The sequence below is a fragment of the Strongylocentrotus purpuratus genome, unplaced genomic scaffold, assembly GCF_000002235.5.
Source record: "Strongylocentrotus purpuratus isolate Spur 01 unplaced genomic scaffold, Spur_5.0 spur5_scaffold_20, whole genome shotgun sequence".
In the NCBI taxonomy this organism is placed as follows: Eukaryota; Metazoa; Echinodermata; class Echinoidea; order Camarodonta; family Strongylocentrotidae; genus Strongylocentrotus; species Strongylocentrotus purpuratus.
Window position 1 is genome coordinate 27,716,177 of NW_022145606.1, and position 72,089 is coordinate 27,788,265.

Consider the following 72,089-nt stretch of genomic DNA (forward strand, 5'->3'; position numbering starts at 1 on the left):
AGCATATCTTGATCAATTTATTCCCCATTGATTCATGTTCAAATGTTTACATACAACTGATTGGAAAGTAACTAACACACACAAAAAATCCAATGTAATGTAATTTTGCTGAATATTTTTATATAAAAAGAACACCTTTTTGTCATCCTTCAAAAAATTCTAATGAAATACAAATAATTTGATATTTAAGCGAAATGTGCCTGCCTGTAACTGAACTTAAAAAACACACATCTTGTGCAGTCAAGAGCAGATATTCATCAATTACTCATTGCGTTTCTGGGTTTTTTTCCAATCCGTACAAATATTATCTTCATTCTTTCCATGATCTCTTAGTATAGAGAAACCGTGAATAAAACTGCTATAGAAGTATAGTAAAGATAAAAATGATGCGATGATAACTAATTAGTAATAATAATAGTGATAACAAAAACGGCAACGAAACTTTAAGAATGATGATAATGATAACAGTAATGATCGTTTAATTATATTACTACTGCTAATAAATACTAATACTTATTATTGTATGAGTAATTCACCCGACATCTAAATCATAATAAGATATGTTAATACTATTACCATAAGCATCGTGATTTTTTACCATCATTACCATTATTATAGTTAATTGAATATAACTGTTATTTATCCTTCTACTTCTTATTTTGCATACTTATTATTTGTAGCATTATTATCAGAATTAATGATATGTCTAGTATTACATTGCTTTTCATTTAACATTTTCATTAGGATCTAACATAATCACAGAATCCTAAACAACATCAATAAAAACATCAAGGATAATATGTTTGTTGATGAAAAAAGAAATTTGAGAATACTGCACAATATAAGACAGGCTTTTAATATTCCATTTCATAATTTCTTGAAATTTTCTTATCTATTCCTCTTACAGACTGCCTATTCATCCATCAGTTTCAGAGGTAAAATCTGCCTTTCGGTCCCACACGGTGACTTTCCCGTCGTACAACACACCGATCCTAACGCGACCACTCTCTCCTAAAACCACCTGTTCTTGCACAACACATACAATACGCCTTTCTGTGTGTGCGACTCATCGCAATTGATTGGTGCATTTTTGTGACTCTGACTCAACGTTCATTAATAATCGATTACTTGTCGTTCCCCACCGTACCGGGAAGTCGCGAGCGATCCTGCCTTATTTGCAGAACGAACAGCTGAGACGAGGAGGTTATTGATTTCATTTCGTGTTAAAATTTGAAAGTCACTTTTATTGGATCAAAACAATCATACTGTTAAGCGAGTTATTAAGGCATCACAACCAGTGATTGCCTCGCCAGACATTCATCGTATGCAGTTCCGCTAGCTCCCATCTTTTCAACAAGTGGTCCTTTATACGTAGACTGGATTATTATTTCCTCGCAACTGTTGAAATAGTTGATATCTAACGCAATGTAGGAAACTATATACTATAATATCGACATATCTGTAGCAGATTGATTCTGTATGTAAAATATATTTTGCAAACTTTAACCGACGTGCCTTATTTACGAGTGAGATCTCGTAACAACCATGTGTCAAATACAAACACCGTTGTCGGGGAGGTGGCAGTTCCTTGTTGCATTTCTTGCACTGGTCCTGGCTTTACCTGCATTAGGGGTAGATGTTGGAGGGGGAGTTGTGGAAGTATCGCTGCCTGATGTCACTGAGGAGTTGCCAGAGCCAGAGGGCGTCCTAGGTGGGGACTGCATAAACATCTCATTGAGAAACAACGACTGGAGCTGGGACGGAGACGAGGGTCAACAGCATCAAGGGGAGACGGCGCTCCTGGTCAGAAAACTTCTGCAGAGACTGAACAACGAGACCCAGCGGATCCAGAATGACAACCCCAATCTCAACCTGACGCATTTCATGAGACTTGTTGCAAGTCGGTCATCTTTGATGATACTGAAGATCAAATCCTTTGCAAGAGTCTTTGGCCATGTGAACGCCCTCTACGGATACACCTGCCGGAACGGGAAGCAGCTCCTACGCCATGCCTTGCAGCGCAATATCACAGACGATGAACTGGAAGAGTTTGATGACGAAATATCTGCGGAGATAGATGCTATGGTAGATGATGCTATGGAAGAAGGAGCAGGTGGTGGTGAAGAAGAAAGAAAGGGCGGAGAACCTGGGACTGTAACCGGTGGGAAGCCAAATGAGGCATTGTCCGTTCAACAGAAAAACAGAGCTGCAGTCAGATTGTTCATCAGGAAGGCTGTCATCGGTTTGTTCCTGTCGCCCCGCAAGCTTCGAGGTAAAGAAATACCACATCTTTCTGGATACATTAACAAACTTCGACATGCTGATGCGCTTAGTGACCTAGACCCAAGCCAGTCGAAAAACGCAACGAACCGGGGTGAGGGTTCAGGACTAAACAGAGAGGCAGGACATACAGAAGATGCCATGGGTGAAGAAGGTGACATGACAGGCATGACGATGGAAGAAGACGAGTATGACGTTTTGTTGGAAATCTTCGAATCTGCAGATTGGTTTGATGACGATGACCCTCAACTTCGCGATGATGAGGAGGTCCTGAAGAAATTCAATCTTGAAGGTTACTTATTCACGCTAATGTCTCAGCATGTCAACAAAAGTGCGTCGTGCGCCCGTGATGTCACGAAATTCATCAACAAGCGAGCCAAGCATCTACCCAATGTGACTGATGGTGAGGAAGACTTCAAGGAACTCTGGAACGAGTTCAGAAGTTTGAACCGCCAACTGAATGCTTCTCGACACCGAAACTCCACCGGTGGTCCATTCGGTGGACTTCGCGAAAGTTCTGGTCAAATAGAAACTCAAACAGGAAACCCTCTGCAAGGGGCTGGAGACGTCATGACCCGAATCCGTAACATCACTGGACGTCTTGCTAAGGGCAGGTGGAGAGGAGACGGTGGTATCGAGGGTAGCTTCTACGTGGTCCTCATGAAGATGGCTCACACGATAGACAGCTGGGGAAGGGCGGGATTCTTGTCCAATGGAACATACTTCGACGCGAAGTGCGCACCGGGCCAGTCAGCTAGAGAGGGCGCCACCACAGCCTGCCACATATGTCCTACGGATGCTGCCACCAGGAATCTTCGGATGCTTCTCTCGGAACTTGACGAAACCATCGGAGAAGTGTACGATGGCATCAAAGACGGAATTGACAAGATGGCTGAAGGCCCAGCCAAGGATCAATTGACAGGTAAGGCCTAACAATTTTCAAAACCCACTTACCACGCCCAACCAGCTCTAAAAGAATTGATAACAGAAATATTAAGGCAGCAACATTGTTTGATCAGTCTCTTATTGGTTAGGTGGTTGTCTCGTCGGTGTGACTGGAGTGAAAATACATTTTCTTTGTGTTTGTAAACAATGGCATGTTTATTTTCCTAACAGCCAAAGAAAGAAATAGCAAAGCAGATATATCATGAATATACACTGGTTTAATGAGTCAAAGTAATTTATGGTTCTCATCTTTGAAAACGTACTTCTAAACCCTGTTAAAATCACCAAACAAGACAATGAATAATTAACCAACCAAATTACTGACCAACTAAGATTCGAAATATTATTAATAGATAAGTAAAATTAAACTATCAGAGATTTCATGCGTCAAAATTAATTTAAACACCAATATTTTCTTTTTGACATTTGTATTCAAAGTCATAAATTGCAATTTTAACGCACACAAATGTTTTCAGCTAGCACTAAAAAAACCTTTTTCATTTTTTGACTTCACATTATTAATTGCTCAGTCTGTTCCAAAATATTTTACATTTTGTCTAATTTTATGATCGGTTGATTTTTCTCTTCATTTATTATTTTATGTTTGCAAATAGTAGTTGTTAACACGTGCACACGTTACACTGAAGGGAAAAAGGGGGAAATAGAGAGAGAGAGAGAGAGAGAGAGAGAGAAAGGATGATAAGAGGGAGAAAGAAAGAGAGATTGGAGGAACCGTGGTATAGTGGCTCATTTACTTGATTTCCAATTCCTTCGAGATTACGGTTCGAATTTCAGCCCGGCATTAACGTCCTGTTGGCAAGTCATTAATTCACTCTTGCCACTCCCCATCCATGTGTTAATGGGTACGTGGAAATAGCTTGTGCAAGCAGAACAGCATTGGGATTTCCCTGGGTAAACCCAAAATGTAATCGTTCCCATGCATATGGAATCTCATTTCATTCTAGTTCAATCGTCTGTTGTCTGGTGCTCTTTAATGTTTACATATATTTAGTTTTATTTTATCACTCATCGTTCATCATATTGATTTCGTAATTTCTTCCCTTTTTATGTCGAAGACAACATGATTATAAGAAAGAGAACACGAGAGTGGGATCGAAATGGCGACCCAAGTATTACAACTACCATTATTCCCTAATTGCACAAGGAACAATGTCATTTTCTCACCAGAGTTGGTTAATTGTAATGCATTATGCATTGTTAACATTTCATGATAAATCTTCTTCTCTTATTTTGAAAGGGATCGTTTAACAATGCTAAATCTGAGATACACGGCCTTACATGTTATCAGTGTCTGTGGTATGGTGTAATATTGAAGCCCTACAAAAATTGCGCTTCAAAATGATCAAGAAGTGCCTCAAAAAAGTAAAAAATCTTTGAGTGACCAGTTTTACCATACTCGTTTTCCCCAATAGACTGTAGTGTTATGAAAGAAGTGCCTCAAAAAAGTAAAAATTCTTTGAGGGACCGGTTTTACCATACTCGATTTCCCCAATAGACTGTAGTGTTTTGAAAACCGTCAGGCGAACGGTTTTCAAAATTTGTAATTCCAATCATAAATATCTTGATAATCAGACAGGCGATCGGCTTGTAAAAGTCATGGGGTTCCTGACTGACCTAAAGGTTTATAATTATCATTGCATCATGAGCTAAATCCAGAATTTTGTTTCAGAATCTGAGACAAAGTTACCGGATCCCTTTAACGGGGTGGGGACGTTTACTGATGATTACCTTGTTTCTTTTACGATATTATATTAATGTTACCATCTTGTTTTTTCTTGTCATATTCCTCATTTGTTCTCATTAACACGTTCACTAACGAATCGGGCATCTTTTCAAGTTTTCTTGATTCATGTTTTGTCATTAATTTGAATTTAATATCCGTCTCATTTCGTATTCCCATCGTTACACCCGCTGGTCACTTTTAAACATTGAAGAACAACATGACGATAAGAAAGTAAGCGGGTAAAAGAAGAAAGGTGGAAGGAAATAATGTGTAGCTCTTTTTTTTTTTTTTTTTTTTTTTTTTTACTTCAGAACATACTGCTGCAGTGCAAACCGGTGGTACATTTTTCCAAGCCATTAAATTGTTAATTTTGTTAAGGCTTCTTGACTATTCACTCCATCTACATAAATATTTCACTATGTTATAGCAGTTTCTTACCTAAACCCCTTAACCTGCAATCATAAAAAATAACAATCTGGTGTTAACATCAGATGTAAACTTCGTATGGTGAAAGACCAGGCTATTAAATCTTACTAATATTGATATCAATATCAATTACAATCAATAATGGTAACCACGGATTTTTCGGATAGTGCATAAACGAACAACTGAAAAACCATTCTTCTAAAGTGACCACTGTAGTCAAGCACCATTTGCAGTCAGGTTCGACTACACATATATCTTTCTCAGTTCGTTCGTTCGTGTCTCCTGAGATCAAGATAGTTATGTAAAGTTCCTTAATTAAAGACATCTTTCTCAGTTGAAAGATACAAATACAGATTTAGTCACTATGAAGAGATGAAAGGGTTGACTATAGATCCTATCAAAAGGCCAATCTAACCAAAACGGGCTAAAAACAAAAATGAAAAAAGGACATGTACAATTATTTTTGACGGAGATTCCGAATATGACAACGATTTTTCTCAGAAATCCAGTTTCGGAGCTGTATTGTGCAACAGCATATGACGTCACTGCATGATACTTCTATGTGAAAAAAAGGTGATTTAGGCATTAAAATGTCTTTAAAAAGGCAAACTATGATATTAATTGAAAACAAAGCCATGTATCCGAAAGCAAATATGTACTTGATAATCCCAGTACGTTTCATTCATGAATTGAAATAAGAGTGTACGATCCTTAGTTGTAGGACAAATCGGACATGTCCGCAATGACCGTCAAATGCGTCATTAAGCCACGTGACCGTATTATGTTTTTTGTAGCCCAGCAAGCATGAGATCTGTGAAAAATGGATGGTCATTATCATGTTTTGGTCAATTTAGAGATTTTTTGAAAAATTAGAGGCTAGAAAATTAATATGTAGAGGTGCATTCATCTTCTGAAAGGCTATGTTAGTTGATTTAGAGTGGCCCTTTAGGTCCTTACTTAGATCAAGGAGTTTTAAGAGCTGGAGACCTAACTGGCAACTAACTATTCCAAGCAACTGCCGTTTTCTAATGTTATACAATATAATCTACATGTGTGCTGTTACCTTTGAAGTCCGAGGTTGGAAGTCGCGAATATCATTGGAAAGCTTGAGTATTTGGATCTTAAACCAAGCGTCATCGTCATTTTGATGATCACTTCGCTGCATGCAGTTAAACCTATTATGTAGACCACTCAAGGATGACATGAAAACTGGTCTTTATAGGCAATTAACCTTTAGGTATAGGTTCCGTTTCTACGGGAACTGGTTGTCAAGGGAAACGGAAAATGTGGTCTTTATATACAGGTGGTCACTAAAGCGTGTTTCACTGTAATGTAAATTCATAGTCGGAAGGCACTCCTGAAGAAACACTGTTCGCACTATCAGAAACGTTGTTAACACCTGGAAACTCCATTCATTTCACTTTAATCGATAGATGCATGTATGGTACGTATCCTAATTTTCTTCACAGGCCTCGTTTTGAGATCTAATTTTGCGCACATGAACTCCACACCCATCCTCCACTTTGCCCAAATAACACCGTTTGTGTGTTTGTTTTGCCTGACTGCTCATGAAGCATGTGTATGCTTGTATGGAAGCAACCAGGGGAAGACGGATTTAAGTCCTCTCCGAGGAACTTAATCTGAGCACATTAAAACTACGCGATTTCATCAACCAAAGAGTAGCACTCTATACAACTTTGTTCTCACAAGTACGTACATGCATGCGGCAGTGTAAGCATCTCTTTTGTTCCGGGATATTTCTTGTTAAATGAGATTCACCAGGACATTAATTTTATGCACATGCATATGAACTCTTGCATTGTATCTACAGCTGTAATCTGAAAGTTTACCAACAGAGTGCGAATTTTGATGATGTTGAGTATTATTTTGCACATTTTGTTTTTAAGCATAATTTATATTCATATCTTGATCTCTACGTTTATTGGCACAGGTAATAACTAGATCATGACTAAGCTCTCTCATTGCCTTCAAATTTCACTGACTTTTGTCGTAAACTGTCTGATGATTAAGATTGTTGTAAGCAATCACTGAATTGTTCAATTATCAGAATTCTTTTCTTTTCTTTTTCGGTCATGTTTTATACGTACTCATTTATTTTCTCGATGTTCACTTCTTGACGTGTCTTCACCTTTTTTTGCTTATAAAGAGTTCACCTTCAATTTACTTCAAATGGAAAAATCCGTGATTTTACCCGCCATCCTTGACAGATGAACACTTTTTATAGAATTCCTATTTGCACATTAAGAGTCACTGGCACCTAACTTACCTTTGACACACATGTATATGCTCCACAGTTAAGAATCTACATTTTTGTAATGAAACATGTTGATGAAGTCGTTGAGAGGTCAAATGTATTGGAACATTAACCCTTTTTACAGGGAGCCTTCACAAACCATCAAGACTGCTCCATGCGTACGGGAAAGATTGCTTTACCCTCACCTTCAGGAATAGGGACTGGCAACTCTCCCGGGATGGGAACATAGATCAGGAGGAGGAGGAAGGGGATGACGAGGATAGAGGCGAGGGCGACGAAGATGACCAAGAAGAGAAGTGGGGTCAAAAGAAGCCTTTGAAAGTTGACTTTCGTGCTCGCGAAATACTAAACAACCAGACTAGCAAAATCCGTACGTTCTCTAACAGCAGTACGATTGCCGGGATTGTTCGGATGGTTGTCAGGCGTTCGGCAGTTCGGATGCTGAAGATCCTCACGTTCGAAAGAGTCTTCGGAATGCTTGATAACTCCCATCGATTCATATGTGTAAATGCTCTGCCTCTGATGAAGGCATCCTTGGGACGTAACCCATCATCGGTGGAATTTGAAAAAGTGAGAGCAGTTATAAAGGTGCTTAGTGGGCTGGTACAGGAAGTCATAAACGACGGGGTAGTAGAAGACGGACAGCAGAACCAATGGAATGTTACCAGGGATTGGCCTGGCGGCGCAGGGGATAACGCTAGGGATGGTTCGATGGAAGAACCGGGTGCTGACCAAGGAACACAACAAGGGTATGGAGAAGGTACTGGTCCGGGGTACGGATACGAAACTCATTCACGAGATCACGAAGGAAGCCGAGAAGGGTACGGAGACAGCTATAGTACAGGACGTAGCTCCAGTATAGGAAGTAGCTCTAGTCCAGGAAGTGGCTCCAGTCTAGGAAGTAGCTCCAGTCCAGGAAGTAGCTCCAGTCTAGGAAGTAGCTCCAGTCTAGGAAGTAGCTCCAGTCCAGGAAGTAGCTCCAGTCCTGGAAGTAGCTCTAGTCCAGGAAGTAGCTCCAGCCTAGGAAGTAGTTCTAGTCCAGGAAGTAGCTCCAGTCCTGAAGGTAGCTCTAGTCCAGGAAGTAGCTCCAGTCTAGGAAGTAGTTCTAGTCCAGGAAGTAGCTCCAGTCCTGGAAGTAGCTCTAGTCCAGGAAGTAGCTTCAGTCTAGAAAGTACCTCTAGCCCAGGAAGTAGCTCCACTCCAAGAGATGGCGAATGGAGTCGACAAGGATATGGAGACGGCCCTAGAGAAGGGTATGGTGAATATGGAGATGAATATGGAGAAGGGTATGGTGAATATAGCTCTACCATACCAAGTAGCTGGGTAGATGGTGAATGGAGTCGACAAGGATATGGTGAGGGTACTCGTCCAGTAGACAGAGACGGTCCTCGACAAGGGTCTGGAGAAGGTCTTCAACCAGGAGATGATTCATTGGTGCTTAGAAAACCTGGTAGGCTTCTTAGACGATTCCGCAAAGATGCCATTGTTGGACTATTCTCTGCACCTCGGAGGATCGCCAACAAGAAGATATCGTTGTCCGAGTATGTAGCGATGCTGACGGCACTGTGTCGTGATGACGGGCCTGGGCCAAAAAAGGAACATCGCTCAGGAAACGATACGGAACTCGACAAATGGTTTGAGTTATTCAGACAGAACTCACGAGCTCGTAACCACTCACTTGAAAGAAGTGAGTCGCAAATCAACAGATCGGCGGCTTACTACATGCAAGGCGGACGTCCTCAAAACCGCACGTCAGAAAGAGAATATTATGATAATGAACTGATTGATAGCATTTCTACGTCCTCCTCTGTAAAGTCAAATAAATGGTTCTGTTGGGCTGCCGATGTCCCTTATCGCAAAGGACTGGACAAGAGGCAACTATCTAGAGGCTATTGCGGGGACAAAGAGCGACGCTACGGAAAGATCTTTGGAAAGTTCGTTGGAATGTCTGACATGGTAAACAAGTCAAGTGTAAAGGACATGAAAAGGAATAATTTGACGAAGACTAGAGGCAATGGAACGGAGATGGGTCCTTTTAACCTTGACGAGTTCTTGATAGAGCTGATGATATCGATTTCCAGGAAAACCTCCTACTGTGCCAATAGCATCAACAACGCTCTGCGCATACACGGCAGGCCCTCATTCGGTGTTGTTGATCGGAAAAATCGCACTGGCAAGAATCTATTTAATGGTTCTCAAGGTGGGAAAGGAAAAAATGGCTCGACGACCCCTGTAGGTGGTCCAGCACGATCTAGAAATCAGACAAGCCGAGGTGGGGAAACTGGGACGGACAAAGGTGATGGCCCTTCCCACTATGTAGGTTGGCCAGCTCAGAATGAGACAAGGCCCGCTGAGAAACATGGAGAGGACAGGCCTCAGGGACCTTCAAGTCCTGGTGACGGACAGCCTCGAAATCAGACCAAGCCAGGCTGGGGACAGGGAAATGACACACGTGATGATCTTCAATATCGGCTGAACCGCACATCATTAAGCTGGAGAGGGAGCAAGGATTCTAGGAAAACCATTGGACAAGCTGACGCACTGTACACTAACTACCTAAAGAGCAGAACAACCTGTCGAGGGTCGGACTTAATTGAACGAAGTTTGAAAGAACACAATTCGCCAAAGACCTATAACTTAAACCTCTACTATTTCAAGGTGCTAATGAAAATTTCAGAAATGATAGACGTGTGGGAACTTTCCAGGAGTCAGTCACAGGACAAACTGTACGATGTATCGTGCCAGCCACGGAAACACAACGATGACGTCTTAACAGCATGCAAGATATGCCCAACCGAGTCCCCAGCCGATGGTTTTGCGGATCTTGTGGATACCATCGATGGCATCATCAAAACAGCCAGACAGAACCTAACAAACGGCGTCAAGGGCTGGAAACAGATGGAGATGGGCCGCGGAAGGAGGAATGGGACTGTGGCATGGAACATGAACGACACCACCTTAATAAATGATGACGGGAATGGCAATGGTCCAGAAAGCGATGAAGAAGAAAGCGACGGAGCAGGATGGCCAGGAGAGGGGGAGTCTAGAAGGGGTGAAGCAGGAGGGCCAGGGGAGACTGAGTCTGGGAGGGGTGAAGCAGGAGAGGAACCAGGCGGAAAAACAGATGGAAAACCCAGAGATGGTTCAGGTATGTTCGTTTTTAGTGACCCTTATTGTTACACGTACTTGCACGAGTTGGTTTGTAAACAATAATAATTCTGGACTTATAGATAAAGGTGAGTTTAGGTCGTGTGAATGCATTTAACAAAAAAAAGTTTGCATCAACGATTGGAGAAAGCTCTTCATGTAACTTATCCATATTGATATACACCTAGAGCTTTTGGAATCATCAATTGATGACGAAGTTACCCAGTCGAGGCACGAGTCACACGCACTGTACACAACAATCTGTATGTTGGACTACACAAACATGTTGCTTGAAAGCATGATTTATAAACTCTTAGTTGTTACAAGTCATAATTCGAGTATGAACGAGGGCCACTCCTTTCTAGGATACATTTATATTGAAATAGCTTACAAATATTATTCAATGTTCCCAGAACGACCTCCTCTTAAAGTACTCATTAATGACGGAGATATTGTGGGTGAAAAGAAAGGGGTGGGCTGGAAGGGGAAAGCCCGACGTGAAATTTAGCATGCCGCATGGATAGGATTCATGAATCTGACGTAATATTAAGGAGAGAGGGAGAGAGGGGGAGAAAGAGAGAGAGAGAGAGAGAGATACATGCATACATTATATAAATGGAGATACGGACATACCTATATAAACAGAGAGAGAGAGAGAAAGAGGGAAGGAGACAAAAAGAGAGATCGGGATGGGATGGATAGAAAGGGATTAATCTTAGACATCGGGAGGAGGCGGCCCTATTAATATTGATGACAATCATCTTGTTGGGGTTTCTTTATATTTTTCTAACTGAAAGTGAACACGAGTAGATTTGAACAGTGGCGGATCCAGGGGGGCCCGGGGGGGGGGGGGCTTGACCCCCCCCCCCCCCTGGGGGAAAAAAATGTGTATTTTGACGTTTTTTAATGTTAGTTTTACCTTTTTTTGGAGATCCCCCCCCCCCCCTGGCGCTCAAGGGGGGTGCAATATTTCAAATTTTCGAGGGGGCCCCCAAAAAAACAAAATTAGTGCTCACTTAATACAATTTGGAGTGAACTTTAAAATATTATTATTTTTATTACATTGTCTTGATGCATTGTAAATAACATGTTCAAGAACCTCGGAAGGGGGAGAGGGATGGGGGGTTTTGGTGGTGTGAGATTTAGTTTGATTAATGTATTAAAGCATTATTTCATGTTTTGCTAGATTTATGGTAATAAAACTATTTGAATTGAATTGAATTGATTGGTAGGTGATAAATCATAATTATGATGTACTGAAGAAGAAGACTAAAGAAACAGAGGGGTGGACAGGATGGAAAAGAAAAAAAATTGTGAAAGGATATCGGCCAATTGTTGGCGGGTAATGTGTTGTACAACGTCATATCTCTCTATTTATACCCCCAAGTTGAGACATCATGTTCTTGAGAGAAATTATTACAATTGGAAAAAATGAAAAAGTATCGAGGCTAAAGGTAAACGAACGAATGCGATAGGTATGTTTGGTTCGGGTTTGTTTGTGTGTGGAAAGTTAAACAAAAGGGGAGACAATGACAACTATGGAAACCAAAGTTATTGTTTTTTATGCATGTAGAGGGAGAGGTTAATATTGATGCGAGTGAAACGAATATTTTGACCTTCATTTTACGTCATCGACCTATTATATCTTCAAACAATAGACACTCCGTTAGACTTTCCCTCAACATAACTAATAAACTTTGATTTTCGATATCGCTGATGTTCTTCAATTCTTCATATCAATACTTAATGAATCAGTAATTATTAAAGCTACCCAGCTTCATTTTACCGTAAGATATGACCTATTCATGAGAACAAAATAACAAATGGATTCACCTCTTTTGATTAACAATAATGAATTGAAGGTTGGTGCGTGCTGCAAGCTCTTTGCTAATCAAAAGGCTGAACATCGGAACCATTTTGATATTTGTATGACCTCTTTTTACTTCCCCGTTGTCTTCTGCATTTCATTTGAAATAGTTAGCATCGTTTAATTGCTTTTTTGGTAAGAATAGATTTAGATTTTGGTTTTGCGGACGTGATGTTGCATCATTTGTTAGTTGGAGCGCTTGTGACACGAACGACGAGTCTCAGTTGCTACACTTGCGCACTAGTCACATCTGAGTGAAAGTATAGTGCTGTATATTTTATAGAGCCTTTGAAGTTTTTGTCTCGTTTGGGTCCGCAACATAGTAGGGATCAACTGAAAGATATCGTTGGTCTGGTCTATAACACTTGCAGCAGAAATTCCTGACATCTGAACACGACCTTATGCGGACTGGCTCCAAGACCTAGTTGTCAATTGTCATTTTCCCCTCTGCCGGAAGCAGCACTGTGTATTTCTACATTTGAAGATACATTTTTACATCAGCTCGTGCATGGCATTGGCGAAATAAGGAAAAGCACGCCTAGACATTTCAGGTGAGAAGGGATCCCTCCCTGAGGCCAAGGATCACTCGTCGTAAGGACTGTGCTGTTCATTCTCGGTTGGAACCTCTCTCGAAGAAGTATCGTTTCATATTGTTCTACATTTTAAAGATATTATCTCACCGAACTGTATGTTATATCAACGAATTTGGGAGAACCACACCAAAGACATTTCAACTTGAATTGAATCCGTTTCTAAAGAACGCTTAAGAGTTTGCTGTCCGTCGTCGGTCGAAAACCCTCTGCTGGGAACAACATTGATATATCAAACTTGGATATAATATATCACATGCTGATATTAAAGATTTTATGTATAGAAAACCAAGAAGACCTGCCATTTAAGAACAGACTTACACATAGTCTTTGGAACGTTTGACACACGGCGGTTCATGCTGTCCATGATTAGTTGGAAGTCTTCTACGGAAAGAAGATTTGTTATTGTTCTGGATTTTAAGATATTTTAGCACCCGCTCGTACATGGTATTGATAACTTAAAGAGGGATACACTAAGACATTTCAATCGAACATCTGTCTTAGAAGCTGAAGGATGGCGCGAATATTGGAGAGAAAAATCCTTCTTCTACTGTTTTTTCTGGCCATCTTTGTAAATGAACTTCACGCCATAGGAGGACTGGCACCTACAGTGCATCCCGGTGATACCACACAGCAGTCCAATCCCGGACAAAACTCATCGAATGGAACGTCGATCAGCGACCCAGAGGCAGGGAATGGTGAAGCTGATGGGCAAGAGAGTGGTCTTCGAAATGACCAAGTAGATGGCCAAACAACTGATAAACCAACTAATCAAACCGCTGATCAGGCGCATGAACAAGTTAATAATCGAACCGATGACCAACCAAAGGACCAAACAACTGATCAACCAACTAACCAAACCGCTGATCAGGCGCACGAACAAGATAATAATCGCACCGATGACCAACCAAATGACCAATCAAGTGATAAACCAACTACTCAAACCGCTGATCAGGCGCACGAACAAGTTAATAATCGCACCGATGACCAACCAAAGGACCGAACAACTGATCAACCAACTAACCAAACCGCTCATCAGGCACATGAACAAGTTAGTAATCGAACCGATGACCAACCAAAGGACCAATCAAGTGATAAACCAACTACTCAAACCGCTGATCAGGCGCACGAACAAGTTAATAATCGCACCGATGACCAAACAAATGACCAATCAAATCCTCCTGAAGACGCCGACTCCAACAGAACCAGCAGTAACCCTGATGAATCCCTCCAGGCTAGTAATGGACAGAAAATGACTACGAGAGCATCAAGTGATGCAAATGATCCATCCGACCACGAGAGTACTTCCGAGGGAGCAGGGGAAACAGCGTCCATCACTGATCCAACAAGTCATGCACAGGATCCATCCGACCAAGAGAGTACTTCCGAGGGAGCAGGGGGAACAGAGTCCACCACTGATGCACCAAGCGATGCAAAGGATCTTTCCGACCAGGAGAGTACTTCCGAGGGAACAAGGGAAACTGGGTCCACCACTGATGCACCAAGGGATGAAAAGGATCCATCTGACCGAGAGAGTACTTCTGAGGCAGCACGGAGAACAGGGTCCGCCACTGATGCACCAAGGGATGCAAAGGATCTTTCCGACCAGGAGAGTACTTCCGAGGGAGCAGGGGCACCAGGGTTCGCCACTGATGCACCAAGTGATGCAAAGGATTCATCCGACCGAGAGAGTACTTCCGAGGGAACAAGGGAAACTGGGTCCACCACTGATGCACCAAGGGATGAAAAGGATCCATCTGACCGAGAGAGTACTTCTGAGGCAGCACGGAGAACAGGGTCCGCCACTGATGCACCAAGGGATGCAAAGGATCCACCCAACCAAGAGAGTACTTCCGAGGGAGCAGGGGGAGCAGGGGGAGCAGGGGGAGCATTGCCCGCCACTGATGCACCAAGGGATGCAAATGATTCATCCGACCAAGAGAGTACTTCCGAGGGAGCAGGAGGAAGAGGGTCCGCCACTGATGCACCAAGTGATCCTAAGGATCTATCCGACCGAGAGAGTACTTCCGAGGGAGCAGGGGGACCTGGGTCCGCCACTGATGGACCAAGAGAGGAGGAGGATAAGGAGCGGGTTAACACTACGCCAAGGAGCGGCATGGATGGGAAACCTGAATCGGACCCATCCCCAGGCGAAGAGACGCCGGTTGGCGTTAGAACAACAGCTCAAGCAAACGTAAATGAAAAAAGCCCTACCAGCAAGCCTCAGGTAGAGGAAGCTCATACAGATGGTACCGAATCTAAAGAAGACACCGGAAAAACCCAAGAGGATGGTGTAAAACCAACTCAACGAGTTGGTGAGGAAGATTCTGCATCTCGTAAGTGATATCCTATTGCTTTAACTTGATAACTAATTTTATTTTATTTTATTAGTTTAAATTGACCTGTTATAAACTTCTTTTAAATAAGTTATTTCCAAAATGTATTTATTTGCTTTATTTTGGGGGATAAGTGGTTCCTAATATTTGGTATTTAAAGCATTATTTATCTAATTTGTGTTATCATGGGCTGAAGGTTTTTCTTTATATTACCAATTTAATTATTTTGGTTCTATATATATATATATAAAGTCTTCTCTTTTACCTATCATTGGCCATATGTAATAGGTTGTTTATGCATTCAAGTGCCTCGTGAGAGGCAGAAATAGTCAATACTGACTGAAATGCTTTTATGTCCAATAACTAAAAATAAACAAAAGTAGCTTTTTTCATCAACTTTTAAATTTGTTGATGTTATTTCCAATGCAGTCCTATCTTTATCCTTATGAAGCTCCGTCCCCGATGCATAATTAATCTCGTTTGCCAATAATAATTTGAAAATACAGTTAACGGCCGTGAAGATCGAGTCTGCATTCTAGTCTGGTAATTATATGCAAAGATGAATTGCCATATTGTCATTGAATTCCAGATCAATCACCAAACGGGTGCGCTGTAGTCACGAGAGTCGCATTTTCATTTAAACTAGTGGACAGATAGCTCTTGCCCTCCTCACTTCTAATAACAAATACTAAATCAACTACAATTTATACTACTACGATTACTACTACTACTACTGTACTACTACTAAGATAACTTCCACTGCTACTACTGTTAGATTACTACTACTATCGTAGTGATAACTACTACTCCTACAGCTACTGCTACAACTACTGCTACTACTACTACTACTACTACTACTACTACTACGACTATTTATGCTACTAATTTTAATACTTGTGCTGCTGCTGCTGCTACTACTACTTCTACTAGTACTACTAATTATTATTATGGAAATAATAACAATGGCAATAACGGTTATTTTTAAAGCGCACATATCCACCACACAAGGTGTCCAGGCGCTCGAATAATATCCCGGGTCTGCTGGGCTACCGATTGTGGTGCTCACAGCATTCAAGGAATTCCATCCAAGCGGTATCCAATCGACACCTGGGTGGAGAGTAGCAAATGTAGATTAATTTATTGCCAAATTACGCTATTAGTGCGGCAGGGGAAGTCGAACCGCGAACCATGGGATCCACAGTCCGACGGCTTTCCACTAGACCACGACACCGTCATACCGGTCTATACGTGTGAATTCTTTCATGAATGAAGCTTTTTCCTAAATAATAATTTTGTTTATTTCATAGTATTTCTGGTAGTTTGATTTTTAATAAGGAAATTTATCTAGCTATTGTTATCCATTCCAGATTTATAGGATGCTTCGTGCCATATCCTTGCCCAGTGAAAATAACAATAACTCTTCATCTAAATGAAAAATAGATTCGAGTCAATAATTGACTCAAATCTATTTTTCATTTAGATGAAGAGTTATATTATGATACAAAACAAGTATTTTATTTCATGATTAGGACTTAAAAAAAAAAATATTGTATGAATTAGGAGAATTGCAGTAATGTGTACAACACACGAAGCTTTAACATTGAGCGCCCCATAAATCAATGGACTTAGTTAGAGCAACCTAGATTTATTCTACTTACCTGTATGCATGCAGGCTTTTATTTAGGAAAACACATCTAAAAATGAAACTATTCGATCCCGATTATTCCACCGTCTTCTCTTTGGAGAATTACAATATCGTGCCTTATCAAGCCTGTTAAAGTAAATAAATTGAGAGCCAAAAAATGTACCCATTTCCCATCATGTGTTGCTGTTCAGTACATTCTGACAAAGAGTCAGGATGATCACGCAATAAGCCACTGCAATTTCCTATCGCGTTTGCACTATATTACATGAATGAACTAGGAATATTGCAGTATAGCTGCGGAAAGAATCGCATGAAAAACAGAGTGTATGTGGAAAAGAGCCTATCTGACTTTTCGCGCGATAACTTTTCTCATCGCGGCCATGTCAACACTGCGGAAACCAATAATGCCATGGAAACGTGTAAACAATAGACGGGCAAATCGATGCTTGTTTGTAGCAAGACTCGACTGATCGGGAATGGAAAATTAACCCCCTTTTATTAATATCAGAATTGTCCTCGTGTATGCACAATTAGACTGAAATGCAGCCATGAAAAACCGCAATAAGAGGCAAGACAAAAGATCGGCAATGGTCTGAAAGAGTTGATAATATAACTGATTTCGTTTCTTTTCTTTCCCTTCTTTTTCTTTTAATGAAAGATTGATCTGGCATTGATGTGAGTGAAAGATAACATAATGAAGGGATTGATTGGGATACATGGGGGAAAAGAGAAATAAATTAACATGTAGAAATTCAGCGTGAGAGAAAGAGAGATATATGATGGGAGAGGGCATGGATAGATAGAGGCAGACAGAGAAAAGGGGGTGGGTATATTTTAACTAACCTGATTTCATTTGTAGCGTTACTGCCTAATCAAATAATTCTACATTGTTTCAATACTCAAACGACTTTTTATTTCAATTTCTCTTTTAATTCATTATCAATTGCTTTTATGCGATCATGCGATCGAAATTCCTAGAATTCAAAATACAAATTTGTATACAGTTACTTGTATTGCTGAAATGATATTAGTATTCGATTCGTCTACCACATAGCAATCTCCAAAATAAAAATGGAATACTATTGCCCATAGATATGAAACGAATGTTTATTTTTCTTCCTCTCTTAATTCATTATCAATTGCTTTTATGCGATCATGCCACAAAGATTCTTCGTATTCAAAATACCTCTTTTTGAATAGCCGCTTGTATTGCTGACACGATATTAGTATTCGATTCTTCTACCACGTAGCAATCAACAAATATTTTGTGAATAATAATACAAACAATGCACGATTGAGTCAGTAGCATATGGAATTGACGAAGTGAACTGTGTGTCCTTAAATATTTCAGCTGTATTATCCTAAAGGTCCATTGAAAACGAGATGAACTAGCGTCCAATTAATTATCTAGTCAATATCGAGTTCCACCAACACCACTTGAAAAGAAAAAACGAGAGGAAAAGAGAAGACTCGAGGAAACGAGGGGGAAGGTTATTGAATATTGATGGGCACTATTGCTCATTTATTTGTAATGATATAGTCCCTGGCTGTGAACCATTGTTAGAGAGTTTCGGGTTCGTGCAACAAGCCTCAATAGTATTATATAAAGATGGTTGATGGATATCTCTTTTTATCTCTCTCTCTCTCTCTCTCTCTCTCTCTGTCCGTCTCTCTCTTTTTATTTCTCACTCTCTCTCTCTTTCTTTCTTGTTTGTCTCTTGTTTGGCTCTTTTTTTCCTTCTCTCTCTCTGTTGTTATTATTTCCTTCACTTTCTTCCCATTCTTCTGAATATACTTCTTTGTTTTCCCTTTTTTAAATATGTATCTACTTTTTTTTCTCTTCCTCGCTTTTTAAGGTTATTGCAAATTGATTTTATTACAACAAAGGTTGATGGGTATTTTTTTTTTCTCTGTCTCGCTTTCTTTATTTTTTTCATCTTTCTCTCTCTCTCTTTCCCCCCTCTCTCTCTTTCTTTCCGTTTGTCTCTCTCTCTCTCTCTCTCTCTGCTGTTGTTGTTTTTTTTCCCTTTATTCTTTCCATTTTTCTAATTCTTGATCTTTTTTTTTCTTTTTCTGAATAAAGTAATGTGCAGATTATGCATTCCGATTAGCTGAATACAGCTACTATTTTTTAATTTATTTATTTATTTTTTATTATATTTTATTTTATTATTTTTTTATTTTTTATTTATTTATTTATTATTATTATTATTATTATTATTTTTTTAATTTTTTTTTTTTGGGGGGAATACATTGTTCCAACTTTAAAGACAGAAATTATTTTCATTGATTATTGATTTTATATGTATATCAATTATTATCCGACCTTTTCTACGTAGTATACCGCCTCCCACGTCTTGCATTGGCTGAAACACAAATCACACTCTCGGACAAGGACAAATGCACTCCGTTCACACTCACGTACAACATTCCTCAGCCGGGAGAGGGCGACACACCAGCTCAACCCTCGACTGACGGAGCAGACCAAGATGAACGTGGAACCGAAGGTGATGGTGAAACCGGGGAGGTGATCAGCTATGAGGATTTCAGTACTCTTCGGGAGGAGCAGTTTTCACTACCCGCTGTCCCATTTCTGCTGGGGAATCAAGGTATTCTTAACTGCTTCATCAATAATGTTATAATCGTAATAAAATAGACTTCTTAGACATTAAAAGACCGGAGAGCTAACCATCTAAGAAACTGAAACTAAAGACACGATTGCAGCTTTCATGCATCACCTATTGCAATCAGGTATTACGTAATCGGAACATAATTTATGTAGGGAATGTACTATGGTATTTAAATTGACCTGAAATTATCGATTTTTTTTTTAAAATCTCGAAAGTACTTTTGTTCAAATGAAATTGTACAAAATGGATGAAATAAAACTGAACATCATTTGTCGTTGTTGCTATCGTTGTATTACACCAGACGCTCAGCAGTCATTAGACCAATCCAGGAGGATTACCATTGATGAAGCGAGCTTCGTGTCAGATAGCCAGCTCACGGTTGAAGGGAGATTCTGTGAGATGGATTCGCGCGTCCTGCAGCTATGCCTCACGCTCGACGGACGCACGCGCATACGCACGGACGACGCACCAGAGGGCAAGTGTCACAATCTCACCGTGTACGCTGCGGCACCCGCGGTTTCAGGTGCTCGGTTGAGCGATAGAGGTAAGCTACATATACCCTTTTAAGGTATAGACCAGTTTTGGAAACGCCCCCTCTCAAAAACGTAATGGAAGTTCTTATTAACAATCATGTGAAAGAATATATTTTGACTAATACGTCATGATACAAATTTTGCAGGGAAACCTCCTACTAATAATATATTTGGTAAATTATTATAACGATCCGGCCTGGATAGATATCGCGAATGCACTTCAACATTGAACATTGAAGTATTGCCATCTAAGCCTCTGCGGGCAATATTTAAACAATAGTGAATTGATATTTGCACCCAAAACACTTGAACCGCAATTTTACCACTATCGGTCTTTACCTTTAACTTTTCCCTTTTCAAAGTCATTCGTTTGCCAGATGTATCGATGTGCACACAGCAATACCAATTGACAGTAGGATTGCTTTTGAAAACGCAAGACGCAAGTTTAGTCTTGAGTAGCTATTCTGGCGATCCTTTACATGGATAGATTACTAATACTACGCTCGGCACCTTTATAAAATAATAAAGCCATACCATGTAAAAGGAATTGTAATAATTCAATATTTCGATTAAATTTCGTTGCTAAGGAATTATATGAAATCACAACATTTTCTAATACCAACAGGACAGGTATTCCTCCGTCATTAGTTTCTTTCTTTCCACCTTTCTTCCATGCAAGCTCAAAACAAACTAAACATTTCATATATTTTCAGCTACTTTAATTTATAAAGTATAAGCATTACCGATGATGTCAGAACCATCTCCTTTGTATTGTTATTTATTTTATCCCTCTCCTCGTTTTGAAGCCGATGCCATTATCGTCTTCTTTGACAAGGACGTGAACGTCGCGAACCTTAAGAAATGTTCGGCAATCTTCGACGAGACTTCAGTGGCGAAGTTCGGCGACGAAGCAGAATGCCAGTGGCGCAAGGGCAGGGAATTGGTTGTGCGCTTGGGCAAGGGAGCCACAATTAATCCACAGTCAGGTAGAGAACATAGTATTTTAATTCTCATTAGCCTCTCTACACCCATGTGTTAAATGGATACCTGGCATGTTTTATTCGTTCTTCTTCTTCTACTCCTTCTTCTACTTCATCTTCTACTTCATCTTCTTCTTCTTCCTTTTCCTTTTTCTGCTTCTTCTTCTTCTTCTTTTTCTTCTTCTTATTTTTTTTCTTTTTCTTCTTCTTCTTCTTCTTTCTTCATCTTCTCCTTCTTCTTTTCCTTCTTCTTCTTCTTCTTCTTCTTCTCCTTCTTCTTCTTCTTCTTCTTCTTCTTTTTCTTCTTCTTTTTCTCCTTCTTCTTCTTTTTTTCTTTTTCTTTTTGTTTCTTCTTCTTCTTCTTCTTCTTTTTCTTCTTCTTTTTCTCCTTCTTCTTTTTTTCTTTTTCTTTTTCTTCTTCTTCTTCTTCTTCTTTTTCTTCTTTTTCTTCTTCTTTTTCTCCTTCTTCTTTTTTTCTTTTTCTTTTTCTTCTTCTTCTTCTTCTTCTTCTTCTTCTTCTTCTTCTTCTTCTTCTCCTTCTTCTTTTTCTCTTTCTTAGAGGTATCGTGGTATAGTTGATTCGTCGCTGGACTGTGAATCACATGGTACACGGTTCGAGTCCAACTGCGGCATTACTACCCTATGGCTATCAAAGAATGTGCCATCGGTGCAAGAATGTACATTGATTACATGACTTTAACAAAATAATATTAATGAAGTTAATCCATCACTTTGGCAGTGATTATTCTTAGATGCTCAGACTTGGACCTTTGCATGTGTGTACGACCTGTGGCTATTAGGGACTTTTAGATTTTGACGACGAGAGCGTGGACTGCCGCGTGTGACTTTGTGTTTAATAGGGGCTTTTAGATTGAGTGGACGAGAACACGACGAACGCCGACTGATCATGCGTGTCAACGTACTCAACTGCCCATGTTAACTACCATTAGAAATCTTTTAAATTGCACTCGACAAAACATACAGTTCCTCATTCTACCCTCAACAATTGATGTGGTAGACAAAAGAACATCCCTTCACTGCTATTATGTAAAAATGTGTAGAACAGGTGAATATGCATGCGACATCTGTTTTACACATTTTAACATAATAGCAGGGAAGGGATGTTCCTTTGTCTACCTGAGGAACTGTATATTTTATGCGCACGCGGCATATTAGAACCTTGAGCATGTTTTATGTAAAGCGCTATATAAATAACAATATGTATGTATGTACTAGATTTAGAAAAATCAAGGTTGACGCATTCTCAATCGCCGACTGAGACGACGTGACGCATGCGCAGTGCCTTAAAATGACGTCACACGTTGCAGTCAAAGCTGTCGACGTGCAAATCTAAAAGTCCCTAATAAGGCACTGGGCCGTGTTCGGCAGTGCCATAAAGGACGTCACACTACCTTAAAAGGACGCCCGGCCCCCCCCCCCCCCCCACTCAGGTTTCGAAATGACCGCATGCGTGTTGCCAAAATGTCCTTTTCGTAACAAAGGAAAAAGGTCGACCCGTATTGACTTTACACACCGGACTTTTGCTGAAAGGGGGGGGGGGGTGCTGAAAAAGGCTCGTATACAAAAGAAAAAGGTCGAACCGTATTGACTTTACACACCGGACTTTTGCTGAAAGGGGGGGGGGTCGGTTGGAACACGCATATGCGTACCCTAAATAACACTGAGTGGGGGGGGGGGGGGGGGGCGGGAAAGGACGTCACACGTGGCGGTCCACGTTCTCGTCGTGTAAATTTAAAAGTCCCTATTATTGGTCATGTATGCCGTCCGCTAACCATGAAATGGGTTCTTCATGGTGATAGGCTTAAACCGCTTAGAGGCAATTTGCAATTTGCGGTATACAAATATCTTATTATATTACACCCCCTGCCAGTCAATAACTGTATAATTATCATTATTAATATCATACAATGACCTTCATTTCTCGTGCGCAGATAGCATCTACGAACTGGCTTTAATTTGCTTATTCGCTTGGGTCACACACGACTTTTATTTCAATTTCTTCTTCTTCTTCTTCTGTTTTTTGTAATACAGAGAGCAGAATCGCACTCCGACCAGATCACATCCGGGCCTTCCGGCAGCTCTTTTCTCATACCGCGTCCGGCATGGTCGAAGTGCTCCTTCCGAACAATCCCGTAACCCCAACGGCTCTTATTGACGGCGAGCCGAAAGTTCCCGAATGCGGAGACATCAGGCTCTCGGCTCTGAGGTCAAAGGGCGGCGGATCACGTGGTCTAACATACACGTGGTCCATTCAGAGACCGACAGAGGATGTGGATGAGAGGATCACGAATATACTGGCGAGAACAAACGGTAAACAGTATGAACACGATAAGACAAATATCGAATCATTAGTATTAGTATTGTCATTATTGTTATCATACTCATAATTTGTACTGTATTGTACTGTTGATATATATATCTCTCTCTCTATATATATATATTAAATATAATAGTGCAGATATAACTATACGTGAAGGATCTTCACATGACTAATCTTTCGTGGACTTTGAAGATGAATGAACCCTAATCATAAGATCTGTAAAGTCGACTTCAAAATATATTTCATGCATGTTATGAACACTGCAAGGCAATACAAGTTGAGGGCGTTTAACACTGAACATGATTTTTTCGAAGTTGTGTCTAACTTGAAATAAAAGATAAATATTGTTGTCATCGTTTCTGTGTGTGGTTACCATGCAGGTGACAATAAAGCAGAGTTAGTCGTCGGCGCCAGTCTCCTGCCTGATGATACTCCGTACGTGATGCGATTAACCGTTAGGAACCTACTGGGACTGGAGAATTCGACGACTTTCACCGTGCGGAAAGCGAATGAACAGGAGCCTAAGTTTAAGATTGGAACCATAGGAATCCCCGCAGACAGAGTGGTCAACGTAAACAAGCCGTGAGTATCTATCTGTGATTCGCTAAGAACAAAAAAATAAAAATAATTGAATAAATAAATAGGGAGGAAGATCACAACAATGAGGATGAAGATGGTGATGATGATAATAAAGATAATAACAGTAATGATAATAATAATACAGCTAATAAATCAACTACTACGACAACTGATACAAAATAATGATAATGACATGATAACAAATACTTGTCCAAGTATAAATTTGTGTTGAATGTGATTTTTAATATTATTGTATTATTATCATCATTATTATCAGTATTATAATTATTATTGTTTTTATTATCATTTTTTATCAATATCATTAATATCATTATCAATTCATCACTGTGACCATTATTGCATTTGTTGTTATTTATATTATTATTAATCATTATTATCATCATAATCATTTTATATCCATGACAGCGTTTCACTTGTCGGTGATTTATCATTTAACGGCCGTGGACCCGGTTGTGGAAGGCTAAATGCCTCTGAAGTGAACTTTCAGTGGTCCGTATCTGGTGCTCAGTTTGAAGAGGGCGTCCTAAATACGAATAAACGAGGACTCCGGTTTCCACCAAGATCTCTACCCGGTATGTAATCAACTTAAGCTGATCCAAATCTCATTTATTGTTTGTTGGATGAACAAGAAAAGAATCGTGTTTAACGTAGACTCACTCCATCTCTGAATTATTATTATGATTTGTGTTTGTGTGTGTGTCTGTTGGTCATCAGGTACACACTTTGATCACTGGGACCTTGACCGTAAAATATGGAGCGGATGACCCTAAGACCTCGTCGAAGACGGCAGCATTTATAACGGCCTACACATTTTTTGTCTTCACATTGTAGCGCCCTCTAATTTACAAGAATATATTCATGTTCTACTAGACAACTAGGACACAAATAGATAACTACCACCTTGACCGTGACCTATGGAGATGATAACCCCACGACCTTGCCCAAGAAGGCAATATTATATACGACATACATTTTTTTCTTCAGAATTAAATTACACCAGATTGATTTTATGTTTTACTTGACACACAGGAGACACGGAGATCACTGCGACCTTGACGTTGACCTATATGGCTGATACTCAAGTGACCTTGACCCGTACAGTGACCTTCACCACGGCCTTTGAACCCCTCGTGGCACGTATCAAAGGTGGTGAACGCATAACCACTGGTGAGGCTTCCAGTCCCTTCGACCTAGACTGCTCGCTGTCCAGAGATCCAAACTTTAATGGCGATGAACCCGATGAGGGACTTAGGTTTCGGTGGGGCTGTTGGCAGGTAGGTGATGTGATTGTTTTTAGCCAATAGCACGCTTTTGCTAATAGTTCGATGACTAGCATGAGTATGGTGTCGCCTCTGAGAGACGCTGCTGATCATACTGTTTTATTTTATTATAGATTCAATATGAACTCTATGCCATATTGCAATGGCTTAAAAAGCGAAAACCTTCCGGAGAAATGAACAAATCACCGTCTTAAATACCACCGTAAGCATCACATAATGCTAAACGCGAGCAGCCAATTATAGCATCGACTTTAATTTATTTATGATGAAAGTAGCAGTAGGTTTTATCTGGTATATAAGGTAATATTATTTCAATGACATAACTTATTGTTACTTTCTTGATTCTTTAAGGAGACTGATAAAACCGGATGCAACCCTACGTACCCATCAACGGAAGCTGTTTTGACTGTTGACCCTTCCGCGTTGACAGCTGGGAAGGCCTATTCTTTCTCTTGCTACGTCTCAAAGGCCGGCTTTGACGGTGAAGTACATAGTAGTGTGACGGTCGATGTTACGGAAAACAATCCACCTCTGGTAAAGTTTTAAATGTATAATGATATACCATATAGTCATATATATTAACTATTTGCTGAATAGCATAGTAATTGAGACGAATACATTTTTTACCTATAATATTACGAAATAATTTTAAACATACATTTTCGATTATAAATATGAAGCTCAGAATCAAATAGTTATGCAGGTCGCTCAGACGAATTAATTTAGAAGAAAATCTAATGGGGATACAAATACATCCCATGTAGATTACTTTACGTATCTCTTTCCAAATTAGAATAACATTTTTTTTTTTTTTTTTTTTTTTGGGGGGGGGGGATATCCTTTAAATATGGATATATTCTGTATCTTGCATTGTTTACTGCAATATGTCCAACTACAATATTTGTACATCTCTAACAATTTATTTCTAACTAGATGTATCCATCATAATGTTTTCGTTTGAATGATGTTATACCTTGATTTAACTGTTATCCGATACTTTTCAGGGGGGATAGGGAGTCCTTCTTTGACGACTCAATTTTTAAAGAACAGTTATGTTCAAAGAATGACCTCTCCTTTGTCATCGCGTCTTCAGAGATATTCGAAGGTGAAAGGGACATGCATTATAAACCTTTCGGCTGTTTGTGTTGCCTCTCTGCACGAGAGTTCGTTTACCACATGTGCAGTTTCGCCCAAAACAAAAATAGTGAGAATAGTATTGATGCTGATAAGGATTATCTTGGTATTAATTATATCATCATTATTATTGCCATCGTCATCACCATCATTATCATAGTAGTAGTAGTAGTAGAAGCATTAAGATAGTTGAACCATAAGTCTTAAAATCACCATAATAATACTTTCCACTCATTTTATTTGTTACTATCTTCCTCTCCCCCTTCATGTTTTTCCTACTTTACAAAATTGCTTCACTTGCACTGGCAGATTTCGCTGGCCCTGCTCCAATCGAAGGACGGATCTTACAGACCGAGGAGAGACATAGAGATACGGGCCAACGTCAGGGGTGATGACATCAGCGAAATGAGTTGGGAGGACGTAGGTGGCGGTCTTGATGGATTGGGGGAAGACGAATTCACGGAGTTCAAAGACGTAACACAGACGGATGCAGAGACAACATTAACTACTTCCGAGGTCACACGTTCATCTAAGCCATATACTGTCAGGTTCGGACAGTACTACTCTCTTCTGAAAATTAACAACGGTATGTAAAATGAAGCCTAATGCTGAATGCTTAACCTTTCGGTTGCTTTCTCTGCCATTTGACACGGTCGCTCCATGGACACACGTGCATTGTCGCACAAAATGGCGGGCACCGAATGAGGAAAAGGTTGCTTCCTTGAAACACAAAGGGTTAGCAAATTATTAATTTCCTGTCTTGGTTAGCTCAAAAACAACCGCTTAAAACAAGTATAACAAATCGGAGCACAAACACAACATAAAACATATTGTATGTTTTTCATTCTCTCTCTTTCTCTCTGGGTTTCTGTATCTTCTCTTTCTCTATGTTCATGGTGTTATTCACCCTATCTAATTAGGATGGTTATAATGACATTATTTTCCTTCTTCATTTACTTACTCTTGTTTTCTTCTTTTTCTTCCTTTTCTGTTCCCTTCTACAGCAACCCTCGAAGCCGGTTCTCAGTATAGTGTACAGTTTAGCGCCCTCAACGGGGAAGACACGGGTTCTTCAACAATTGACTTCCAGGTTCTTGGCAAGGTAACTGGTTGCCAGTTTGAGTTTGGTGGAGACGAGACGTACGTGGACACTGCTTCCAATGTAAGTCGAAATGATGTTCATTAAACTATTTGTCCATAAAGATAAAGGTGTGTTCTGGTAATGCGATTGCATTGTGAAAGAAAAGGTGTAGAATGGATCAGGAAAGGTAACGTTGATCATTTAGCATGTAAGTATTGGTGTGCACTGCAAGGTTAGGGAGTCATCACAATCTTAATAAATTTGGCCCAGTCTTAAAAGTAACAAACACTGTACACAGAAAGATATATGGGACTACACAAATGGTGTCGGGGCTACCTACCTTGATTTTCCTTATCTATCATTGCTCATTACTCAGTTAATATACATTTTCTTCATGAATTGTTTGGCACATGACATTTATTTGTAATCTTGAACATTCAGTGTAAGTTTCGTTTGATTCTGTGAGAATTCATCTTCTTTTTTTTACCAGAACTCAAGTTTATCTTTAATATTTGACACTTACGTCGGATATGATTTTAGATTGTCATAATTGCTCTCTTTAATATTGACTTCGACACAGTCTTTTACACTGACCTGGCCAATGGTTCAACACTGCCTCAGACCCTAAACTCATTTATAGACATAAAACTAATTTCACTTATTTTAGAAATTATTTCATACCGTCTTTAACTCTCTCTTTGACACTGTCTTTCATACCTTTATTAGCACTCTCTTTAATACTGTCTTTGATATTTATGTATTTCTTTTTTCAGGTTTTAATTAAAATAGAGTGAATCAGAAACAACTGCTTTCCAATTGCGCCCTCTATTGTATTTGACAGTGTCTTTGACACTATCTGTTGCACAATCTTTGGCACTGCTGTTTATACCATCATTGGTTTCCTCTTTAACACTGTCTTTCAAACTATCTTTTACACTATATTTGACACCGTATTTGGCACTTACTTTGAACCTGTCTTTCATACCATCAGGCCTAACAAAAAAGATGTTGTATTGCCCTTTCGGTGCCAAGACATGTGTCGGTCGGTCGGAAATCCTTTCTTTCTTCCTTTTTTTTTCTCTCCCTCTTTTAGCTGATATTTCTCAGTGTTTACAAAAAAGAAATAATTAAAAAGCCAACCGTAGATTTAAAAACTTGTGGGTCTGTCAAAAAGGGCAATACAACATCTTTGTTAAACGCCTCATGGAATTTATCGTCACTAATGTCTTTGATACTGTCTTTGCACTGTATTTGATAACGTCTTTGCCTCTCTTTCTTTTGCAATGTATTTAACACCATCTTTGACAAACTCTTTAACACTATATGACACTGTCCTTGGCACTGTCTTTTACACAATCTGTCACACTGAATCTAACAAATTCTGTGACACAATATGTGACACTTTCTTTGATAATTGCTCTGTCTCAGATACTTGCTCTGTCTCAGATACCGTCTATTTGAAACTTCTTCTGCTATCTTTAAACCTTTGTTTCGAATCCAGATGAAATAAACTGTTCTTGACACTGTATTGACAACGTCTTTGTCCTTCACTTTTTTGCCGTTAAAACTATACTTGACAGTGTCTTTGGAACTGTCCTTCTTACGATCATTGACACTGACTTTAACACGTTTTTGACAACATCTGGGCCTCGTTGCATAACACTTTCCATTGATGGTAACTTTTACATCAATGTCAACTACCATGATAACATGTCTCAACAGCCAATCAAAATCAAGGTTTCCATGGTAGTTACCATTGATGGCAAAGTTACCATCAATGGTAAGTTTTTTGCAACGTGGCCCTGTCTTGCTTTGATACTGGCTCTGTCCCTGATATTCTATTTGAAACTACCCCTCCTATATTATCTGTTGAAACTGTTTTTATCAAATCCAGGTGATGTACACTGTCCAGTCATGCTCTGCAGATGAGGACAAGGTCCTTACTTACCAGGCCTTTGCTCAGGTATCCCTAGAGGACGGGCAGAACTCTCTGCGTCTCCTCGGTCAGACCTCGGAGATGCCAGAGCTCCAGGTTGACCACGACGTCTATGATAAGGTCAAGAGCAAGATAGAAGCCGGTGACACAGTGCCTTTCAAAGTCGGTGTTAGGGTAAGCACTAGTATTCACGACTCTTCCCCTATTAAGTTAAATAAAGAAATCCATCGACAATATTCAAGTTTTCTGAGTTATTGGACAAATAATGGCAGAATGAAAGCATTATTTGGCGGATAAACGATGTATTAAAGCCCCACTGTCCTGCTTGTAGCTACTTGCGCCCGCTATATAGAAAACAATGCATAATCGGTGACCATTGGTCCTCTTTTTCTTGTGTTAATTGAGAGCTTATTTTGATGAGATAACCACCTGTCAGTGACCTTGCAGGGAGGTATAATCCCTTCTGGCTAAAATAGTGCGGTATGGCTTTAATTTAAAATATTGAACCAATCGACAATATTCGAGTTATTGGGAAAATAATGGCAGAATTAAAGCAATAATATGTGGCGGATAAACGAATAAATAGAATAAGCCACTTAGTAGGTCCAAAGCTCTATTCCTAGTGCTACTTTACATTGTTTCTGGAAACTTTGCATTCATTGGATGAGTTTACTCGTACCCGGCTACTTAGAGGCACGTTCAGGTATGACGAGTCAAGACCGTTTAAATTTTGTTCCTCTTCTCTAATGACAACGCAAAAGGTAATACGGTTCACATGTATGTATCTTAAACATAACGCAAAATACGCGTAGGACTTTTGTTGCGCGTAGTTGTGGTATACGTTTTTTTTCCTTTTTTTTTCCTTGCCTGTTTACCAAGTCAAATAATGGTCACCTAATGGTTATAATATTTCCAATGGAACCTATTTATCTGTGATTTTGTTTAAACTTCTCCTCGACCTGCATAGGTATGCTACCAGCTCACCAAAGTATGTGCGGATTTCACGAAAGATGTGACGTATGACCACCAACCCCTAACGGCGGAAGACATCGATGACAAGAAGGAGGAAATTAATGATTTGAAGAACGAAGGTACTTATTACTTGTGAATCGCCGTTTAGTCTACACCTAGTTCGCCTACTACCCAATTAGTTGATTTCAATGTGATCTTTTGCGCTCTTATTCTATTTTCAAGTCGATCCAATTTGATGATTTCAAATGATTTCAAATGATCTTAAATCTCATGCAAAACATAATACAATGAATAATTATATTACAAAAATATGCAATGAAACGACACATATAATGGAAAAAGCACGAGCAAAGAGGAACTAACTGGAAGCAGAGCTTGTTGAAGTGTTAGTTCCAGTTCATCTAATGCCCATTTCGTCTACTATCCATTTGATCGAAACATCATTTATAATCATAAATACTAATAATCATCACATGATATAGAGTACCGAAGCTGTGACGTCATAAACATCTATTTTTAGAATTTCTCAATTTCTCAATTTTTTCTTCATATAAAAAATAATGTCCAAATGTCGAAAACCAATTGAATATGTTAAGTATTGGTTGAGATATGACCATCTGAATAAATATACTCCCCATAGGAGCTCAGTGTTATATGCTCTGGCTCTTAATGTTTAGGAGCCAGAGCATATAGCACTGAGTTCCCATAGGACATATATTCATTCAGATGGTCATATCTCAGCCAATACTTAACATATTCAATTGGTTTTCGACATTTGGACATTATTTTTTATGTTCTTTCGGAATATGAAGAAAAAATTGAGAAATTCTAAAAATAGATTGTTGATGACGTCACACTTCACCACTCTATTAGACCTTATGGATGTAAGTCAAAAAAGGCATCAAACCAACTTAGAATTAGACTAACTGGTTAATAATCCAAATAAAAACAAATACCCAATGATTTTTAGACCATGCGGATAGTATTAGTATAGTATTAGTCTTAATGTTATTTATTCGGCACTTTCAAGAAATATAACAATTAAGCAATATAATCATGGTAAATACAAAATTGGAATGACAAAATCTGTGCAAATACAATTTTTTGTAGCAATATTCTGAGTGCAAAAGATGGCGGCCAGGGAAGAAAAGAGCAAACTTAATTACTGTAACCGTAAAGGTCCCTCCGCCCAACCAACTGATGCACCCAGAAGACTGGTAAAAATATAGCATAAGGACAAATAAGAGAGTAACAAATCAAGGATAAACAATAAGAATATTATATATATAAGGATAGTACACAGGCTGGATGTAAACCGAATGGGAAAAGACCAATTGAGTAGAAGGCGAACTGGTTGTAGACGAAACAGCAATAAACTTGTCTGAATACCCTTGACCCTTTCAATACATGCATTCCACGTGTTGTAGTTTTGTTCAATAACTGTTGATTTAGAGCCCGGGAAATATAGTAGATAGATAAGTAGAAAATGCAATAATCTCTGTCCACATGTATTATTTGTGGAGAAATCGAATTGATTCTGAACTATAACGTACTATCATCCACATTTTTATTTTTCGTAGGACGACCGGTGGAAGGACTCAAAACAGCGAACAGCGCGCAGAAGGCTAGCGCCGACTTGTCTACCGAAGGCGCACGAAAGAGACGAGCAGCAATAGTAATATTTTGTTTTAATTCTTTATTAATTTTTACTCAGTCAATAATGAATTAAAGAAAAGAGCGGTCAGGGGAAAGACTTATCTTATAATATTATTACTGATAAAGATGATGTTGCTGATGATAACTATGATGACGATGATGATAATATGATTATAATGACAATAATAGTTGTAGTAATAATGATAATAATAATGATAATAACAGACATTTAGTGATCATTGTAGTAAAAAATTTGATAATAATACATACTAATCTTTACAACACCGTCAAGGATATGTACGGTTTTTTAAAAGTGTTCTTCAGAAATATGTTAATCGTGGTCATCATGTTCAGGCTCTATTATTGTTTTCAATGTTGTTTCTCCTTCATCATTATATTATGTTTTATTTATTAATGTGTTTATATATCAATATATTTACTTTCTTATTTAGTTATTTATTCATTTATTTACTTTTTGTTGATTTTTGTATCTATTCAATCATCTATAAACATATAAATACATTTCGTCAGCTCCCAGCAAGAACGGATAACTCGTACGGCTTCCTTTATCTATTAAGAAAAAAACTTTCTTAGCATTAAAATTGTAATCATTCTCATTATCACTGCTATTATTATTTTCATTATTATTATTATTTCAGAGCTTTGACCAGACCTTACTGGAATTGCAAAAGGAACTACTGATCCTTGCTGCTGGGGACCAGAGCAATTATGACGGCTACCCTGGCGATGTTCTATCAATGGTGGATGCGGCCATGGACGTACCTATCCCCGCATACCAACGGGAAGAGATAAGTACGTGTTTAACAATCCGACAGAAAATAAGAAAGGTTGTGATTTTATATTTGGCATGATGGGGTAGGAGTGTTTTGCTTTAAATATTTAATGGCTGCCACAACAATTTTATCGTGGCGCCTAGAAATATAGATTTAGACGTGTTGAAATTTTACTTCTTCGTCCTATTGTTCTACTTCTTCTTTTTCTTCTTCTGCTTCTACTTTTTGTGTTTTCTTCTCATTTTCATTATTTTCATTAAAAATATTATCATTATCATTGTGATTATTAGTGGTACTACTACTATTTTATTCATTGGTAATCTTTTGTCTGGGTAGCCCATTGAACAATAAGTAGTGGTCCTCCATGTGGTCCTGAATAATTATGAACATATTTGCATCATAAAGCATAACGTTTATACAGAACAGTTAAAATAAAATTCCATAGTACGTGTAGAAAGATATAACGCAGCAAACACCGAATACTCGTTTGCAAAGTAATCATATTAAACCTGGTTCAACTGTAATGCCAATAGGAAAATATTGATTAAGTCGCTATTGTGTGCATAAATCATAAATCAGAATACGTACGTAAATGATTAAATGAATAACGACCAACTGAACAAATTAAATTGATTTAATCTCCATCTTAATTTTCTCTTTAGGGGGTATACTGGACGCACAAAGGAATGTGCTTCAATCCGCGAAGGATCTTGATGACCGCCTACCACAGGAAACCATCGATGGGGTTCGCCAGCAGCTGGAGGATGCCAAAATAGCATTCCCGGACAGCGTGTTCTTCACGGAGAACAGGTAAACATGGCAGTCGGGTTTCATGAAAATGGTGTCCATACTCAAGTTAATTGGTTTATTTGTAATACGTCAATACTGGTGATCACACTAACGGTTATGGTGACCATGATTTGATTAGGATGGTTATTGTGGTGACGATGGTGATGAAATATAATGATGATGATATCAATGGAGATAATAGGAGGGGGATGATGAACATAGTTATGATGTTATTGGTGAAAATGCAACTACTACTACTAGATGTACTACTACTACTACTACTACTACTACCACTATTAGCCTACTACTACTACTTACTACTACTACTACTACTACTACCACCACCACTATTAGACTGCTACTACTACTACTACTACTACTACTACTACTACTACTACTACTACTACTACTATTACTACTACTAGTACTACTACAACTATTAGCATGCTACTATTTATACTACTACTACTACTATTACTACTACTACTACTACTACTACTACTACTACTACTACTACTACTACCACTAATATAATGCTGCTACTGAGGTTATGAAAGTTAACGTTTTGTTCACTTTTCTATCGTATGTGGATTCTTTATTTTTAAATTGTTTTATCAGAGAAATTCTTGGACTGCTTTCAAAGTGCATGGGCAAGAACCTGGCAACCGGTGAACGGATTTCATCTTACGGTGACGACATTTTGATTACTATCGAGGCCACACTCAATATCGATCCCATAATGATACCTAAGGGCGATGGCTCTATCACCTTCAAAGGTGGGGATGACGTCAGAAATAGGTGAGTTTATCTTGTTAAAAAAAAATCTAGTTATGTTAGTTCGTTCGCGTGTTTGTTATCTGGCTTCATTTTCAGTTCGTCGTATATTATGTAGTGCATATCTCTCGTTTTGTTATCAAATTAATTTTTATATCATTTCTTTAGTGAATAGTTCCTTGCTTATGATTACACAATATCACTTAATATTCTTCTTCTTCTTCTTCCCCTCCTTCTTTTTCTTCTTCTTCATCATCATTTTCTTCTTCTTCTCCCACTCTCTGAATATATCGTATGTGTTTATGTCTGTTAAGCGGGGAAAAGCAGGAGCACTTTTTCACCCAAAGTTCCGTACATGTCACACTAAGTATCATGCAATTGTTCTATGACCCTTCTGTTGCCATAGATACGACACCTCGTGGGAGGGATGCGGATGCGAGGAGTGCGTAGGAGTTCTGGTTGAATTCTTCATCTACCGCGGCCAAGACTACGTGGCCGGTGAGTCACATGACAGTGACGTCATCGGGATGCAGTTCGTCAATCCTTGCACAGGTGAGAAAATACTAATGGAAATAATAATAATCGTAATAAATGCTTTAACCCTCCTCCCTCACTTAAAGGTACAATGTCACATTTGCAGGCTAAACAAATGAAAACGTTAAACTTAAATGGCATTTAAAATATAATACTAATTTAGAACTTCCTTTTAAACGAAAAAAATGTTGGAAAATAACGACCGTTAGTTGTCGAATCAACTTTAAGGATTGCAGTCGTTTAATGTAATATAATTTTGGACCGAAAGGTCGTATGTTTTGTGTTGCGCAAAGATCGACTTTAATTTTGGTCATTACAAGAAGTCGGCTATTGATGTAGGCAAATGCTCATGTACCATTTACTGCTAACTGTATTTATGTTTTTATAAAAGAAAACAAAAAGTCGCTCCTTAGTTCCTGACAAAGAATTGCATAATTTTGAATACTAGGACCCTGCTTACGTTTAAATTTCACAAATAGGACGTACGTGAAATATTCATAATTCCTGCAAAGTTCTGAAGAATTTGATGCTGGCTGCAAAAGGAATACAGCACCTTTAAGCAAGGATAATCTCGTACAAGTGGACTTCCCAATGTTAAATAAAAAATCTTCCTACATTGGGGGTCAATTGCGCCATGGGTTCTTTACAACTTGGTCTTTTCATTCCCTTGCACAGGCGACCCGATGGAAGTGCGCGATCTCTACGACCCCGCAACCATATCAATCCCCTTCTCATCCCCTTGGCCGTCCATGACCCGCCCCGTTTGCTCGTACTACAATGACACCAACATGGAATGGAGCCAAGACGGTGTGCAGACAGTCGTCGACGGGATGGATGTCCGTTGCGAAACCAATCATACCACAGAATACGTGATCGATTTTGTCATCGAGGATGGCGCTGTAGCGGAACCCACACCAACCACCTCCACTAGAGGTGAATTTGATAGTTTGAATTGTTTATTTTGAGAGTAGTAAACAAAATGGCGATCATCATTTATGATTATGTTGATAATGATGAACGTGATTATGACGATGATGTTAATAATAGCAGTAATTATACTAAAAGTAATAATGATATTAACAATAACATTAATACTACTACCAATAAAAACAATACTTACCATAACCATGTTCATCATGATCGTCATCATCCTTGTATTGGCAATATAATTATATAATATAGTAATGGTCAGAATATAACAAATAATAAGGTTAATACGAAGAATGAAGAAGAATAAGAAGAAGATAATAATAATAAGAATAAAAGAAGAATGAAAATAAAATGATAAAGAAAAAGAAGACGAAGAATGGTAGAAAAACAAACTCTAAATATAAGAAAAACAGAAAGATGGCAATTATGATGTGTTAGTAATTTTTTGGGGGACTAGCAAACAGCTCGAGATTGCATGTGTTCTTTACCTATATCTCTCCCCCTCCCTCAAGTAAAACGAGATTTTCATACTATTTTTGGTGCCTTTAATATTATTCGGCCGGATATGAGCACAACGTAAAGTTATCTATATTCATATAAATCTGCTATTCCAAATCATTATATCATGTGAATTATGACTAATCATTCTGAAATTTGTTCTGATCCTCAGGAGATGACATGACCACTCTCGAAGACGACGACGACGATGATGACGACGACCAAATCCCTGGACTGACTGCTCTGCTGGGCATGGGTATAGGCGTGATTGTCGGCATCGTTGTCGGAGCCATTGTCGTTCTCGCCATCATCGTCATCCTTATCGTAGTCGTCCTCAAGAACGTGAACAAGCCCAAGATGATGGTCTCACCCGTCGTCAAGGCATAAATTCTCATCAATTCTTCTTTCTTTTGTTCTTACTATATTCCGTATTTCCTTACTTTGCTCCCTACAAATGTATTCACATTTCTTTCGTATATGTTGACGATTCGAAAGTGCTAAGTTTACACTAAAGTAGCCCCCCCCCCCCCTTTATGCGTTTACAGGCACACAACTCTTGTTAGTCCCTGAGCGTAACAATTATGCAGCCCATAATAGTGAGACTATGCTGACGTCATAATCTAAAGGCTCTAACTGAACTGTTTGACAGACAGAGACTGCCAGATATAGGCTCTGAACAAGGCTTCATGAGTTGTGGAAAAATGTCCGATATGATTCTTTGCTTCAGACAACCCGGCCCCCTCCCACTTTCTTAATGTTGTCCTTTTCCCTGCATCTTTCATTTTATATATAATCGTTGGTGTGCCCTTTTCCTTCACCCTCTTACTTCATTTATATCATTACTCAATTACTTTATATTTGTAATTGTTTTTTGTTGTTGTATGTTTGTTTGTTTTTCAACCGTTACCATTGGTTAATTGTATGAATGTTATCATAAAATTTAATATTACTAAAACAGTTTTCGGAGAATCGTTTTTGTTATTTAAAGCTTGTGAACAAATTGCATACAATGAAATCTTTAAGTAAAACATCTATGGTACTTTGTAGTGATATTTGCTCTGATTAATGTGAAGGTTACTTTGGAAAAGAAGTTCATGGTAAAGCAGCTTTAGAACGAAGGGCTTAAGAGGGGAAGTAAGAGTATGGCGGCACTGAGTACAGCTTTATAAGCGTGAAGGTAACTAGATTTAACCAAATGTACATTATCCACTGTTCTTTTGGGTGATTGAGAGAGGAAGGAAGAGAAAAAATGAGAAAGATGTAAATATTTCTATTTTTGCACAGAGAGGAATATAGTAGCTATAGATCATTGTAGGAAAAACAGGAAGGAAAAACGAGTTTGCTAGAAATTATATGTATCAAACCAATTTATTATGGTTCGAATTATGTTTTCATGCAAAACATTGTTTTAATGTCATCACTTTATCAATCACCTTGAAAATGACATCTTTACCGATGTTTTTTTGTATATAAATATCATCGTTTCGTTTGTTTGATGTGAAAAATGCAGTGCATTTACTATTTTCTATTCTTAAAAAGAATTGTAATAACTTATGTTTGAAATATATTTTGGCATGTATATACTTCATGGGCAGTTGTATTTTACAAATATGTTTGACGTCATCACTATTTGAGACACCTTGAATTATTAATAATTTCATGTCTTTCTTTCCCAAAAATGCATTTTAATTTTTATAATGAATTGCATTAGTTTGGGTTATGATAGGTTAGTATCTGTATTTGTATTGTATAGTGGAGGTCTCGTGGTATAGTTGATTCGTCACCAGACTGTTGATCACGTGGCCCGCTGATCGAGTCCCGCATTAATAATATCATTTACAAAGTCATTAATCTACATCTACACCCGGTAGGATGCGCACATTAGTATGGTCGGATTAGCATGTGTGCGCTTGTAAAATGGCGCCTACCCCGAATGCTCCCCAGGGAATGGAGCGTGTACACTACCATGTACGGATTAGCAATTGAATCCAATAACCGAGGTAATAAGTATTACAATGTAAAGCACTTAAAGTAGTATAAACTGCTATACAATTGTGACTAATATTATTTTTTAACAGGGATGACATGTAATTTTTTTATTTTTGTTACTTGGCATTTGTCGTACCCCGGGAAAGTTATAAATAAATATAGAGCTTTGTCTGACGTCTTGGCAGCTATATTTCACCACTAATTATTATTATTTGTGTGCCAGTATGTACCACTAAAAGCTGATCAATAAGATGTGTTATACAGGGTATCCGCGGATGTTTAGAAAACTTCGACACACTAACATTTTGCTCGGTCATTTATAATTGCTTTAAACATATCCTTCGAGTCTTAAGGTAATCCAGAGTCCTTTAAAATAAAGAAACGCAAATACCACGAATGTTTTTTACATCATTTTATTATACCTACTGGTACTTAAAAACAAGATAGGTGCAATCTTATTATAAAGTCATGTTTAGTTGATTTAAAAGCCCTCTGATGCAAATGAATTTCCCCGAAAGATGATTAGAAGACTATTTACGTGTTACATTTTCAAATTATCTGATCATTTATGTTCGTTAGATTGCGTGTAATTAGATCGTTTTGGAATCTGTGGTTTGATAATTGTATGAAATAACAATGAAGAAAATTTTGCATTGTCTTAAAACCCGAAAGTCTTTCAAGAAAAGGGATAACTTTAGTCTGTTGTTGATTAGAAACTGTTCTGGTAATTGTGATTTAAGTAATAATTGTAACAAAAGTAAATATGTGTAGTAGGAACACTTCATATATATATATATATATATATATATATATATATATATATATATGTTTACATTGAACTGTAATAATGCTCACTTTAATGCTATAATGGCATACATGTATGTTGCAGGGACTAAATCTCAGTAGCAAATATTGTTTTAACACACAAATCAGAGAGCATTTTGTACGAGCTCTGTTTTGGTTTGGGTAAATACACTTTCAAATGGCACTCGGTTTGATCATTACATTGTCACTGAAATCATTGATCCCCATGCCTGCACTTTTGTTAATTTGTATGTTGATTTGTCACTTGACTTAATTATTCATAAAAGTCATTTTATTAGTCTTGATATCAAAATATGAAATTCATCACATGTTATTAATAATGTTATTATTAATTTGTTAACAATTCTTGCTGATTGCAATTATGAAGTTGCCTTAATCTCGCTTATGTCTTTCAAACGTAAGATCTTAAGGAGAACATTTGCAATAACTGATTAATAAAGTTTGATATAGATTGTGTGTATGTAGATTTAAATTGCAAATCTAATAATGTAAACTTGTTTACTTCACTTTCCTTTATTTTTGTTAATACACAAGTTCCACACACATAACAATATGTTCCATAGGAAATATGTTATCATAAATAATTCTGGTCTTATTATCTATTTTCAAATACAGATTGAGCAAGGATGTTGCCAAAACCTGCACAATAGAAATCCGTCCCATTAAGCTTTTTTCAAATTTGATCATTATGTAATTGATAAAACACTATCTAAATCATTTAATAATTTGGGTCATCTAGTATTAAACATTTATTCAAAAATAATTAAAATTCAGTTTTTCGGTCCTGTAACTAGTTAAATATACTTGTTCATGCTTATTTTTTACTTTGAAAAGCGCATAGAGAAAATTTCGTTTCTCCTGCGCTTATAAATCAATCTTTAAAATTATTATTATAATCTAACATACAAATATTAGAGAGTTTATCACCTATTCGTTCAAATTTCAGACACATTCCGTTAGAATAAGTAATCATCATTAAAATCCAAACTAATTAAAGCTTTTCTGTACTAGTTTACAGGAGGGATTAGACCGCCCTGCAAGGTCACTGGACAGGTGGTTATCTCATCAAATCAGCTCTCAATTAACATAAGAAAAAGAGGATCATGGGGACCAATTGTCACCTATTAGGCATTGTTTGTTATATAGAGGGCGCAAGTAGCTACAAGTAGTGCAGTGGGCCATTAACTCAACAAAAGAAGAATAATTACTCATGCGTGAAAAACACTTTGTATATTTTGTATCTTCCTTCATGTTTACGCTGACGTGGTTATATCTGAAATATTTTGCATTTTCTTGCGATCACTTTTACTTTTTTTGTGGTTTTTAAGTTTTGGCAAATGAGAGTTATTTTGTGTGCATCGATGTGTTAACTGTTCTTGTATCATAGCCCGCCATTTTAAGAGATACAAAACTGGGGGAAACAAATGTAGGCTTGATAAGCACGTAATTTGCCTTAAACAGTCAAACGAGGGATAAAATTAAAGTAGACTTTGATTATTGCAACCATTATGACGAACACAGAATTTGGGTGAATCCCCGAACAGATATGATAAGATATCATAAATTATGTTTAATATCTCAAAGGATACATGCAAGACCTCAGTGTACAGTGTATTTCAAGTTGCATTGTCGAAGGATCATTTGCTGTTTTTGTCTTTTTTGTAGTAAAACTATTTGCGTCTGATTGTGTTTTTGTTTTCAAAGACCCACTGAAATTGACTAAAAAGTACGCCTTTTAAAACCAAGCATGAACAACAATTTTATATTCGTATTGTTTTTCGAGCGATTTATCAAGTTATTAAAAGCTATGGCTAAGTTCATACGTCACCCTATTTTATAATAAAATGAATCAGCAAAGTCTCCACAACAAATTAAAAATATATATCGTGCATCGATTGGTAATCATTTTATTGAAAAACATCAAATTTTGAGAAATCGGAGTCCTATAAGAGTCATATAATTTGTATGAAAGTTAATTTATATCATGGCTTAAAAGAAATGTTTGTGTTTGTTTGAGGTGGAAGCAAAAATAAATAAGAGTACATTACGTTGAACTAAGTCTTGTGTAATGACGAAGATCACTTTGGGTCCTGTTGATGAAAATTGTCATTATGATTGCAAAATCAAAATTAATTATCAACATTTCTTTCAAAAACAGGCTTTCCTGATCTCTTAAGAACAAAAACTGTCTCCGAGTAACATTTTAAAGAAATTCCCCAAGTTTTAATATGATTTCCAATGTCTTTTTTGCCAAGCTCATGCCAATATATAATTCGACCAAAACAAACTCGGACCATTCACATCGTCGAAAAGTACAATACTACTATTATTATTATAATTTTTATAATTATTATGATGATTGTTATTATTATTATTGATATGAATATTACTGTTATTATCATGTTTTATTATTTTTTACTATGATTCTATTGTTGTTATTACTGCTCTTATCATCATTATTGAAATTAACATTATTATTGTAATTATTGTGAATTACATTGAAAAGGGATCATCAAATGGACTCAAAATGATCTTTGAATACTAAAAATAAAAAACTTTTAAGTAATACATTTCAATTGAAAATTATTGTAATAGCTAAACTAATTAATACTTAAATGGTGGTGTGTTTCTGACAGGATGCAAATAAATTTTCAGCACGCTTTATTCACTGGTTGTCATCTTGTGTGCTGTTTGTGTATAAATATGTCGTTACATATGCATCATTTAAAATATAATCAATAACGCAATAAAAATTAAACTTAACTGAAGCCAATGTTTTTAAAGTGGGTTTAATCCGAAAAGATTCACAGAACTAACCGAACATGAAGATACAAGCAAAATAAAAAGCATGCAACTAATAAACTTTACTTCTTGTCAATATATAATTGGATTATGGTGTCTTTTAGGTGATCTATGTACACATCGGTGATTTTGTACTATACAAATGGCATTTTGAAATCACATCACGATGTCCTACAAAACAATGACAATGTCTACTTAATGACTCACTTTTTCCAATCCATATGTCAGTCTAGCGACGCCTTAATTAAAATATAATATTTTATATATACATGTATATGTATATCAACCTTTACAAAAGGAGGAACTTTGATAAAGCTACGCACCATTATTCTCTTATTTTCATTTATCACCATTGTTTATTTCATTTTAAACTTAGTCGCCAATGTTTATTGCATCCGTCAAATTCTTTTCATTTTACAAATGCACAAACTCACCATATAACCCCACCAAAATACACACAAAATATATATACAGAACATCCCTCAGAACCAAAACATAAACAAACTTTGTTTGGGAATCACTCAATAATTCAAAATCTGTTTTCAATAACTAGTACAACGCTGAAAAGCTCATTTGCTTCTCTTTCAATTACACATGGCCAATTTAAGATGGTATGAACAAGAAGTGTCATTAGCCCTGAAAAAACGAATGACTGCTACATTTGGTTCATATTGCTTTTATAAAGAAGAAAAAACAATTATTGAATTATTTATCATTGAAAATACAGATCATTTAAAGGCGAATAATCTCAACTTTCAGTTGGCGCCGTATTAATATTGGCTCCAAATATTACATTTGTAAAGAGATTTGCAAATATGTATATATATATATATATATATATATATATATATATGGTTTACAAGTTAAAATACTAAACTCTCCATTGACATGAAACCGATTTGAATTAGATTACTCAACGCAGCCTCACGTGCTTTCCTTTTGTCTATATCAAAACGTGTAAATAAATTGTGATATAAACCTCTAGTTTCCGTTATTTTTAAATGATAGTAATAAAAGCAAATAAATCGTCTGGCTTTATTATCCAAAATTCTACTAATAAAAGTGGATATAAGATACCCACAACTGATTTTACCAACAATAGACCAGTAACCCTCGACCAGGGTGTAAGATCACAGAATATTTTCACTTGTTAAGTGTGATTTGAATTTGATGTATATTTTTGATTGAATACGTTTTTGGTTATTGTTTTGTGTCAACTCACAATTGTTTTATTAAATTTTTCTATTTGTAAGAATGTATATGTTTATAAGTATTTGTGTCCATAAACATGTAACATGTAAATAGAACGAATTTCCTTTGTTAAATGGACGATAAATAGGAACCATATGTCAAATGACGAGATTTGATTCGATAGAACATAGACGAAATTGATTTTTGTTATGCCCAGTCTTAATACGGCCCTAATTATGGCCTAGGTTCCCCATTTCTACAAATATCGTTTAGAACCACAAATGATAACGAAAATAAGTGTTAATATATTGGTTAGAAGAAGCCAAGTTGAGTCTCGAAACAGTCTCGCATCTAGAATTCCACATCAAACATATTCACTCGTCATCACAATTTACTGATTTGTTTTCTTATTTTATAGCTATTAATTCGAATTGGGCTATGTGTGTCAAAGTTGGGTTTCTCTTTGACTTACTCATTCTCTGTATTCTGGTCTAATTCATCTTCAAGTAAACAGCAAACATGATTTCTGGGTTTAGTTTCACGACTAATATGCCATTTTGAAGAAAACCATTATTCTATGCTTTATAACGTTTATGGAAACAGTATGTCCTTTTGTAAAAAGATCTCACTCAATCTAAGAAGTTGTCTTTTACTTGCAGATACGCTTCCGTTAAATCCACTAGGTTTGACCTCTTAAATGCCTTTCTTAAATCTGGGCGCTGGTGCGCTTTGTCTGTTCTGTTTCGCCATCTTGTGAGGAGCGTTTTGGTGCCTGCGTACGGCTTCCCACTCTCCTCGGAGCTGGCGTTATCCGAAACAAAATTCCCGTAATCGTTGACACCGAAGCCGCCAAGGGCGTTAACCAGTTTAAAAAATTGGTTTTTCTCTATCTGGTGACTTGATATGTCATCTATCATCTGGTCAGTAACTGTTGTAGGAGTTCTGAAGTAAAGTGGAAAAAAAAAAAAAAATTTCATCTGGCATTCTGATATTCTTTTAAATTTCACGCAAAGAAGAGCGCCAGTAAAAAAAAAAAGAGAGGATTTTTTCCCTCTTTATCTAATGATTAATCAATCGTTATAATAGTCATGTAAATATTCATTTGTTAATTTATTGATTCCTTTATTAAGTTAATAATTTTTATTTTTCTTATTTTACAATGAATGTAGTTATTTTCTCTTTGTTCTTTTACTTATTTGAATATTTGTTTTATTGTAATAGTGTACTTCTTTTTTTTCTTCTTCGTTTATTTACTAATTTAGCCTTTTTTTTTTATTCGATTAAATAACGTTTATAACCTCAAATGAATCAAGGGTGTGCTTTCCGGCTGCACTGAGGGTTCTTCCTCCTCTAGTTCCATCTCCTTTGGTTTCATTGGGGGTTCTGACTCCTCTGGTTTCATTGGGGGTTCTGACTCCTCTGGTTTCATTAGGGGTTCTGGCTCCTCTGGTTTTATTGGGGGATCTAGCTCCTGTATTTCCATAAGGGGTTCTGGCTCCTGTGGTTTCACTTCCGCTTGTTTTGGTTGATCTGATTGTGGGACTGTTTTAGGAAAAACATGTGCAAGATATGTGTATATAAATATATATTTACATTTATAAACCTATACATCTCTGTTAATGTCCACTTATCGACATAAAATGAATTACTAAAGACTAACTTGACCGCCTCGTCAAAGTTCAAATATCTGACGGTGCACTCCTCTCGATCGATGTAGTCATTGACTGACAAGCCTTTAGGCGAAGATAAATGATGTTTGAGCCGATACCCACCCACTATGCGCTTTGGCACTAAACCTATATGGGAGCAACGAAAATTATTGAAGGGGGGGGGGGTGCAGAAAACGGGCCTACAATTCTACCTACCAGTACTTCTTTTTCGATTTTTCTCCGAATAATCTGGGGGTATTAATAAGCAGATTTAAAATTCCTAGCAGACATGGGCACGCGCTCCCCAGAGAACCTAAGCGAAAACCCATTCTTAAAACCCTCAATCAACTTTTCTCCTTCTGCATGCGTATCGTACTATGTGCGAAGGAAAGGCAACATGCGAACTAACTTAATTAGAGTTTGCGCTTTATTGCAAGCAAACTCTCCGTGGGCGGCGGCTTCACATTTAATGCATTTATGCATGTATTGGCAAATTTTCCCTTTGATACATTTTCCGGCTGCATTAAAAGCAAAGCAGAAGCCTGGCCTTGATTGACAGCGGCTACTGGCCGAACCCGCTCCTCGGCGCTGACCCGAGCTCCACCCACCCCGAAGGACTGGCTGCCGCTGTTGATCTCCTTGGGGAAGGGGGGGGGGGGGGGAGGGAGTCAGGCAGGGCCGGAGAACGGGCCAGCCGGAGAGCGGCGACCGACCGATTAGTAGCCTCCTCGGTCCCTGCTGGAATTTAGGCATCGCCCAGCGATTTTTTTTTTTAGAAGTCGAGCAGGCTGTAGAGCCGCAGCGATGCCTGGGCGGTGCCCTGTCGCGATTTCCCGTCGGTCGCCGGTCGATTTTAGGAAAAAACTGGGTGATATCGCGGATTTTTTTCCGCGCGGTGTCCCGGCAGTGACCGATCGGTGACCCACCGATTCCCGAGCAGTCTCCCACCGGCCGCCGGCTGATTTTAAATATATTGCACGGCGACCGGCCAGTGATCGGCGGGGCTCCAAAATACGCTCGGTACCCGGCCGCTCGCCGTCCGGGCACAAATCGAGCGTTCGCCATCGAGAGATTTAGGTCAAAAAATCGAAGCCGCTAGGTCAATAGTCCACGTCCTGGACGATTTTTCATTGAAATTATTTGAATACAACCCCTTTAATGGCCTTGTAAATATAATTAATGTGAGTAAATTCATGAAACTTTCCTTGATATAAAACTGGCAACATCGTCGCCTTCATCTGTCATGTAAAGTGACGTAATTGCACCGAGTCGTACGCTGCTCTGATTGACAGGAACTGTCGACCAATCAGGATCGAGAGCAAGGGAGACTTGATTACGTGGGCGGAATATCAGTTCTCTTGAATCTGACGGGGAACTTGCCAAGATAAGGGAGTTTACATATACAATCTGCGCGTGGGCAGATAAAGGTCATTTGTACCAAAATGGTAAAACCCACAGAGATGAGTATGCGCTCATGAAAGTTATGTAACACTATTCATTTATGCACCAACGGTACATTCTATGATACGCAGGTGGAAGTATTCTGTTCAAGAGGTCAAACAAAAGGTATTCATGAAGCACATCTAGAACTTTGGCAGTTATTTTTCTAAGATGCTCAAAGTGGAACTTCTCTGTGGATATTTGGGGTCATTTGTACCATGTGCTATCTGTGAACTCCCTTATTCACTGGACTGTTGCGGGAGTACAGGCGCGTACGCCGGGGGGGGGGGGGGTGAACCCCCTTTGGGTTTTGTATGTGTGTATTTTTTTTATTTAAAAACAAAATAAATAAATAAAATATGCCAATGGCTGACCTAAAAAGTAGACTTAACCCCCCCCCCCCCCCCCAACGGAGTAAAATGTCAAATTTTCAAATTTCGAGACCAAAAACAAAAAATATAATAGTGTCTTCTAGAAAAAAGAATTGCAAATTTACAAGGCTGTTGATAAGGGAAGGATGCATTGTTGTCTGGTACCCCATTTCCCCATTTATTTTAGGGGTAGGGTTGCTTCATGCTACCCTGTATTTACGTCAACAAGCATATAATTAAAACAAAACTTATTTTACCTTTGAAGGTTTGCCTTATCTCAATGTCAGCCATGCATTCGTCCTGGAGAACACGTAATCGGCTGTTAACTTCATTCGTTTCTTCGCAAGTGTAATCCAGCTCAAAATCAAGACACTCGAAGGAAACAACATCCATGGTCTCGGTCTCAAGCATCTTCAAATATGAACAAAATCCAAAAAAAAAATAATGAAAAAAAATAACTAACAAAAACGATAATAATGTTGAAGACTGATCACAACAGATACAGGCTTGCATTTTTGAAGGAAAAGGCGATGCATGTACATAATCTAAGTTTTACAAATTGTAACCGGTGTGCTGCAAAACACATTGAGGGGTGCCGAGTAACAAATGTATTTTTGATAATGTCAAAATCGTAAGGTTTTATTTTTTTAACCGCTCTGTATTTTCATGAGAAAATGACGTTTTAAAAAGTTTTAAAATGATACTGGGAATGTTTTAGCCCGTGGAATGCAAAACGCTAAAAAGTGTTTAAATTTTAAAATAATTCGTTACTCAGATTATAATTTGCTATTCATAACATATTTTTGAGGAGAGCTCAAACAAAGAAGGCAATGATGAGAAACAAATAAATGTTTTTTTTTTTTGGTGCAGGACAAATGGGAGAGTTGTCTCGGTCTACAGTTACTATCCATTGACCAAATCACCAAATGGAGTTTGGCATAGATACAGTGTTCTCATGTTTCAAACATTCATATTAAAGGTATTACAAAGTGTTGGTATGGGGTCATGAATTTGGTTCAAATGAACATATTGGAAACATATGCGTTCCTACAATATTTAGGGATCGTTGTCCCGGTTGAAATCTAGTCTAAAGTGATGAATTTGTAAATAATAAACTCGTTTCGCTGTATAGCTCCCTCTCAAGGTCAAGATATTAATTTAGCTATAAAACAATGTTTCTTGACTAAAATCGACCAATTGGCTATTCCCATTTGAGATTATATATCACAACTACATACTCTGCGATTTTCATGGTCGCAGCTACTATTGAACGGCCGTAGGCGCTATTTGAAATTTATCAGAATTTACCGGGAGCACCAGTAAATTTTTTAATTCAATTTTTCTCAAAAGCAGAAGTGTTTTAGGGGCAAAATTTTCTAGTGCCTATAATACATCCAGAGGGGCATCCAAATATTTCAAAATTGTAAAGAATCACTATCCAGCCAATTTTCAAAATTTCCCAAAACTTTGTATTACCTTTAAACGCTCTTAGACTATAGGGCATGGGGTCAAAAGAGCTTCCTAAAATGATTTTTGTAGTCTCCTCCTTGTGACTACCTAAACTATGGCTTAAAATGTTGGTATTGTGTGTCTTATCAATATTCTGATAGTTCCCACTTCCAGAAGTGGAGCACTTCCAAAAAAATGGCGCCCAAAACAAAAGATCTAAAAACAAGCATTCCTTCATAAAAGGACTGCATCCGGTGCAAGTGATTTTCACTAATACAGGTGGTAATTGGTTTTAATCAGTGAATGTGCATGATACCGCTTTTGCGGTCTAAGTTCATATTCATTGTACAAAATATCTATAGGGAAGATTTAATATTTCACAAAACACTGTATAGTTGAGGAAATTTGCATGAAAATGACATTTTAAGCCAAAATACGTAAGTTTGACATTTTTCTGCAACAAAGCCTGTAATAATTTAATTATTCTGAATGAGGAAGTTCATTTACAAGCAATAAATATTACAATAAAAACAAACTACTTTGCTTTGTGCTGCTTCTTTAGTTTGATGAACAATACATACAGCATTCATTTAACTTAAGGCAGAGCCATGCTGCTGGGAGCTGTTAGGACCTGGTTCTCATAGCGCATGTTGTAGACTGCTGGGAGCTGCATGTTACTGGTGTTATGACTTGGTTCTTCTCATCTTTAGGCTACAAAGACAAAAAATGAAAAGCTTATTAGATATTTAGCTAACTTTAAAAGAATTATTAATAGTTTTATCATGCTGCTGTATTTTAATGTGAAGGTGAACTGTGCGGCATTTCACAATACACTGTATAGTTGATGAAATTTGAATGAAAATGACATTTTAAGCTAAAAATATGTAAATTTGTCATTTTTCTGCAACAAAGCCTGTATTGATTTAACAATTATTCTGAATTACGAAGTTCATTTACAAACAATGAATATTACAGTACAAAAACAATACATACTTCTTTCATGTCACCGGTGGTAATTACGGCCGATCCATGCTGCTGGGAGCTGTTGGGACTTGGTTCTATAGCGCATGTTGAAGTGCTGGGAGCTGTTGGGACCTGGTTCTCATAGCGCATGTTGTAGTGCTGGGAGCTGTTGGGACCTGGTTCTCATAGCGCATGTTGTAGTGCTGGGAGCTGTTGGGACCTGGTTCTCATAGCGCATGTTGTAGTGCTGGAAGCTGTTGGGACTTGGTTCTCATAGCGCATGTTGTAGTGCTGGGAGCTGTTGGGACCTGGTTCTCATAGCATATGTTATAATGCTGGGGACTTGGTTCTCATAGCACATGTTGTATAGTGCTGGGAGCTGTTGGGACTTGGTTCTCATAGCGCATGTTGTAGTGCTGGGAGCTGTGGGGACCTGGTTCTCATGTCATCATCTTTAGGCTATAAAGACAAAATAGTAAAGAAAATGATAAGAATATAAGATATTGGGCTAATTTTAAAAGAATTATTCATACTTTTAACATGCTGCAGTATTCTAATGTAAAGGTGAACTGTGCAGCATTTCACAATACACTGTATAGTTGATGAAATTTGAATGAAAATGACATTTTAAGCTAAAAATATGTAAATTTGTCATTTTTCTGCAACAAAGCCTGTATTGATTTAACAATTATTCTGAATTACGAAGTTCATTTACAAACAATGAATAGTACAGTACAAAAACAATACATACTTCTTTCATGTCACCGGTGGTAATTACGGCCGATCCATGCTGCTGGGAGCTGTTGGGACTTGGTTCTCATAGTGCATGTTGAAGTGCTGGGAGCTGTTGGGACCTGGTTCTCATAGCATACGTTATAATGCTGGGGACTTGGTTCTCATAGCACATGTTGTAGTGCTGGGAGCTGTTGGGACTTGGTTCTGATAGTGCATGTTGTAGTGCTGGGAGCTGTGGGGACCTGCATGGTTCTCATGTCATCATCTTTAGGCTATAAAGACAAAATAGTAAAGAAAATGATAAGAATATAAGATATTGGGCTAATTTTAAAAGAATTATTCATACTTTTAACATGCTGCAGTATTCTAATGTAAAGGTGAACTGTGCAGCATTTCACAATACACTGTATAGTTGATGAAATTTGAATGAAAATGACATTTTAAGCTAAAAATATGTAAATTTGTCATTTTTCTGCAACAAAGCCTGTATTGATTTAACAATTATTCTGAATTACGAAGTTCATTTACAAACAATGAATATTACAGTACAAAAACAATACATACTTCTTTCATGTCACCGGTGGTAATTACGGCCGATCCATGCTGCTGGGAGCTGTTGGGACTTGGTTCTCATAGCACATGTTGTAGTGCTGAGAGCTGTTGGGACCTGGTTCTCATAGCGCATGTTGTAGTGCTGGGAGCTGTTGGGACCTGGTTCTCATAGCGCATGTTGAAGTGCTGGGAGCTGTTGGGACCTGGTTCTCATAGCATATGTTATAATGCTGGGGACTGGTTCTCATAGCACATGTTGTAGTGCTGGGAGCTGTTGGGACTTGGTAGCGCATGTTGTAGTGCTGGGAAATGTTGGGACCTGGTTCTCATGTCATCATCTTAGGCTATAAAGACAAAATAGTAAAGGAAATGATAAGAATGCAAGATATTGGGCCAACTTAAAACATTTATTATTTATAGTTTTAACATGCTGCATTATTCGCCTTCGTGTTACGTGTTACGTTCAAACCTTTAACTGGATCAGGCTTTGAATCCTGAATCACAATCGAAACAAGCACTACACTTACAGGTAAGTACACTTCCGATACTCTTGTGCCTGCTGGATGTGCATGGTTTAGTTACTATGGACTTGCATAAACATTTCGCTGGCTAATAGAGTTAAACTTAAAACAATGTTTTTCAACTTCAAGTTGGTTGCTTAGCACAAAGCCTGACTGTTCTTACTAGATGATAATTATTTATTATTTATGGGATATATGAGTTTTTGCTACCTACCTGAACATGTTAAAATAACTCCTCTTCTTCAAAGTTCTCCTCATCGTCACAGTTGTCACCTTCATCAGCTTCTGCTTCTTCTTCTTCTCCAATGATTGGTTCCTCACCTGGCACAGCCATGTTGTCGCAGTTCTTGCACTCACACAGTTCTGTGCAGGGAAGGCCCAAAGGCGCACAACACTGGGCATCTACTCCTGTGACTTTACATTTGGACTTTTTGCACTTGCATGAAGTAAGTTCAAGGATGCTCTGTTGAGCAGGTTGCATATCCATCCAGTCTATTCGAAGCCCTCCATCGACCGATTGCCAACCTCGCCCAACTGGTGACGGAACATCTGGCTGGCTCTCAAGGCAGCGCCTCCAAATAGCAGTTTGATAGTTGGCCCTTTGGATGTGCTTCATGAGGGCATCCTTGTTTGGTGGCATAATGTCTTCTTGTCTCGTCGCCATGGAAAAAAAAGCATATCTTGCTTCATTCACCTTACTGATTTCCTTCATCCCATACAACTTGCAAACAAACTCCTCCAGAGTAGAAACCAGGTCATCAGTAAGGGTGAATGCTTTCCCAAGCTCCTGAAATGCCTTGATAAACTTTGTAGTCTGCGACATCAGCGTAAAGGGCTTAGTCTTCCCCCGTCCATACAAAGCACTGACGGAATCACAACCTGTGAATGGGTGCAGGCCTACGATTGCATCGCTGACTTGATCTCCAAGATGACATTGAATGGCGTTCAAATTGATTGTCCGTTCCTTATCTTGCTTGCCAGTATGGAAATACAACTTGGAACCCTCAAGTTGGGCAGCTATGCCAATGCCAATGACGAATACGTCAGTGTCCGGGCTCTTAATGATGATGTCCTTCCTACCCATGTTGCTGATGTACTTTGCGTGTAGCATCATCCTCGTGTCGGCTTCCTCTTGAGTAGTGTATAGCTCTGGAATCGCTTCACTGACCGTGGTACCACTACGACAAGATAACTTGTGGCATTCTTCAGAATGAGCCAGATATACATCAACTCCCTTGAATTCATCCTCACCACAAGCACTCCACGACTCATATAAAAACTTGGCAAAGTGTTGCTTATTGAAGCCATTTGCTAAGAATTTCTTCCATTGCTTTGGAACGGGTTGGTCTTGGTTTGTAATCTTTATACGCTGCGACCCACTTGCAGCACGCCTTTTTCTCTCTGCACCTTTGATGCTGACAGGTGGGTATGTGTCCGTGACAAAGTGGACTTGATCAGAACTGGAGTTTCTGGCTAGGTAGACTACATCCTTCAGGATTTTCTTGGCCAACTGTCCCATGGTAGCAGGCATCCGACTTGGTATTAGGCCTTGAAGCAATGCCATACCATCAACAATCCATACTGACTCCAGCAGTCGATCCACTGTTGGGGATGACTCTGGCAAATTTTCCAACTGGTGAAGGAGGGCAGCCTTGTTGTTCTTGACCAAACATCCATCTTCTTTACAAATGGCTGGTGGGTATGTGCTTAAGGAGTAACTGAGCATCTTGCGTTGGTCAACTTTGCGTACACGGCCTATGATGATGAGCCTTGCCAGTAACTCCCGGGCGCTCTTAAGCACAACTTCTCTCCCTTTAATGTTGACTTTTGCCTTGTCAGAATCGGCAAATGTCTTAAGTTTCATCTTGGTGATGGTCTTGTTAAGATCGGTATCTCCTTGTAGTCTGGTTTTGGCAAAGTTGATGAATGCTTTGTCCCCCTTCTCGCCTGCTTTCAGAAGATCTGAGCACACACTGACTGACGCAACAATGCCTGATGAGAGATGCACAAGATCATCAGCATCTGTCTCTCGATCGACCACAAAGGGATTTGTCATGCTGTTGATGGTACTCATGATATTGGCTACATCCTGCTGGTCCCTTGTCATTCTGCTTTTTGTTAAGTCTACTCTTTTTGAAGACTTCTCGCCCTTTCCAGCCATCACTTCACACTGTCTTGTGATCAGGGCTCTCTCGTGGTGGCCTCTGACCCAGCGGTTTGTCGCCCCTTGGTTGTTAGAGAACCCTTTTACACCGCCGCTGGTCTTCGTATCCCTATTGACTGTCTGCTCAATAGTCATGTCACATGCTACCTGAGCAAACCCATGACTGTCTTGGCGTTGCACTCCAAAGTGACCCTTCATCAACTCGTTGTAAATGTATGGATGAGTGGTTGGAAGTTGGCTCATCTCGATCCAATAAACTGGCAGGTACCGTGCATAATTTGTTCTGTCATAGGCAAACATCCAAGGAAGCAGGGCTCTGACTGAAGCAAGATGCAGTTGCCAATCTCCTTCTCGTGTTGCACGTATGAACAGGAGGATATTTCCAACCAAATCTAGATAGGAAGACCAAAATGTGAAAGTAGCATCCTTCTTTCCTTCTTCAATGAAATCTTTGTACTCCTTGACCATTGCTTGGTACAACTCTCCTTGAACTTGGTTGGTGAATTCACTTGGAAATGATCCCTGTAGAGATGCCACTACTTCTCTGTACTGATGCTGCCTCTCCTCTTCCAAGGAACCCATGAAGCTCTGCCAGCGCAAGCGATGAAGTGCTTCGGCCATAAGCTTATGGCATCTGATACTTCTATTGTAGTTGTGGCCATTCATCACACCAGTCACTGAGCCTGTAGCTACAACACCTGCCTCAATAAGAATATCTTGCAGTCCTGCCTCCTGAAATCGCTTTCCAATACAAGCGAGTGCCGTCATTGTTGTGTGGAAAGCCCCTAGTCGAATGACTATCTTCTTCAGAAATGTTGGTTCTTGCCAGCGAATTGTTTGAGCTTTGCAATAAATGGCCTGATCAACCACTATCACAATGGCTGGAAGTGCCAACTGATCTGCTATCTCCAGACTTCGGTGTAGTACTGTATGGACGGTGTTAAAATCTGTTGGGCTTGCATCTATCACTGGCAAGTAAGCTATTGTTGCCTTAGGAGGGATATTGGACGAAAGCAGTTGATTAAATCCAGTCCAAGATGGCAGTAGTCGTTCCTGTGACGATTTTGCAACATAGAAGGCTGCATCCTTTTCTTTGTTAGAATGTAGAACATCATCGTACTGACTCATCTCAAGCGCCACAGAATCATCAAATGCCTCTGGCGATGACTTCCTCTGGCCAGTGAATCTCACCAGTATTGTAGCAGGTGCAGGCAAAGATCGTTGTCTTGTCTTCTTCATACTCTGAGCTGGTAAAGCTTGAGGGATTACAGCAGCAAGATGTGCATGTTGTACAGCTATCCCATTGGTATTATGTGTCGTCCCTTTTCCTGAAAGTGTTCTTTCCCCGAAGTCGTTATTGTCCCAGACTAAAGTAGTGTAGGATGACTTTTCCAGACTGGACGGAAGCTTACTTGAACCTTTCTCTATCTCCTGCAGCCCTAGAGCCGTATCATGCTCCAAAACATTAGTGTGCGACACACAATATCCAAAACCGTTAAGTAGCCCAATCAGCTGTGATGAACCACTCAAATGACGCATTGCCATTGATAGAGATGTATGCTTGGGCATCATCTTCCTCCCCTTTGTAGCCATGTAGATAATATCTTGACAAATTGTAAGGATACGACGATCTTCTGCTGCTCCTATCTTGACTTTCTCCTCTTCTTCTGGATCCTCAGAAGCACCTACAACCCATGCTAGAAAATTGTACAGCTTGGTGGATACTATTGTGCGTGCAGAATCCAATGTTAAATCAGATGATGTTGGAGGCCATGGTAGACTGGTCCTGGTCTGCATGACATCGTCCTTTAGGTCCAGTGCAGAGGCGTAGCGATCTCGAAGTGAGGCCATTGGAGGTTTGGATCGTCTACCATTCCCGCCCTTTTGTCGCTTCGTTGGAGGTTCTATGCTTTCATCAACGTCTGTGATGTCTGTGTCAGTATCAGATAGGGCGTCTGTATCAGTGGTGGTGTCTGTTTCTTCTCCTTCAGAACCAACTGCTCCTGGCACAAGGTCTTCAGTTGATAGCGTCTCGACATACACCATTTCACTTGCATACCTCTTCTTAGGCTGAAGAAAGCAGAGTTGTGGATACTTTCGTTTCAGGCGTTGTTTTAGGCTGTAGGTCTTGTAATTTGATGCATCTTTAGACTCAACATCTTTAACAGCTTTTACAAACAATCTTCTCAGTGCTGTCATTCTATATATTTGCTTCTCTTGTATGATCTTCTTGTCTACAACATAACTGCAAAATGTAAGGAATGCCTTTCCATACTTCTGCTCCTTGATGGGCTCAACACTTTTCCTTGATTGGTAGACAGTATAGCTCCTGAAACAACTGCGATGATACCTGACCTCTATTGCTACACAGTCTCTGTCCTGGATCTGAAGAAGAATGTGGTCGTCCTTCTTGTCTTTAGCAGCTGTTGCTACTTTTCCACCATCTGGCTGTTGACACAGCATTAATGGTTCCTTCTTTTTCTTCCCCTCAGAGTCCTTATGAGTTTTATTTTGTCGACAGATGATGCAAATCTTTGGTAGAATGTGGGCAGAGACAGAGGGCTGCTTTGAAGCACCAGCAACACTGGAGTTTGACCGTAAGCGTCTTATTGCTGAGGCTGAGGACGGACCTGGAGCTTGACCGCCTGCACTTGACGTAGAAGGCTCCAATTCTGTACAAATAAATGAAAATTGAGAGAAATGGGTGATTTTCACAATTCAAATAATGTTTGAACAATTATGCAAGCAGGTTAAATAAAAATTCATAGTCATAACAGTAAAAATATAATTTATTGATTTAACAAATATCAGCTGTATTCAAAACTGTACTTGTAAAGTTAAAAAAACAGGCTGTATTGGACAGAGTTAAGCACAAGGAGAAAGAAATTAGACACTAAGACATTATATTATAATGCATTTGTATGTGAACATCCCATTTAAATTTAAGCACAATTAAAATTGTAATGTGTTCAAAGTAATCAAAGGTTAAAATTGCCACAAAAAAAAATTGGCCATAGCTTCGCTGTCTGACGGCTTTTTAGACAAAAGCCGTCAGAAAACTAAGACATTATATTATAATCATTTGTATTTGAACATCCCATTTAAATTTAAGCACAAATAAAATGTTAAGGTGTTCGAAGTAGTGCTACGAAGCAATCAAAGGTTAAATTGAAGGTTAAAATTGCCCCCCCCCCAAAAAAAAAAAAAAAAAAAAAATTAAAAAAAAAAATGGCCATAGCTTCGCTGTCTGACGGCTTTTTAGACAAAAGCCGTCAGAAAACTAAGACATTATATTATAATCATTTGTATTTGAACATCCCATTTAAATTTAAGCACAAATAAAATGTTAAGGTGTTCGAAGTAGTGCTACGAAGCAATCTAAGGTTAAATTGAAGGTTAAAATTGCCCCCCCCCCCAAAAAAAAAAAAAAATTAAAAAAAAAATGGCCATAGCTTCGCTGTCTGACGGCTTTTTAGACAAAAGCCGTCAGAAAACTAAGACATTGTATTATAATGCATTTGTATGTGAACATTCCATTTATGATTTAAATTTAAGCACAAATAAAATTTTAATGTGTTCAAATACAAAGCAATCAAAGGTTAAAAATTGCCCCCCAAAAAAATTTGCCATAGCTTCGCTGACTGACGGCTTTTTAGACAAAAGCCGTCAGAAAACCAAGAAATTATATTTATAATGCATTTGCATGTGAACATCCCATTTAAATTTAATCACAAATAAAATGTTAAGGTGTTCAAAGTATTCAAATCAATCGAAAGTTAAAATTGCCCCCCCCAAAAAAAAAAAAAAAAAAAAAAAAAAAAAATGGCCAAGCCCAGTTATAGCTAAAAAACTAAGTCTAGATTTCTAGGCTATTGAACACTTTTTGTTATAGGCCTAGGTCTAGAATCGATTTATTTTTAGCTGCAAATTAAGTGCAAGACTAAATTAGACCTAGCTCTGTGCTTGTTTACAACTGTGAACATTTTTGACCCGTAACTCCGGCGTGGAGATACTCTAAAATCTAGACCGTCTTCTTGTTCAAACCAGTGGCAGTGACTGTGAAAACGTGTAGAGGTCTAGCCTAGGCCTGAGCCTCGGAAATATAGTCTACTATTAAAAAAAAAAGATTTAAAATTGACACGAAACAGATAAGAAAGATAACGACTTTTAAATCATGACCGTTATTTGAGCAACTGTGGAAGTTTTAGATGAATTTTGATGTGTTAGTCTGTAGAGTAGGGTTTCTCCACGCCGGAGTCACGGGTCAAAAATGGTCACACTCACACTCACAGTTGTGAACAAAATTTTGAATGAAAAGAATTCGCGCAAGTTAAGTTAAATGTATGGCTTACCTAAAGTTTGACATGATGCAGCGTCTGTTTTTTGTTTGTCTTTGTTGAGTTTCCCTCTCTCTTGCTTGGATGAATCTGTGAAATAGCGATAGCACGTCGGGTGATATCCACCACTTTCTGGTACTGGTAAGCCTACAGCAGTATCGACCAGTGCATCAGGTCCAACTTCGCGTAAAAAGGCTCTCGCTATATCAGCCTGATACCCCACTAAATCTTTCCAAATATTCACACTGCTTACAAATGTGTTCCACCGTGTAGTCGTGAAAGGTTTGAGATCTTCGGAAACACTAGAGCAATGAGCAAAACATCGATTTTTTGACGAATTTCGATAAGATTTTGCACCGACAGACATGATTACGGCAAACAAAGCGCCTGTATGTACACGTGACTCGCAAAAACGCAGTACCAAAGCCGGTTAATACAACTTTTCTGATTGGCGGACTAGCGATAATCTGTCATTTTGTCAATCTGATGGGCCAATCAGATGAGTTTATAGTCTTAGCAACGTAAGTGGATTAATTACGCGATTTAATTGGACGATTTTATTGCAATAATATTAACCCTTTTTTATCAAAATATTAAACAATGACCCAACTCCCAGTGTGGGAACTAACAAATTTATTTCCTAAAAATATAATGCTTATTTCTTAGATAAGTTTCAGGTAGTCACAACATGTGGAGTACAAGACAAGCGTTAAAATCGGCTCGCCCTATGGTCTATCTTATTAAAGGTCCAATTTATTGATAACTAGCGCCATTATGCTCCTCGTATTGGTCTGATTCCATACAAACGAGCTTATTATAGATGTTGGATACTGAGATTGCCCTATAATGCACCAATATGCCTTGTAAAATGACTGTACCTACCGATGCACGAGGTTCGGGATTTCCTTTCACAAATAGCATCTCACATGTGACTTCGGCATCCTGGCCGATTTTCCTCATAGTGAATGTTGTTTCATCCTTAACGCACACGTTGTTCTTCTTCTCCCATTGTGCCCGAAGGCGCTACGGAACGACAGAGGGAGGATATAAATCCGTTATTATACACAAATTGCATGCGATCATAATGCGATATATCCGTATTTTGTGTTAGGGGTTTATGCATCTACCAATACGTATATGAACAGCCTTGGCAAGGACAGTTAAATTCTATCCTGAACAAATGAAAATAATCATCATTTGTTCCCGAATTTTCCATTTACACTGCGAAAATCGGTGAAACTTGAAAGTTAAAAGAACAAAAACATTGGAAATTGATTTTTCTATTTCGTTCTTCATCCTGTTCGCCGGAAACACGGTAATGTGAGACAAATCGACGATTTGATGTTGCAGTGAAAATGCATCTAGTCTCTACAAACGCTGGTACGTGGGATAATACTACAATGCCCCTCTCTCTCTCCCTCTCTTTAATACGAACCTTTGTAACGAAGGGACGAGTTGTGTTTCGAAAACTTGGACAATAAATTGTATTTATTATTCGGCAGAAATATGTATTTATACACATCTTACAGCGTCATTACACTGACATAAGTAGTTTTAAAAATGAGTAATTAAGTGAACATGGTCATTAGCAAGACATTTTGTGTCCTGTTAACGAATGAATAATGTAATTACTGTCCTCTATGCTTGTAGGCGGAGGAAACCGAAATGCTTCCTAATAACTTATCATTAATCATTAGTTTAATCATATAGTTACAGTGTTTGGGATTCATGGTTCGGGTTAGCGTTAGGGTAGTATACTAGTTTTTGTTGTAAATCTACCATTACTGGTTATGAAAGATGTCACGTTAATACAACATGTACGTTTATAATTATTATCTACAGTGTGAGTCAAAAAAAAGTTTAGACCTAGAAAATTGCTTATTATTTTTTAAATCATCTATAAACAGTGCATTATTATACATCTTATGAAAGAGTGTTTTATCCAAAATCATTTGGTACCATTTTAGTGTTGTATGTGTTCACGCTTGGATGAACAGGAGGCATTGTTTGCGAGAGTGCAAAAATCGGCTTGCGCCAAAGTTGCTTATGTGATGTCTGAATAAAATATTTGGGATTTGGGTATTAATTCGGTTTTTGCAAATCCAAATAACATCCCTAACAAAATTAATCATGCCACACATATCAAAACTCGAATATCAAATATCAACGAACATTTTGTGCGCGTGTGTGTGGGTGTTTGTGACTTTGCCCTTTGCCAAAAGCATATGCAATGCATTTCATTTGATACATTCGATTCATTCTGTCACTCCGCTAATCCCAACATAATACATACTGTAGGCATCATTGTGGCGCAAGTCGATTTTTGCACTCTCGCAAACAATGCCTCTTGTTCATCCAAGCGTGATTACATACCACACACAAATGGTACCAAATGATTTGGGATAAAACACTCTTTCATAAGATGTACATGTATAATAATGTACTGTTCATAGGTGATTTAAAAAATAATAAGCAATTTTCTGGGTGTAAACTTTTTTTTGACTCACACTGTGCGTGTGCATGGATGCGCGCGTGTATGTGTAGGTTAACGTGTTAGTATTCTTAGTGAGAGTTAAACGAAAGAAGGATATTAACTGAAGTTATTAATGAATATTACCTTTCCAATTTCACCGAATGGATAGTAAAAGTTCACACGTAGAATGGGCCTTCTGTTCTCGGGCATGCCACATGGGAGAAAGGCTAGTAGTGCAACGCGTTTTCCCTTGCACATGTCATCTTTCATTGAGGCTGTAAACGAACCTGGTTCGATTATATCAAAGATCAGTTTGCCTTTCTCGATTTGGTACTCGGGGGGTGATAGTTCTCGACGAATAACTTGTTTTTTTCCTTTAAAAAAGACCAAACAAATATTTCAGGTTAGAAGAGGCAGTGTGTGGCGCAATAGATCGTCACACGCGCGGGTTTGTAAATCACCTTGAGGAGACCAGCACCTTAACTCATATCCTGCCACAAGGCTGCATGCACGCTATCGTTATAGTGCTTTGTACATGCAAGCGAGCCATTGCTTTGCTACCTTGTGCATGATTGCATGCTTTCGTAATAGCAGTTATTGTTCATGCTCATTGTACTGTGCTGTATGTTTTGCACGCGCTATTCATAGAACCATCGGGTTAAACATTTTATCTCAAAATAAACTCGGCACGGGGGATTTGGGGCTTGGCACAATGGGGATTAGCCCTGTGGCATGATACGAGTTAAAGGGGAGCGCCACCCTGATATTGAATATTATGCGCTGTACAGAAACGTGTTATTATTATTATTACGGTTGCAGCGGAGCTAAAGGTAACGTAGTAATATACAAAGTCCTTCGGAAGAGCACCAAAGACGTTATATCATAACATTAGTTTTACATGAAGTGCATACAATTTTGTTAAGTGCAAAGGGGTTTAAAACCATGAATATTCGTACCATCAGAAGCTTTGTCTGGTTTTGAGTAAACGACAAGTTTCCCTTCTCCTCTGCGTGCGGCTGGCGTAAGTTCTGCACAATGACTCAAACTCAACTGTACTGTAAATCCCTTGGGGATTTCAGTAACTTCAGCAGTTGGGCAAATCGACACCTCATTTTGTTCGGATAATCCTTTCATCAAGTCGGCTTTTGTAGAGTATCCAACTATTGACAAGAAATGAAGAGTTTCATTCCAAAAGGAGCTAAATCCACTTTGGGTACTTCTGAGTAAATCACCTTTTTTTTTTATTTCTCCACTTTCCCTTTAGCCATGGACCTTAATGTTGTTATATATTTTAAAGGTGTCACCCTGGACCAATAATATATGATAAGAAAAAATCTACCAGTTTTCCCTGATTTTTACTAAATTTTTAGAATTTTTGTTTTCGTGGATTTAGCTCCTTTTGGAATGAAACATGATATTGTACCTGGAAAATTTCATATTTTCTCAATAAAGTCACTGAAATGTATTCAAATTTAGTAGCAAACCTTTCCTTTTAAATAATAATAGTGAAATCGCAACTAAAAACACCTTTTGAAAAGAAAGTAAACAACATATCACATTTTCATTCCAAAAGGAGCTAAATCCGTTTCATTTCAAAAGGAGCTAAATCCATGTTTCATTCCAAAAGTCCAGGGTGATACCTTTAACATATATAACAACATGAAGGTACATTGCTAAAGGTAAAGTGGAGAAATAAAAAAGGTGATTTCCTCAGAAGTACCCAAAGTGGATTTAGCTCCTTTTGGAATGAAACCGATTTGGATTTAGCTCCTTTTGGAATGAAACATGATATTGTACCTAAAATTTTTCATACTTCCGGGTGAAATTTTTGAATGTAATATAGTGCATTTTGTCCCCATGTAGGATAACATTATTTTAAGACAAATAACTCCATTTTGATAAAATATGGATTTAGCTCCTTTTGGAATCAAGCTCTTCAAATACAAAGGAGCAATTCCGAACGATAATAACATACATTCGTATACAATATAGGAACTTTTTTGATTTGCACGTTCACTAGTAGACTTCGACGTATGCGGTCACTTTTGAAGCAGTGCACATGCGCATTGACGAGCTCAGTGTTCGTAGCAGAATTCTCGAACGCGTTCGCCCTTGTTTTGCCGTCGTTCGCAAATTGTGACGGTACACGTTCGTAAACAATCTGTTGTAGGTACGAAACATCGCATTGAAGTCACAAAATGGACCCGATTGACCAAATTCTGGAACTGGAGAGTGATGGAAGCGTGAATTCTCTTAAGTTAACACATTTTCGTGTCTGTAATTTTCCTTAAATCAAAATTGTTGCAGAATAATTCATAAAATGAACACATTTTATTTATGCATCATTAATCTGTTGCAGCATAATTTGTAGAACAGTCCCATGCACCGAATTTGGTGTTGGATCTTTAGCTATTCGATCGAATTTTGCGCTCACTATGCGAGCGTCGTAGTTGAAAAGTCGAAAAGATAACGAACGGCAGTCCCTTTTGAACGTGCACATCGAAAAGTCCCTAATATCGCGGATACGTTATTGAGATTTGAGGTTTAGGGCTTGAAATCTAGTAATAAAGGAAATAACAACATTGCTGTATTTACGTAACACACTATTTACGGACATCAAGATGAAAAGGTTACAGTGAATTATGTTCTACATGAGATATTGCACTGTGGGTCATAGAGGTGAAATTAATGGATTGATTTTGACAATGATTTATTTCTAATAGATCTAGATAATAGTATACGTTCTCTGATTGTATTGAATAATAATTTCCGAATGTTTTTTTTTTAATGCGTGACTGCTAAAGTTGTGTGTGCTACTATGCTTATATACTAGAGGACCTACGTCCCTAAGTCATAACTGACAGTGATGAGGATTAATGCCTCACAAAGGGCATTCAAATAGCACATCGACACGGTTTTGATCCTAGGGCCTCACAGTTACGAGGCCATTGCTGTGACACTGAATCATGGCTGTACAAAGCGAGGGCTGTATAAGGTAAGGGGCATTTTCCCCGATTCCCAAACGTGGTCTTTTTACTTCCTCATTTGGCCTATAGAGTCTTGAGTAAATACTTCTCAATTAACTTTAAGATTCTGTCCGTGTCGTACTAAAATTTTCCCTCAATCCCTAAACAAGAGATTGATTCTTTCTGACTTGTTTTTTCAATATAGATCGATCTTATTTAGTGGGTGTAAGCCGGAAATATGTTTAAATAAAAGAGATGGATTGTTTTGCATCGTTTCTTTTCTCTAAATTGACAAATATTTGGAATTATTTCCCCTTCTTCAAACTTGGTTACCCTTGCTCTAACTCCAGCACCATCACTAGCACTATCTTTCGTTATGTTATATTGTTTGTTTCTTCCTTCTACCACCTTCTCTTATGATATTCATTGTTTTTATCAATCTATCATTTTTCTCTCTCTTTCTATATGTTGTTCTCTGTATTTTTTCTCCTTTTCTTAATTCACTTTCCCGCGAAAAAACACACTCATTTGCGGTTGAACATCGCTTTCTGGCACGGTTTATGTTCACACTTTACGCTAGATCGGTCTGGAGCGATCTAGGAAGCGAATCGGTCCGGAAGATCGCTTCCTGGACCGCTTGTCTGTTTCACACTCACAGTTAGACCAATTTAGCATGGATCTGTCTAGGAAGTGGGTGAGAACGGGTTCTAAGAGTCACACACTGTTGAAAAAAATAAGTTAAACAAGTTCAAACCTATTAGAACTTTAATTACCGTCAACATTTCGCGAATTCGTGTATTAATATAATTTTTGTAATACGTATTTATATTCGAAAAATAAATTCCTAGTAAGGGGGTTATAATACAAAACTTACTTTTGATGCGGTATTTTTGGGATGGGTCAGCCATGCGAATTTCGACAGAGATTCCCATACTTTTCAGTCTGTAGAGCCCATAGGTGATTCCCTTTTTTCCAATGGTCTGGAACACGGTGGGCTCTCTGAAATCTCCTCGGAATATGTCTGATAAAAGTTGGGTAAGCGTGAATATTAATGATAAAAATACAAACTGACTACATTAACATTACTTTACAGTACTAATATTACTCCAAGAGCTATTGCCCAGCTCCCCTTAAAGGCTCAAAACATTCAATTACAAAGTTGTATAGGTACTTCCAACTACAGAATCGTATTGTTTTTTCGTACGGCCATACCAACAAGCTTGGAGATTATTTTAACATGTATCCGGGCACGGGTCACGTCTTTTTGTTGAATGGCGATGTCCATTTCTTCGAGGAACTTGCCGGATTCGAGTGTTTCGTAATCATTAATATAGAATGCGATGTAGTGCAAAAGACATTTCATCTCGTCCATGGAAATCACCTGCAATTCAAAAGAAAATTCAAAATCAAAACACATTTTTTTAAATCTTAAAACTTTTCATATATGAGGCGATAAACTGCGGTTTTTGTTTGTTTGTACATATGTTTTTCTTTTCTTTTCTAGTGACTAAATCTAAAACTAGTGACGTATAAAACACTCTCAATAGTAAATGTATCTAATAACAAAGAGTTCGGTTAAATACGAGTAAGACCTTTGTTGTGCGCAGTTGCCATTCATATACACGTTTAAGAACATGGAAAAAGAACGGGTTAAAATGTTTCCAACGTAATATCTGAATAAGTAATAAAAACCAGGGGAATACAAACAAGAACCGTACATTTGAGTATAATAAAGAATCGATATTGAAAACGTGTGAAATATCTGCAATACGTATGTTCCGCAATCTCTTATGTCCAAACAATAAATGTGTATTAATCTTCAATACTTTATCTAATCTTACAATTTGTTGTACATAATGTGAATTTTTGTCCGGGCCATTTATCTTCTCACCTCGCTTTTGCATCCTCCTCCTTTAAACTTGTATAGTTCAACGTTCATTTTAATCTTACCTGTTTCTCCTTTTCACCCTTTTTCGAACAAGACTCTAACGTCACGTCTAAATCTGTGTCCAAAGTCACCACCTTCTCTGGGGTCACTGAATCGAATCCTATCCAATTCTCGTGTTCCTCTATCATCTTGGAATGGGTTAAAATTAGCACTTTAGTTTCACCTTCATGTCACGTTTATTTTTCATGTAATTGTTTTATCCAGAAAGCTCTGAATTACAAATTGCATATGAGCAGAAAAGTCCCCCCCCCCCCCACAAAAATAATAATACAAATTAAAAAAAATGAGTTGCAGATTGTGTCGGTCATGAAGAAGACCAGTTAAAACAAAAACAATATTGATGGATGTTAGATGGAAACGCAAAGTAACATTTATACTGATGATTTTAGTGTTGAGATTTTGAATTTTGTATTCACATTGTTTAATTAAATTTACATTAATATAACCATTCATATGTGATTCATACAAAACTTATAGAAACTCAAGTTTGATCGATTACATCTCTTTCATCATGATACAATTAGCACTCTCTTTAGTATCATTAGAAGGAAACGTTATCCTTAATACCATATTTCTAAGGATATTGCAGCCAAAGAAGGGGCAGGGTGTTACTGTGTACATGAATGACACAATCAATTCAAACAAAAGTATTCCATAATATTTCATCTTTTTATATGATAGCACCCGGCTGTAATTCGTGTATTGGTTAGATTAGCACGTTTGATAAGGTCGGATCACTTTCGCCACTCTGCTACATGCTGTAGTTTCTTACAATTCTAAAGTAGGTTAAGTCGGTTGAGTCAAAATATGCCGAATAATGAACGCGACCTGTTGCGTTCATTATCCCATCAAAATGGTGACCAAACATACGCTAAATACCGTGTTAATGCCTAGGTCACATGTGCCACGGCGGCCGTGGGGTCTAATACTCTACTATACGGTCAATGGCAATTATAGGGCTGCCATGGAAGCAAATGGTACCAGTCACATAATGTGCCCCCCCCCCCATAACACATGAAAATATTATTGTTATTATTATTATCATCACGTATTGTACTTACCTTGTCAATTGGGAAGCCTATCAGTTTGTGGTAGAAACTTATTTTGACTGGCAGAGGATCACCCAAGTAAGAGAATTCAGGAGCGAAGCACATGAATCCGATGTCCTTTGCCATGTCACCTGTTATCGGCTGGATTAAAGGTGAAATTCAAAGAAAATCACAAATATGTCAACTAATGTATCACTATAAACTGATAAGCTAACAGATGGCCACCGTACAAGTTATAAGTCAACTACATATCGGGTGATTTATAAAAATACAAATACAACCACCTCCATAGCAGCTGGGATATACGAGAGATTCGCCGGAAAAATAACGATGTTTTAATGACGTCACTATATGGACCAACACTGCCTAAGCAGACGACATCCCATAGAGAATGAACATAATTGCAAAGCTATTATTTGTCAAATTATAATAAGTTTAGTGTATATAAATGGAATGGCATGTCAAACCATTCAAAAGGGGATATGACCCGATTCTGATAACTAAAATCTTTTGCTTGTAAATACACAGGATAGAGGTTAATTAACAATCAAGGAAACCAGACTTTCAAATTGAAAACCCCCGGAATGATATTAAGGACGGCATTTGTTCCCTCCTGAAACGCCGAACATACCCCGGTGTGTGCAGCTGAATATACAATGGCGTCTTATTTTGTTTACAAGCGACAGATTCCTTTATTTTTGTATCGCTGCATTTGTCATCAAAATAAAACCATGCGCGGGGTTTAGAGTGAGGCAATAGATTATACATTTAGCCTGACAGTGTGAATTAAGAGAAAGAACTCAAGAGAAGATGAAAACACAGGCACTGAAAATGTGCGAGATGTCATGGGGCATCGTCTGCTTGTGAAAGTCATGTCCATACTGTGATCTCACACATCTCAGCAGCGTTCGGAGAGCTCTTCAGGTGCTATGCCGGGGCTGTATTTAAGCGTTTTGTAATTTATAATAATCGTTACTTCGAATGTTTCCAAGCATTGAATTTTGATAACCTTGTCGAATCAAAGTTTGAACTTTGCAATAATGAAAATAAAGTTAGTTTTTAAAATCAATGAATATCTACTTTAAAGAAAAACATGATCGCACTTATTCTCGAAAACAAAATCAATTTAAGGGCTATTTAAATACTATCTGATGCCCCACATAAATGTTCGCATCACATACTATTCTCATCGTCATGTTTTTACAGTTCACTTTGTGGTACACAAGGATATTGAAAACGTCTGAGGTTGCGTTTCCGAAGGTAGTTCCTAAAACAACATAGGCATAGGCGCCGGAAGTGGGGGGGCAGGGGGGGCAGCTGCCACCCCAATCAAAAAAGTGGGGGGGCAAAACGCATTTTTGCCCCCCAAAAACGCCCCCCCCCCCCTCCAAAAAAAAAAAAAAAAGCAGTAAAGGAGTAAAGATGGTTTGTATTTTTAACCCAAAAGAACATAACAATAATAAAACCTGAATTAAATGACGTATGAAATTCCATTCAAAGAAAATGGAGGTTTTTATAATAGCGATACGCGCATATCGTAGACATATTGCGAGAGAATGGGAAAGCGTGTCTGTTTTTTGTTATAGGGGTGAGAAGCTTATGAGCCCCTGAACGCTGGCGTACTGAGGGGGGGGGGTATTTTTTTTTATTCGATACCAGTGATTTACAAATGTTGCTGAAATGACATGATTTTCCGGTATATTTTCTCTTTTTTTTTGTAAGTCATACCTTTTTATGCGTTTGTTGGAAAATTAGAAATTCCCAAATTTACAGTCGGGCGAAAAATATATGGGCGGCCAAACGGGCCAATATCAACAGTCACAAAAACAAACAAAGATGCATACAAACAAACAAAGAAGCATACAAACAAACAAAGGACAGAGCAAAATAGACAAAGTACCCAGAAGAAAGGACCAATTAACAAAGAATAAATCAAAGGTCAGAACAAAATAGACAAAGTACAGGTCAGAAGAAACAGAGGGCGTTTTGGTTTCCGGTAAGCAAATAGACATCAAGCACGAAAACGAGAAAGGACAAACTCAAAAGGACATCAGCTCAGCTACGAAGTGACCCTCAAAGGACAACAGAGGGCGTTTTGGTTTACGGTAAGCAAATAGACATCAAGCACGAAAACGAGAAAGGGCAAACTCAAAAGGACATCAGCTCAGCTACGAAGTGACCCTCAAAGGACAACAGAGGGCGTTTTGGTTTACGGTAAGCAAATAGACATCAAGCACGAAAACGAGAAAGGACAAACTCAAAAGGACATCAGCTCAGCTACGAAGTGACCCTCAAAGGACAACAGAGGGCGTTTTGGTTTACGGTAAGCAAATAGACATCAAGCACGAAAACGAGAAAGGACAAACTCAAAAGGACATCAGCTCAGCTACGAAGTGACCCTCAAAGGACAACAGAGGGCGTTTTGGTTTACGGTAAGCAAATAGACATCAAGCACGAAAACGAGAAAGGACAAACTCAAAAGGACATCAGCTCAGCTACGAAGTGACCCTCAAAGGACAACAGAGGGCGTCCTCGAGGTTTTTTTCTTTTTAATCTAGGGCCTACTCCAATATAATACGCTGTAGGTCAATACAACAAATATGGGCTTTCATCGAAAGGGTGCGGTGCGGTGCGGTGTGGTGTGCTCAACGCACCCATTCGATAAAAGAGGGGGGCCTTTTCTCGAAAGGGTGCGTTGAGAGCGGAGTACCATTTTAACACACCCTTTCGATGAAAGCGGGGGGGGGGGGGGGGGGGGGCTTTTCTCGAAAGGGTGCGTCGACTAGTCTTTCGCATCAGTCGTTTAAAATGAGGATCTCGGACAGAAGGTAATAGTTGCCAATTTAAGTATATCGAAAATGTATTAAATGAAATGGAATGGTCTTGATTACAGAGTGGTCTCTTTGATGGGGGAGACAGAGAGAAGGAAAAAAGGGAAAGGGAAGATAAAAGGAAAGAAAGAAGAATAAGAAGAGAAGAGGGAATAAGGTGGGGGGCGAAGGACTCTTGCCCCCCCCCCCCCCCCGCCAAAAAATAAATCAGAGAGAGAGAGAAAGAGAAGGGAAAGGGAAAGAAGATAAAAGGAAAGAAAGAAGAAGAAGAAGAAGAAAAGAGGTAAACGGGGGCAAAGGGCTTTTGCCTCTCCCCCCCCCCCCCGCCAACAAATAAATAGGAGAGAGAGAGAAGGGAAAGGGAAAAGGAAAGAGAAGATAAAAGGAAAGAAAGAAGAGGAAAAAGAAAAAAAGAGGGACACGGGGGCGAAGGGCTCTTGCCCTCCCCCACCCCCCCCCCCCCCCCCAGAAAAAAAAATAAGAGAGAGAGAGAGAGAGAGAGAAGGGAAAGGGAAAGGGAAAGAGAATATAAAAGGAAAGAAAGAAGCATAAGAAGAAAAGAGGGAAAGGGGGCGAAGGGCTCTTGCCAACAAAATAAATAAGAGAGAGAGAGAAGGGAAAGGGAAAGAGGAGATAAAAGGAAAGAAAGAAGAGGAAGAGGAAGAAGAATTTGTGTTCTGCCAGTGTCACAAATAGATATAAAAATATGCTCATCTGACCGTTATTTATTGCCCAAAACCCCTGAGCTTCTGGGTGCTCCACCCCCTGGACCCCACGCCAATTCGTGACCCCTGTGTCACAAATAAGGTATAAAATAATAATTATTTAATGGACAAAACTCCTGAGCTTCTGGGGGCTCCGCCCCCTGGACCCAACACCAAATTGTGTCCTGCCACTGTCACAAATAAGGTATAAAATTATGCTCATCCGACGTTAATTTTGATGTTTAATACCCCTGAGCTTCTGAGGGCTCCGCCCTGTGAAAAAAACGTGTAAAAAAAACACGTTAATTTTTACCGTTTTTGGGAGATACCCCCCCCCCCCTGGCGTTCAAGGGGGGGGGGGTACGATTTTTCAAATTTTTGAGGGCCCCAAAAAAGATTAGTGCTCTCTAGTAATTTCGCGACTACTCCGGAACCGCGGCAGTTTTTCTTTCATGACTTTTTTCTTTCGAGTCTTACGCATCTTTTGAAACATATTTTTGTTGAAAATCGGACGTATAATTGCGGAGTCACGTGACCTTTTGTTTTTGCATGTCAAAAAAATCTAAAATCGCTCATTTTTGTGATTTATGTACCAAACATATGGAAATACCATTTATTCTTTTAAAAAAAGAGAAAACATTGGTTATTTGGTCTTGTTTCAAGTAAATTTGTTTGATTTGGGGTAAAAATAGTTGAATTGTGGTTAGAAATGAAATGAAATAACAAAATAATATAATACATAAATACAAATAATCAAAACAAGAGATAACATAGGGATAAACTGGCTCTTCCAACTTTGTTGTCGTATTATTATTCTAACGAATATATGAAGTGAAAAAGAACGCTCGAATATGAATTATATATGATTTATGGGTAAAAATGTGAATTCTCTGACCTTGTTTGCATAAATTACCATAAATATGCATTTTCGCGGCGATCGGCTGTGAAACGGCCGAGATCTTAGGAGGTCCCCCCCCCCCCACCCTCAAGTCCACTCCAATCACATTGAAAAAAAGTATGACTTAAATCATCTCTCTCATCATTATACCGCTATAGTATTCATGTTTTTAATATTATTTATTTTCCATTAAACAAGTTCATAGAGAAAATACTTATCTCTCTGCAACATTAAAAAAGAATCTTCATTAATATGTCTTAATTTGTATTGATAGCCTTGTGGTCGCCAACAGTGGCGAAGGCAGGGGCGTCTCCAAAGGGGGTGTGGGGGTGCGACACCCCCCCCCCCACCTGTCAGGATATTGTCGGTAAAATTGCGCTGCCGTCGGGAAAAAGAGAAAAGGGGGAGGGGGAAAAAGAGAGTAAAAGGGAAAGAAAAGAAAAAAAGAAAAAGAAAAGAAAAAAAGAAAAGAAAGGAAAGAAAAGAGAAGAAAGAAAAGAAAGAAAGAGAAAAACGAAAAAGCGGGAGAATAGGAAAGAAAGGAGGCAAGAGCCCTTTGCCCCCGTTACCCTCTTTTCTTCTTCTTCCTCTTCTTTCTTTCCTTTTATCTTCTCTTTCCCTTTCCCTTCTCTCTCTCTCTTATTTATTTTTTTGGCGGGGGGGGGGAGGAGGGGAAGAAGGGCTAGGAGGCAAGAGCCCTTCGCTTCCGTTTCCTTCTTTTTCCTCTTCTTTCTTTCCTTTTATCTTCTCTTTCCCTTTCCCTTTCCCTTCTCTCTCTTACTTATCTTTTGGCGGGGGGAGGAGGAGGAGGCAAGAGCCCCTCTTTTCTTCATATTCTTCTTCCTTTCCTTTTTTATTCTCTTTCCCTTTCCCTTTCCCTTCTCTCTTTCTCTCTTATTTATTTTTTGGCGGGGGGGGGGGGGGGGAGGCAAGAGCCTTTCGCCCCCGTTTCCCTCTTTTCTTCTTCTTCTTCCTCTTCTTTCTTTCCTTTTATCTTCCCTTTCCCTTTTTTCCTTCTCTCTGTCTCCCCCATCAAAGAGACCACTCTGTAATCAAGACCATTCCATTTCATTTAATACATTTTCGATATACTTAAATTGGCAACTATTACCTTCTGTCCGAGATCCTCATTTTAAACGACTGATGCGAAAGACTAGTCGACGCACCCTTTCGAGAAAAGCCCCCCCCCCCCCCCGCTTTCATCGAAAGGGCGTGTTAAAATGGTACTCCGCTCTCAACGCACCCTTTCGAGAAAAGGCCCCCCTCTTTTATCGAATGGGTGCGTTGAGCACACCACACCGCACCGCACCGCACCCTTTCGATGAAAGCCCATATTTGTTGTATTGACCTACAGCGTATTATATTGGAGTAGGCCCTAGATTAAAAAGAAAAAAAACCTCGAGGACGCCCTCTGTTGTCCTTTGAGGGTCACTTCGTAGCTGAGCTGATGTCCTTTTGAGTTTGTCCTTTCTCGTTTTCGTGCTTGATGTCTATTTGCTTACCGTAAACCAAAAC

At 38.6% G+C, this 72,089-nt stretch overlaps 2 protein-coding genes across 2 annotated transcripts; one reads left to right on the forward strand and one right to left on the reverse strand.

Annotated features, from left to right (window-relative positions):
• Positions 1–1,545: 1,545 nt before the first annotated feature.
• On the forward strand, positions 1,546–37,572 carry LOC105442393. The gene is made up of 20 exons (XM_011674458.2): positions 1,546–3,202; positions 19,595–19,864; positions 20,187–20,429; positions 21,225–21,404; positions 23,451–23,729; positions 24,120–24,321; positions 24,745–24,911; positions 25,369–25,613; positions 25,971–26,153; positions 27,063–27,339; positions 27,758–27,915; positions 29,729–29,944; positions 30,738–30,861; positions 32,323–32,417; positions 33,058–33,211; positions 33,855–34,002; positions 34,600–34,779; positions 35,162–35,307; positions 35,965–36,222; positions 36,890–37,572. Exons 1-20 carry the CDS (start codon positions 1,546–1,548, stop codon positions 37,102–37,104), a joined length of 5,397 nt encoding a protein of 1,798 aa, XP_011672760.2. The 3' UTR covers positions 37,105–37,572.
• A 12,710-nt stretch (positions 37,573–50,282) lies between these two features.
• Positions 50,283–58,072, reverse strand: LOC100891119. The gene is made up of 3 exons (XM_030993816.1): positions 57,721–58,072; positions 51,419–56,040; positions 50,283–50,403 (listed from the first exon to the last, which is right to left on the reverse strand). The coding sequence occupies exons 1-2, from the start codon at positions 58,070–58,072 to the stop codon at positions 51,428–51,430; spliced, it is 4,965 nt and encodes a 1,654-aa protein (XP_030849676.1). The 3' UTR covers positions 50,283–50,403; positions 51,419–51,427.
• Positions 58,073–72,089: the final 14,017 nt, after the last annotated feature.

Excerpts from the sequence above, each read along its gene's own strand:
- LOC100891119 (XM_030993816.1), bottom strand. The coding sequence starts at position 58,072 with ATGTCTGTCGGTGCAAAATCTTATCGAAATTCGTCAAAAAATCGATGT. Across the intron at positions 56,041-57,720 it reads TGCATCATGTCAAACTTTAG|AATTGGAGCCTTCTACGTCA; the intron begins GTAAGCCATACA and ends TTATTTGTACAG.
- LOC105442393 (XM_011674458.2), top strand. The coding sequence starts at position 1,546 with ATGTGTCAAATACAAACACCGTTGTCGGGGAGGTGGCAGTTCCTTGTT. Across the intron at positions 23,730-24,119 it reads TATACTGGCGAGAACAAACG|GTGACAATAAAGCAGAGTTA; the intron begins GTAAACAGTATG and ends GTTACCATGCAG. Across the intron at positions 36,223-36,889 it reads ACCAACCACCTCCACTAGAG|GAGATGACATGACCACTCTC; the intron begins GTGAATTTGATA and ends TCTGATCCTCAG.